Here is a 72,089-nt window from a genome sequence, read left to right as displayed (position 1 = left end):
TTTTAGCAGTCACAACTTATCATTTATTTTTTAGCATAATTGGTCTAGAATAAGATAGCCCAGCATTAAGGGAAGAAATACCTTTGTCATGTCCTTTAGACTGTCAAAACTGGACATTACAGAGTGAAAATTCAAAGGAGTGGCACAAATCAATAGGGTTTTGAAAAGTTCCTTGCTGACATGAGTTTGCTTGTTGTTTACTGACATTAATGACGTGTGAAATATTGTTCTAAATTTTTCACGTGCAGGTAGCTCTTTCTTTCCAAACGATAAAAATAATTTTACTTCGGTGTTTTTCTTTTTCCTTCAAAGCTAAGGTTAATTAGTTTCGCATGCAGAACTGACTGCTTTTCTCATCTCTTTACTATACAGTCAACACGATATTTCTATCGTCAATCGCTTCATCTGGTTTCATTCAAATTGAAACTGGAACTACTAATAATTTAGAGGTCTAAAATTCCATTTCTGAAATATTTCATTCTTGGTTCGCTTTCGACTGTAATACTTGAACACTACATTACCCCATTCAAGTTACTCCAATTTAAATTTTTCTTACAAATAAAATATTTTTTTCTTCTTATCTATTTCCTGTTATTCATAATGGTTGCTTCAACTGGACATTCCATGGTAAAAGTTCAAAAGTTATTGCAAAACTCGACACGTCATCGTTCACTTTTTTGGACATTGCATGCGTAAAAGGAGCAGGACATTGCTGAAATGAGTTAGCTCACTATTTATTTGTCACTATTTATTTGTTATTTTTTCTCTATTCGAACAATTTCGTTCTTGAAGTATAACTAAAATTTGAATTCCAACATTGCTTTATCAATTGTCATATTATCAATCTCACCATTTGGTTAGATATCATTTAAAAATAGAACTTCTTGCACTTCAGCTGATCCATCATGATTAAGCTGAACTTTTACTTAAGGTTAGATGAGATTTTCTTCTTAACCTGAGTGACTCAGAAGGGATGGTAGTTCTCCTTAGTCAGGGCACTCTACAGGTCATCAAAGGCAAAGTTCACAGGACAAACCAAGAAAAATTATGGAGGCTTTGGCTGGAGCAGTGTCGCACTGACCTTGAGGTGGCTGTATGGGTTGGTTCTGCCTAAGTGGGCTTTTTAGGACTTGTGTGATCAGGTGGCCTTTTTGGCATAGCTAGAGGAACCGCTCAACTGTTTTTTTCTTTCTTTTATTTTTTTTTACAGCTAGCGCGAGTGAAGTAGACTCTTTTGGCATAGCTAGAGGAACCGTTCAGCTGTTTTTTCTTCTTTTTTTTTACAGCTAGAGCGACTGAAGTAGTCTCTTTTGGCATAGCTAGAGGAACTGTTCAGCTGTTTTTTTTTCTTCCTTTTTTTTACAGCTAGAGCGAGTGAAGTAGACTCTTTTGGCATAACTAAAGGAACTGTTCAGCTGTTTTTTTTTTTTTTTTTTTTTTTTTACAGCTAGAGTGACTGAAGTAGACTCTTTTGGCATAGCTAGAGAAACTGCTCAACTGTTTTTTTTTTTTACAGCTAGAGCGACTGAAGTAGACTCTTTTGACACAGCTAGAGGAACTGTTCAGCTGTTTTTTTTCCTTCTTTTTTTTACAACTAGAGCGACTGAAGTAGACTCTTTCGGCATAGCTAGAGAAACTGCTCAACTGTTTTTTTTTTTTTTTTTACAGCTAGAGCGAGTGAAGTAGACTCTTTTGGCAGAGCTAGAGGAACTGTTCAGCTGTTTTTTTTCTTCTTTTTTTTACAGCTAGTCATTGCATAAGTAAGGAGTCCGTACTGTGCTAAATTTAGCAGTTATTTTCAGAACTGCAGCTTTGTGACCCTAACTCAATGGCTGACACTTTAGGGCATTTGATTTAAACACTGGAATATTTGAGGGTGATCAATATATCTTTTATTTTGCATAAATTGTCCTTCTGCATTCGTAGACACAACAAAAATTCTATTACATAAAATTTAAAGGAAATTTTTCACATACAACATTGCATTCACAACCCATTGCATTCTATTTTTTCCAATTTTTCTTAGGTAAATATTTTTTAATTAACTCTATTTATCTTACTTTTAATTTTCTTAATGAAAACTGTGGGGTCAATTAATTAGAAGTAACAAAAAAATATAATTATGCAGTGTAATAAATATAGTTAATTCCATAAGCTTTAAATTTTATCCCATAAGCTTTTCAGAAAATACAAGAACTAAAATTTTTTAGTGTATACATACATATTTGTATACATACATACATATTTTTTTTAGTCTTTAAAAAGCATAAAACATAAAAATGAAATAAACCCTTTTTTTTGAATTCTTTAAAAGTACCTCATAAAAAAACTGTAAAGATTAATAACTTTTTTTACATAATTTACTACAAAAAAGTATTTTTAAAAGAGGAAAAAATAATTAAATTTAAAAAAATTTTAAAATTAAAAAAAAAAATAGTTATATTTAAATAAATGTCTGTTTAGTAAATCTTTAACCTTTGACATCAGTTTGAATACTTTTCTTTCAAAAATTTTTTTTAAGGTTTTTTTCAACAAACAAGAACTACATATTTGAAATATTTAGTTCTATTATTAAATGAGAATCATAGTCTACCAAACGTTGTCGGCTAAAAAACATGTTAAAATTCCTCGAATGAGTGATGGAGTAGTTTTGTCACAAAGTGCATTCACCACTTTAACATTTCCAAATTAAAAATTGTTTACAGAATCAAAATAATGAGAGGAAAAAAAAGCATTATTTCTATATTTAGAGGACGTTCTGCAAATACAGTGGAGATTCAATATTATATATATGAGTAAAAGTATTTAATTTTTTAAATAAAATAATGTAAAAAATACGTTTGTAAAGTTTTGCTTTTAAACTTTTAAATACTTAGCTCAGAAGAGTACAAATTTTATTCATCTCATTAAGAGGAAACCAATAAGAAAGATTTTGGATAACCTGTCTTTGTCAACTTTTCATTATTTTAATTTATTTTAAAAATAATTTATGAATATGAATCTACTTTGAGTATGGCTAGATAGTGTCTAGATAGTATCACGAGGAATTAGGGGAAAAAAAGGTTAAAAAAAGGGTTATGAATTGCTAGTTTAAAATTTTTAAGAGTTCACACTAATATGCTTAGTAAACAAGCATTGAACAAGTATATATGCAAACTGTCTACTCATTGAGAGGAAAAAATAACAATTAATTGCTACACAATAAAGAAATTATAATCAAATCTTTTCATAAACCTCTCAGAAAATATTAGAACTGAAATATTTATAGGGTACAACATATGTGTGTTAATTTTCAGATTTAGAATATAAAAGTGACATGAACACTTTCTCTTTTTAATTCTTTGAAACAACCTCATAAAAGAAATTATTCATTTTTTCAAATAAGCATTTTTTACATAATTTACTACAAAAAATTACATTTAAATTTTAAAAAATAAATTGCAAATAAATTAGTTATATTTCGGAAAATTATATTTAAAAAAAATAGCAATATTATATTAATATTTGAAAAATAAGAGTTCAAAGTAAATATATTTATAAAAATAACATTCAACAAGCATATATCTTTTTAAAGTTAATCATAGTAGGAGGAGCTATAATTTAGATTTCAAATATACTTTGGTGAAGGAATATGAGAGTCATATATTATGAACAATATTTAAAAGAAATTACTATGGGCACCATATACAAGAGAAAAATTGTTTTTAAGCAGCTTAATTGTCTACATGTAATTTGATCATTACTACTATGCTTCTAAAATTTAAAACTAAATAATAAACAACCGAGAACTTATTCTAATCGAATAAAATGTAACAGAAAATGTATTCTGATCAAGACTTAGATCTTACTAAAAAGATTTATGCAAATTAAAAACAGAATGATTTCGGACTTTTATTTACCTATTTTTCTAACTGCTTGCAGTCAATTAGCAACAAAATAAATATTTTGGTGGCGGAAAATGGTTTTACTCTTTCGAAATATCTTGTCTAGTCGAACATTAAAAATTCACATGCAATTTTCTTTATGCAATTTCAAACATAGTTTCTTACTGTAAACGATTAAAAATTATGATTTATTTGTTTGTTGGTAAATAAAGTTCAACATTCGACATTTTGTGTTCATGCACAAGTGGGCCGCTTTCCATGACAAATTTAAAATTGAGTATTATGATGATAAAAATTAGATGTGCCATTGATAACAGTTGAGATTAAGAATTAATGACATGATTTCATTCTTGAATATTTTATGCACTATGGATATTATTTATTCTTAAGGTAGGTAAGACTGATTGAGAATGTTTTGAATATTAAATATATAATTGTCTTTTTTTGATTATTACTGAAATCTGGAATATTCTACTTCGTTGTTCGATTAGTTTTATAAAATACTTCATGTAGCTAACTCAATATTTTTCGACAGTATAAGATATCAAATATTTGAAAAAATTTATACATTGATATAAAAACCTGAATATTTTAATACTTCCCCGGTATAAATTTCATTTCTTTATTATTAGAAAAACCCATTTCGGTACTGAAATACGAAACTATTTTCAATTTTTAAAAAACTGATTTTTAACAAATTTTTTTTTAGGTTTTCTATTTTTCGTTATTGTACTCTTAAAAAATTTTGTGCATACTAGAGAGCACTAGATTAACTTAAAAGCGAACATTTCTTTGTTACATGTAAAGATATTTAAACCTTATGCAAATATACATCGCGGCTTCTAGGAATTAATGAACTTCATGCTTTATAATTAATGAATATTATTGTGATGCCTGAAAACTTGCTTATTTTTACTTCAATGTAATAAGATATTTAAAAAAAAACTTTAGATTCTCTTCTTCTATAGTATTTTATATGCATAACTATATCCCTGTGAAATACTCTTAAACCTCAAAAACATTTCAAAAAAAAAAAAAAACATTCAACTGTCACATTTAAAATGCGTATCATATAACTATTATCAAACTACATCGAGATAAGAACAAAAAGGAAGTGTTCTTTTTCCAGAAAAAATAAACTCCTTAAAATAATTAAAATATCTAAATTAATTAATAGTATGTATTACGTCAAAAAATTGAAACGAATTTCTAGCATACATAAAATAAGCAAGTGCTACAAACATATGTTTGAATGCGATGCACAGGAAAAAGTTACTGAATTTTGCATTAAATTACACCGCTTTTATCATTTTTGACACATGAACATACATCCTAAGTACTAACTTTAAACAGTGTATTTTAATTTATCAATAACAACAACAAATTAGGTCGCATAGATTGTCAGAAACATAGAAAATCATAAATCTATTTTCTGCGCTTTTTAAATAAATAATGAAAACTAATATTTCCTTAGAAGTTTATAGTAGTGGAATTTTTCTACTTGTTCTTTGAGTTTTTCTTTATTTTTATTTACTACGAAAATTCAATTTCTACAAAATATTTTCAAAAACTAAAAGGAAAGGTTACAATAATTTCGTAGTTTCGTCACAAGATTTAAATACAAAATCAACTTTCTATTGATGTTTTTTTTAATTATTTTATTTATTTATTTCCGATTTTTCAAAGTTCTGAGTCTAATCATGTACTAATTGAAAGACTTAATATAGAATAAAAAGAACACTGTTTGTAAATTTTTGGTTATAACTATAATTAGCTCCTTTATTGAGTTATTTCTAATTCTAATATTACATATGAAATAAACACTTAATTTCATCATAAAACCATGTTTTTTTGCCTAAAAGTTATTTCGAATATAATAGATAAGAAAAAAACTATTAATAGTTAGTTTTCAAAAATGTCCCGGCTTTGATGCACTGAAGTCCACACGAGGAACAAAACAGCTTTTCAGAATTAAATAATTTTTGTCTTTAATTTGCCTTCATAGGCAGGCACGTAAAATTAAAAAAAACTAAATAAGCAATAATTGTAAACTATGACCTACAGTTAACTTCATTTAAAAATTATTATAAATCATACAAATCAGGTAAGGAAGAAAATAATTTTTTTGACAGATTTTTAAGAACCTGCTTATTTTTTAATTTTTGAAGCCATCCATGTATTACTTTTAATTTCACATAAGCTGAAAACAAATTTTGTCACTTTTACCATAAAATCGATTCATCACATCCAAAAACTGCAAAAATTAACTCCTTAACATACTTTATCTTGACACTTAAATATTATAATTTTTTAAAACAAAAAAAGACAGACATTTTATATAGTATTATGCTTCCACTCTTTATAATATAGAAACATGAGAAAAAAAACTAACTGCACTAAAAAGCAACAAGGCAGCCTCAAGCATGTATTTTTTCCAAATTTAAAATGTAAAATTGCTACTCAGCAAACCAATATATAATTTTACATTTTAAGTCAAATGTTAATGAAAAATCTTATTGAAATTATTGATGAGTAGATCAATATCTTGTACGTAATTTAAAAAAAGTCAAAAATTATTACTTTAAGCACTCTAAAAAGAAACCAATAATGCACCATAGAAAATTGAATTGAAACTGAAAAATTGTAATTTTTTATAAGTTTTGAAATAAATTTGTAAACATAAATTTTTATATTAGAAGAAAATGTCACACACGTTTCTTTTAATTTAAATATTTAATGGTAACTCTAGAAAACAGAAATTGTTCTTTTTCAGTTAAGGAAAATTCTATATTAAATAACACACAAGTGACTTTTTAATATGCATTCGATGAATATAACTGCCCTTATTAAAATTTAATTTATTTGACAATTAAAATAAAACAAACACAAATGTTTAAAATTTGTCACATTTACGGATGAATGAATGGTACAGAATTACCGAAATCGGTTAGACTGCCCTAACCTTTTATGACAGTGGGTATACAAAACAAGGGAACGAAATCAAATTGTGTAGTCTGAAGAGAAAAGAAATCTAAGACCAAACAAAACGGATAAAATTAACCTGTAGCAGTTTTAATTCTTTTTTCCTTTCTTTTTTTTTTGAATAAAAAAAACGTTTACCTAAAGAATTCAAAATAAGCTAGGAGGATGAACACCATCTAGAACACCTTTGGTTTGATATTTAACATTTGCTTGAAAATCGATGGATTTTACGAAAATATTTTATTTAATTGTAGATTGTAATTAGCCCTTCTTAAGTTAAAGGGCAAGAGTCGTAACACCACATAAAACAGAGATAGAGTTTTCGTAAAACGTAACTGCATAAGATTTATATTTAAAAGATTAAAGACCCTTGAAGTTTTTAAACGTAACTTGGAATAACTTAATTTAGCTAACAATAAGCTTTGAAGTAATAGTTGTGCTACATTTACTGGGTAGACAATTGGTTATAGCAAAATAATATTACAAAGGACAAACCAAAAGAAATTGCCAATAACTATTATAAATTTAAACCTTTGATCATTATTGATTTTGAATAGCTGCACGCATACAGGCTCACAAATCATATTGATCCACATGCCTCAGGCATGGAAAAATTCCGCACACACTTTTTACCTTCCTATGCAGTGTTAAGGGAGAACCGGTACTGATATACAAAATCTCTAAAATCTAATCAGGAATGACGTACAGTACCGATTAAGCACCCAATCAAATTTTAGTGAAAAACGCTAAGATGCCTTAAGGGAGCGTAGGAAACTACATTTACAGAATTCAATTACTTAAAAAAGAAACTTAAAACTGAGGGAATAAAAAAAAATTACTCTCACTATTTGGAGTTTTAAAATGGAAAATAAATTTTAAAAAAAAACTTACCTGTTCGGGCGGCGAAGCGAGCGCAGTATGAGAAATCCAACAGCATGGCTAACTGGATGCCCTTGCAGGATCCAAGGTAATTCAGAGCCCATTCCTGATCAACATCATCAAGGCATTTCTATTGCAGGACATGTCTTGCTCTGTCTCTAAGAAATTTGCTACAAGTTCAGGGGCATCAGGAATCAGAAATTCAAAATTCCTATAAAGAAAAAAGTACATATTATTCTAAAAATAGGTCGCAAAAAAAAGAACAATGAATTGAATACTTTCAGGAAAAAAAGATTTTTAACATTAAGTTAATTTATAAAAATTTTTGGCATATAATTCACATTCAATATGTTTTGGCCATTTTTTATAAAAGACTTTGCGAAAATGCATTCTCGTTGCATTTGCTTAAGCCGTTGGAGTAAAAATTGTCGTTCAAGTAAAAATTGCACCAATTGAAATTCAGCTGCACTTTCGAATTTGATTAGTGCAACACAAACAAATTAAAAAAAAGCACATAGTTTTAGGCAAAAGTTATAACAGCATTTTTAACAGTCACCACTTTTTTAAAAATTGAAAATTGTAAACCTATAAAAGAAGATTGTAATAAATTCAATTATACCATTAGAACCTTATCCATTATATCATTAGAATTAATATCATTAGAATCAATAATATCATTAGAATCAATAATATCATTAGAATCAATAATATCATTAGAACCAATAATATCATTAGAACATTACCACAAGAAGCTAAATATTTTCCATTACCAGACTGCCACACACAATTTACACAAGTTTAGATAAAAGGATTGAATTAAAAAAAACTTTAAATTCAACAAAAACATTTTAGTATAAAAGTGTGCAGGTAAATTTACTATTTCTATTTTAAACAGAAAAAACAAAATATTTTAAGGAAAGTTATAACAGCATTTTTTACATTCACTACTTTTTCAAAAACTGAAAACTGTAAACCATTAAAAGATTTAATTCAGAGAAAAAGAAGAAAAATTTTCCTAACTTCTAACAGTCGGTTTACGTAAAATTTGAGTGCTATATATAACGTTTTAAACTACTAAAATTTATTGTTTTAGTTTTCTAATAGATAACACAATAAAAACTTTATATTTCTTAACAAACATAAAATTTATTTGTTAATCTGAAATAGTTGATAAACCTTTGATAATTCAGTTCCTCGGAAATTTTATCTGAACATGCCAAGGAAGATTACAGTTTCCCTCAATAAATAACACGAGTATTTGAAAGCACGAGTTTTGTATCACATGAGTTCAGCAAAAAGAAATGATCAGTTGGCAATTAACAAATTTATTGCCCATTTTTAATAGTTAAGTCACTCTGCGTCATATGGAGACTGTTAATTTTGTGCTATACTATACTGGTATATATAAATCATAATTACCAAAATGATTATCCATTTGACACGAAACCTTTGAAACGTTTTCATCTTTTTCATCTGCTTCTTCAACCACAGGAGACATGTTCCATATAACAATTCGACCAGTGTCCATACCTACAATTTTTAAGGACAGTTTAGAAATTATAATGGAAATATATTTTCATATTTATGTGGAAATTTTAACATGAGTGTAAAATAATAAGTGAAAAAAAATGATGAAAAAAAATACAATAGAAACTTTTGTATCAATCAGCCAGACAATTGAAAAATTCTAATTTTCATCTTCAGAGCTCAAAGAAACGTATCTCAATTTAAATGTTGCACTGAGTAAGTTTGCAAGTTTAAAAGAACCAATGTGTTTAATATTACAAAACTAAAAGAAAGTAATAATTACGTCACATAAAACATGGTAAACTGTTTCTTCAAAATAGAATTTAAAAAAAAAAGTAAAAATGAATTTTTTCTAGACAACAGTTTAGTTGTCTTTATTCAAGCTTAAAATCCAAATAAATTTGCAAATATGAAGTACTAATTAGTCAGTCAGATATCAGGTGAAGAATAAGTTAATTCAAATCAGTAACACCAACAAAAAAATTACTCCAAATAACTCATAGCAGAACAAGGTTTCCTTCATTATGTTCTATACGCAAACTACATATTAAATCAGTTTTATAAACAGGCATAATTTAAATATACTTATTAAACAGCAAATTATTTTGCATGCAACTAATGAATAATTATAATTTAAAAGCTTCAGATCAATTTTATCAGCATTTAGTTTCTGATTTATTTCATCTCTACTTTGAACATACTTCATACAGTCTACTTTAAATAATAATTTACACACATCCTTTTCTCATAACGTTTAGGGATGAAATCTTCAATATCAATGAAATTTGACCAATGAAAATCGCAGCCTTAAGAATCTAAATACATTCCAAAAAAATTATAATCGACTTAAATTTAATATTTTTTTAAAAAGTGATTAAATATTGATGATTCTTTTTTTAATAAAAATCAGGTGATTTAAATCAAGCAATATAATTTATAAATACATAAAAAAAAACCCGCGGCAGAATCGTGGCTACATTGTCGCAGAACGTTACAGAGCTCTTGCAGAAAGAATTTTCCTTTAGAATGTAAAAAAAAACTTTGTTTTCTTTTCTGCAATATAACCAATCATGATTAGCTGAGGTGTGGGCAGCTGTCTATGAATGTTGTGTAATAGAATTAGAAACTGCATTTTATACAGAAAGAATATAAAGGTTGATAAAATAATGTATGCATGCTAATTGAAAAATCTGGCTTGATGCTAAATGCCAAGTTAGCATCAAGCATTGTACCCAGCCAATCGGATAAATTTTGAATGGTTTATATCATCCCTGATATGGTTTAGACTTATTCAAGAAAGCCTCGTACCTTTTGAGAAATTATAAAACACAAGTTATTACCAGAGTTCTAAGAATTGGAAAAATGTTGGTAGGAAACTTTTTGGTTGCCAGTAAAAATATTTGCATTTCCTCCAATCCTAGTTTTTTATTACTTTGTTTTTTATCCCTTTGCTCATGTTATTTAAGAGAAGATGTGTGAACCAACTTTATATTCTAGGATTGAAATTGTATTTAAATTAGCTTGTAATTTCACCATTTATAAGATTCTTTTGTATTTTATTTTAAAACTCTAAGAGGTAGTGAGCCATAAAAATTGATTAAGAAAAATAACTTTAACAACATTAATAAATTGCAACAGGTTGCTATACTACGTTCAAAGCTTTTTTTTCTTCATTTTTTTATATTTAACATAAAATAAATGGATTTACAAATTGATCGGCTCATAGTCATAGAAGTCATATTGTAAATAGTACAATTACAATATAATTTGACAATCTTTTTACGCCTGGGCACCAAAACAAATAACAATTAGTAACAAGCAAAAGTTTTATTACAAACAAATTTTAACTAATATTGTTAACCACCTAAAGGTCACTTTTTATATTTATTTCTTTATATAGTTAACCATCCACTGAGTTTATTCTGATTCATAAAATAGATGAAAAAGTTGTATTTTTCAATTCCATCCTATAATTAACACTTTTTATTAAATTAGAAGATATAAAAATATACATAATATGTAAACTAAAAAACTATAAAACACAAATTCTCACCGTTTTCGATGTTTTAGTTTCTTTCCGCTTCATCTCCTGGAAATTCCTATCCTTCTAGCGTTTCTCGAAAGAATCCTCTGCCAAGCTTTACTTCCTCCTTTTAATTTTCACAGTCCTTGTTCAATTTCTACATTTGTTCTATCCAGTTCTTTCAGTAAGCATATGTTTAATTAGCACAAAATTTTATCTTGTTGATTTGTCACAAAATCATTTGTATTATCTGATACCAATTATTGTTCTTTTTTAATTGAAAAAAAAATTGTTTGCTAGAAATGTATTAAAGATTATCAAAAATATACATGATTGTATATTTATATTTTTTTTACAAACTTTACGTTGGATTCATTTACAATACAGGATAAAATTAATTTAACAAATTTTCACGTTTTACTTATTGATTCAATTCCCTTTTATTTACTTTCATGCATACAAGCCTTTAACTTGGATTTATTGTTTATTTTACTGAAGTTATTTTTCATTTTAACAAAAACTATTCAATAGAAAAATTCTACTATAATTTCTTTATAACTTTTTTTCGTTGGAAAATATTTGTTCATTTTGAAAACCAACAGCTAGAGGCTAAGCTAGCTCAATATCGAGAGCACTCTTAAAAAGCAAATTTTTAAATTTTCAGATACTCTTTTTTTGATCACAGCTTCTTAAACAATTTATCGTGACCCCCAAAAAACGTTTACGCTATTCAATTTTAGATTATTTAGAGGCATGTTATAGCCTTTTTTGTGACACAATTAAAAGTTTATAAAAACATAGATTAAAACTCAGATATCTAAATTTTGTTATTTATAATCAGTTATTGGTGTGTCCTCATTTGAAAAAGTGTTTATTTGATAGACAATAAAGACGGAACTCTAGATAATTATTTGAATATACACAATTCAAAACTTCATTATTTCAAATTTTTATTCTCCCCCAAAATTAAAATTTTTATGAAAAAAATAAGATGTACCTTTTTATCAGATTTTTTTTTAAATAAAATATTTCAATTTTCTGTTTCCTATTGATTAAAAATTTTTAAATGCGGAAGAAGGGTTTCTTTTATCCTTTCTCCCTTTTTTTCTCTCCAGAATTTTAGAGTTGAAAAGGAAGGGTCATTTCAATATTCCCATTTTTTTTATAAAAAAATTATATTCTTATTCACAGGGATTCCTTACGTATTTTCAATTTTTAGCTTTCTTCCCTATCAATTTTCTTAATTTACATATAACACCGAAGAGCTAGAAAAATTTGTTCACTGATTTTGTTTAGCATAGCTAGGTCGCACCTCTTACAGTCGCCTGATTTCTATCCTGTGAACATGTGTGGGAAGAACTTGAAAGATACAATACCAATGAATTTCGATGAACATCCCTTTCACAATTCATGGTCTTAGACGGTACAAATAATGATTCAACATTTCGGGGAACCCACACCAAAATCAATCCTACTGAATAAAAGTCCAAGATGAAAGGGTGATCAGGTTACCCAGTGTATATTTCTCACTCTCAATGAACTCCTTCCCTGGTATTCTTCTCCTAAAGTTAGATTTTATTCGATAGTTGAGGAATTTTTATGCATTAAAGGCGGTATTTACTGCATGCTTTTCAAGCATAATCTTCCCCTCAGAAATGCTGCTTATTTTCTACTATGTAGTTGTAGCGTAATTGATCCCCCCAAGCATCTAGTGACATTACATTCTTTTTATCAAAACAAACTTTTTGTTAATTAAAAGAGTAGGTGCCATGAATAGGATATGCATGGAAATGACATGCACTTACTGGTTTTTTGATAAAACGAGATTTCATTTCTTTCAGTTTCTAATGAAATTTAATCTTTACTTATTAATTGTAAAATTAATTTTATATAGTGTAAAATTCTCCTGTTTTCTAAAAGTTAGCCGGAAACTAAAAATTCTGTGTGCATTATAATTTTTTGGAATTAATTGGAAAAGCCTAATATGGCTTCAAGTCATTTTGGGGATGATGAAGGGGTTTTATTTTTAGCAATACTTTTTAAATGCTATTATTATCAAATTATGTTGTAAGTAAATTGGGCAAAATTTATTTTAGTATAATACAGTTTAAAGGAGTTTCAAGCCGCATGCTGCTTATAAAAAAAAAATTTGAAATTTCGACAAGTTCTTTTTGGAAAAAAACTGTCTACAGATGCCAAATGGAATATATTGTCCTAACCCTAATATGAATTTATTTTGAAATAAGCTTTTGTGATGTAAAAACTTTAGGTTTTCGTCAAGAGTAATTTTATAAATAAATGTAACAATTTTTGTACCTAACTTATTAACTCAATACATTTTAAAACATAGATAAGAGATACTTTCTCTTCCAACTGGGAATTGTTAAAAGTTATTAGAGTTTTTCTAAAATATTCTAACACAATTCTACTATAGTATTTTAAACTATGAATTTTACTTCTTTTTCAGTGTTTTAAACCTCCCATCCCACAGTGGGTCAGCATCCAAGGTTTCGTGGCCAAAATTAGTATTTCGATAAAATTTGTTTAAAAATTTAGGGGTTTTTATGTGCAGGTAGATTGAATTCATAGTTGAAATTCTGAAATACACTAAAAATACCCCAAAAAACAAAATGGCAACTGAAATAGGGCGAGCAAAAATAAAAAAAATAATATAGTACGTTTAAATAATGAAATATAGCACTGAAAATATAATTTTCGAAATTTTGTATTAAAACTTAAAAGCAAATTATACTTCCGAAGTAATATTACAAAATAAGGCGAATTAATTACAAAATAACGAGAAAACATGAAAAAAAACATAAATTTTTTTTTCGGTATATTTAGTCCACCTGTCCAATACGGGTAAAATGGGACAGGTTTTTTCGAATGAAGAAACATGAAGCAGAAAAAAAAAAAAAAAGCTTAGCTAATTACCTCTTGGAACTTTTTAGAACTAAGTTTCGAAAGTCATTCAAACATTGTAAAATGTCAAATAATAAGATATAAACTATAAGTTTGTCAAGAGTATTAACTAATCCAACAAATTGAAAAACTGTACTATAATTTCGGACTAATTACTCTGATAAGAATGTAACAGCAAGGTGAAATTCCTATATATATTTCTGAAATAAAAATCTGAAAGTTACATTAAAAAAAAAAAAAAAAATTCCACATATTTTTCATTACATTGTACTCTTATAGGTCCAAAAAGTAAATTGTAATGTTTGGAATGATTATGAATGCTTAATTCAGGCTATGTTAAAACTGCCTACATATATTTAAGATGAAAATTTAATTTTCGCCTTTTGGCCAAAGATCATGGTTTTCTGACCCACAGTGCATCCCATCAACATAATTATTTCCACCTGCTCAAAGATACTCTATAAGCATGGAAATCCCTGTTTACACCCTAACAATAAGTAAGTTTAGGAGTTTTTGTTGAATTTTTTTCCCACATTCCCTGTTACCCCTTCTATCCCATTAACATATAGCTTGTCTGAAATAAGAACTCCCCCAGACATTCGCCTGGACTTGTGGGGGTGACCATGGTAACGAGGTATGATTATTTCAAGACTGGGTGCGAGGTCACTGTTTTGGAGTAATTTCGGCTGGGGTTGAGGAGAGAAAGGGAATCTGTTTCTTCGGTCTATTGGGTTGTTCCTAGAGGGAAGCTACTCTCCCTAAAATGCGCCATTCTAACTGTTTCCATAGCACCAGACGACCTCAGACTTTGTGGCGGGAGGAGTTCTTAGCTTAGACAAACTATAGATATTTCCACCTGTTGAAAAAGACTATACAAGCATGGAATTACTCGTTTCCACCCTACCAGTATGTCAGTTTCGGAGTTTGGTTGCATTTTATCCCATATTCCCAGTTATCTTGTCTCTTTCAACGCTAAGTATTTCCAAAAATTTGGAGGATGAGTTCTGCAAGTTAAGACACTATAAGACTGAGCCTTATGCTTTAACATCTTATTCTGCGCTAGATGGCATCCACTCCTTGAACATTTCTGATTGTTCAATGAGACTGCATAAACATGTGACTGCTTGCTTCCTCCCTATCACTAAAACAGCTTAGGAGTGTAATTGCATTTATCCCATTTTCCATGTCTAGTTTCCTTCCCACACATTTTGATTGCTTCGTATTTTAACATCCATTGAGTTTAAATGTTTTAAACGCTCAGCTAAAAAGACTTAGGGTTTTAGTTGCCCTTTATTCCATATTCTGTGTTGAAGGTTTATTCCATACATTTCAAATGTTTCATACTTTCCTATCTTTTGGGTATGAATATAATGTATGGAAACATAGTGTATGGAAAAAAAAACGAAACCATCAAAATGAATGGAAAAAAAACGAAACCATCAAAATGAATGGAAAAAATACGAAACCATCGAAATGAATGGAAAAAATACGAAACCATCAAAATGAATGGAAAAAATACCAAACCATCAAAATGAATGGAAACAATACGAAACCATCATAATGAATGGAAACAATACGAAATCATCAAAATGAATGGAAACAATACGAAACCATCAAAATGAATGGAAACAATACGAAACCATCAAAATGAATGGAAAAAATACGAAACCATCAAAATGACTGGAAAAAAAACGAAACCTTCAAAATTTTTGGAAAAAATACGAAACCATCAAAATGAATGGAAAAAATACGAAACCATCAAAATGAATGGAAAAGATACGAAATATTCAAAATGTATGGAAAATATACGAAATATTCAAAATGTATTAGAAAAAAAAAGACTCCACGCAGAACACGAAATAAAATGCAACCAAAATCTTAAACCATATCAGTGGAAGGGTAAAAACATTCACACTCAAGGATTAAAAATACAATCATTCATTCAAATGTACATTCCTTCAAAATGTAAAAAATAAAAATAAAACAGAAGTAAAGGTGAAATATGGAATACAATGCAAAACAAAATTCTAAACTATCTCAGTGGAAAGGTGGAAACATTCATACTCATAAGATCGAAAATGCAAAACATTCATAATCTATGGAAAAAACACTCAACACAGAAAATAGATTAAAGGGCAACGAAAATTCGAAGTCTTCTCAGCTGAATGGTTGAAACATTTAAATCAATAAATATAAAAATACGAAACCGTCAAAAGGAATGGAAAAAATACAAAACCTTCAAAATGTATGGAAAAAATAAAGAAACCTTCAAAATGTATGGAAAAAATAAAGAAACCTTCAAACGTATGAAAAAAGTACGAAACCTTCAAAATGAATGGAAAAAATACCAAACCATCAAAATGAATGGAAAAAATACCAAACCATCAAAATGAATGGAAAAAATACCAAACCATCAAAATGAATAGAAAAAATACCAAACCATCAAAATGAATAGAAAAAATACCAAACCATCAAAATTAATAGAAAAAATACCAAACCATCAAAATTAATGGAAAAAATACGAAACCTTCAAAATGTATGGAAAAAATAAAGAAACCTTCAAAATGTATGGAAAAAATAAAGAAACCTTCAAAATGTATGGAAAAAATACGAAACCTTCAAAATGTATGGAAAAAATACGAAATATTCAAAATGTATGAAAAATATACAAAATATTCAAAATGTATGAAAAATATACGAAATATTCCACATGTATGAGAAAAAAAAAAGACTCCAAGCAGAACACGAAATAAAATGCAACAAAAATCTTAAACCATATCAGTAAAAACATTCACACTCAAGGATTAAAAATATAAAACATTCATTCAAAATGTAAGAAAGAAAAATAAAACAGAAGTAAAGGTGAAATATGGAATACAATGCAAAACAAAATTCTAAACTGTCTCAGTGGAAACATTCATACTCATAAGATTGAAAATGCGAAACATTCATAATCTATGGAAAAAAACACTCAACACAGAAAATGGATTAAAGGGCAACCAAAATTCTAAGTCTTCTCAGCTGAACGGTGGAAACATTTAAATCAATAAACATTAAAATACGAAACAATCAAAATGTGTGGGAAGGAAACTAAACATGGAAAATGAGATAAATGCAATCCTAAACTGTTTTAGTAATAGGGAGGAAGCAAGCAATCACATGTTATGCAGTCTCATTGAACAGTCTGAAATATTTATGTTCAAGGGGTGGGTGGCATAAAACACAGAATAAGCTGTAAAAGCTTAGTCTTAACTTTCAGATCTCATCCTCCAAATGTTTGGAAATATTTAGCGTTGGAAGAGACAAGATAACTGAAAAACTGGGAATATGGGATAAAATACGACCCAACTCCTAAACTGACATATTGGTAGGGTGGGAACAAGTAATTCCATGCTTATGTAGTCTTTCTCAACAGGTGGAAATATCTATAGTTCGTCTAAGCTAAGAAATCCTCTCGCCACAAAGTCTAAGGCCGCTTGATGCTACAGAAACAAGAATGGTGCATTTTAGGGAGGGTAGTTTCCCTCTAGGAGCAACCCAATAGACCGAAGAAAGAGATTCCCTTTCTCTCTCCGACCAGAGTCGAAACCTCTCCAAAACAGTGACCCGGCAACCCTTCTTGAAATAGTCATACCTCGCTACCATGGTCACCACCACAGGTCCAGACGAATGTCTGGGGGAGTTCTTATTTTAGACAAACTATATGTTCATGGGATGGGAGGTTTAAAACAAAGGATAAGAAGTAAAAACTCACCGGTAAATCTTCGGAAAACTCGTAACTTTTAAAATATTTAATATTGAAAGAGACATGACAAAAACAAGGATTTAAAAACAGTGACATCCAATGGATAAGAGGAAATCACTGATTTTAGTTTGTAGATTGTAAAAAAGCATATGATTGTTTAAAAGCATATGAACTTTGTTGATATATATGAAAAATTTAAATAACTTTTACAATGATTTTTTTTTATTTAAATGAGAAACAGCAAATTGAGAAAAAAATTGGATTTCATCAAAAAACCATTAAAAGTGCGCCATTTCTTGGCTTACCCCATATGATTTTTTCAAGGGGTATGCTCTTATGCCCTTTTTCAAGGATTTCTTAAGATACAAAAAATATCCCAAAATTGTTTGTGGCAAAAAACCTTAAAGTAATTATAAAGTTTAAAGAAAACGCCCAACCTCAATAAGTAAGCTATGACGGTTTGCACTTCTTAATTTAAGAAACATGGTAGAATAATTACCGAAGTTGTGGGCATGTGATAAGGATTTTAACTACTCAGGAACCAAAATACCTTCCTCCGCCTTCTGATTTCTTCTAAATCGCCTTCCTCCCTCAAACAATGGTAATTCCAATCAGCAATGGAATGTTAGGTAATCAGGATTACAAGATACTGTGTCTTCCAAGCCTATCTCACATACATTTAACTGGATCGGGTGACTGGAGAGGGGGAGAAGAGCGGCGATCCCTCGCACTCTTCAAACCAATCATGTACAACACCAGCACTAGGGCACTTCTTGCTGGATGTCATGAATGGTAGAATCAGGAAGAAACAGTTTAGTGACAATAGGCTGGATTGCTTTTGCGTTCATATGTTGGTCAACATGAATCAGACAAGTTGATCAACATGAATCATTCTTATAATTTATTACTTGTGCTTGTTGCCCTTTCTAATTCAAATAGCATTGTTCATTTTTGAAAAATTGATTTGTTCAATTGTTGTTTCTCAATATTTTTAGTTCATTTCACTGGAGGCGCAGTGGCCTCAGCTGCACCTGCCTTGGCAAGACTATCTGCCATTTCATTGCCTGATATATCTACATGTTGTGAGGGTATTCATTGTACATGAATTCGACAATATTTGGAGAGGTGTAAAAGTTTACAAAGGATGTTCGTGCTAGTATTGTCCCTCACTCTGTGCCAGCTAGCCAAGTGCTGAACAGCGCTTCTATGGTCGGTAAGAATCCAAATCTCTTTCGGAATTGAAAGAGACAGTATTGAGGCAAGTCCATCATCGATGGCGATAAGCTCGCTCCTAAAAACGGAACAGTGGTCGGGATTCCTTTTCTGGATCTTAATTTCGCTTATCTGAGATTTGATGAAGATCCCACTCCTGGTGTGATTGTCTTCGTCCCTGCTTCCATCCGTATATATTTGAACAACAGCCTCCGTTGGGATAGTGTAGATTCTCTCAAGTGCTGCTTGTCTAAGAACTGCAGTGTGATCATTTTGCTTGTTGATTGCCACCAGGAGATCGGTGTGGAAAGACACCTCCACAAGACCTTCCGCAAGGTCTATGTTCTGTTTGAGGAAGTGCTGTTCCACGTTTCCAAAAGTTATGTTGGACGAAAAAACTTGGCTGAAAGAGCTGTTTCGCTCGAGCCTTTGACTATGTTGCCACTTCGCTAGTAAATCCGAAGTCCTGTTTTGTGATCCAAAACTATAGAGTTTGCTGTAATATTTTACCATGCATGCCCTTCTTCAGAGGCTCAAAGGTCAGCTCAGTGAACACTAAAATATTTCAGCAAGCAGGTTTCCAGGAAATTATATACTTTTCAAACCCTAAGGAAATTTTAAATTAGTTTGAAAAGTTTGTGTTTAACCCCATGATAACTGCAACAAATAATTAATCTTATTCTGTTTTAAAAGAGGAAAATAGTGCATAGCCGATTTTTATTTACTGTCATTATGCTTTTCATTTTGTTCATAAGTTAAAATTTGAACTAAAACCTGTGCATGAACTTATTAATTTTAGTCTTGTAACATTAAATTATAATATTGCCATTTTAAAAAAATAGTTATTACAAACTGTTTTACAATTAAATTACTTATCTACTAGATTAATAATTTTTTAAAATTCAAGAACACATAATTGGTATCAAATAATGACAAACTTGTTCAGGCTGCATCAAAAGACATGGAAAACCACTGAAAAAAATAAAATATTTTTAGTTTTAATAAAAGACCGAGAAATAAATTTTAAAGTAAATAAAAGATTTTAAACTATCTTTTCATTGCAAAATAATTGTCCGAGACTTTTCATTTCATTAAGTTATTAAAACATTTCTTGAGAAGATAAGAGCTCTCAAATAAAATAAAAAAACGAATATTAAGAGAAATTTTTTTTTCTCTGCAACAAACTAAATTTTTTTTTTCAATGCTTATCTTAACTGTTTAGCATTGGAGCTAGACCAAAACCACAGGAATATAAAATTACGAAAAATTGAAACAAGAGGACGCTTCTTTACAATTCTTAATCAACATTAAATTCGTTAATTTTTGTACAGATTAACATTTTAATGTTTACGATTTTTAGTTCTTAAAAACTACCATTCTAGTTTTTAAATAAAGCAAACTTACAGAAAACTTTCATAAAAACGAATATATTTTTTTAAGTTGATTTAGATCATTACTTTTTTTCCATCAAGAAATTTTATAACTAAGGACTTTCTTTTTATATATATCTTCAATGAAAAGTGCTTTTGCTCTGTTTCAGAATTGAAATAATTCGATGCTTAATACAGGGATTCACATAATAAGGGAGACAGCATTCTGTGTGCCATAGAGTGAGATGCAACAAGGTTTCCATTACTTTAAGTCTAATATTAATCTTTCAATAGTAATCAGTTGCAGTTTAATAAGAAAAACATTTCAGGCAGAGTTCATTGTTTTAAACTAATTGATTTTTTTAAAAAAATTAATGACTTTTCAAAAGAAAAATCACTAATTTTAAAAATTTGCAAAGCATTTTAATATGTGAACCATAATTTCCGAAAGTGGAATAAGTCTATTTCGAGCTAATAAAAAGCTTATTTAAATTTTTCCGATTATAATTATCATTGTTGTTATCTGATGTTTCATCAAATTATAGTGTTAAAAAATCACCTAAATTGATTAATCTTTCCAATACTTTTAAAGTTATTCAAACTTTAACCTTAAAAACCTTAGACTTATATTATTTTCCAAAAATAATGACACATGTAATCGCTACAATGTTTTTTTAAATTGATTATTATTCTTTAAATGTATTTTATTATAAGATTATTGCTGTGTTAATACATTTTAATTAGTAAGCATGTCATTTTAAAAATCTTATAATTTATATAAAGTGGAAATGTTATGTAGTTTCTTTACACGTACATCATCTGTTAAGAATAGTTATTCTATTTTTTTCAATAAACATGATAGTAAGGAACATACAATTTATTCCTAGCTCTAAATTACAATCTTCACAATTTATTGCAAATATATTAAAAAGAATTTTTAAAAAGAAATAATCCTATTATGGCATAAAGTAGGTGTTTAAAGATATTCACATTGTTTTTTTTCTTATTGCCTGACTTTTTTTTAAGTGGGTAAGTTATTCCACATTGAAATATAACTCCGCAAATAAGATATAATTGTTATAACTTTATTGTTAGTTAAAAGAAAAAAAACTATTAAAAAAATTGTGAAATTTTTTTTTTTATTTGAGCCTTTTTTTTCGGTTGTTAATAATAAATTTTTAATCCATATTTAATGATTTTAACATATTTGCATTTACAATGTATTAACTCAGTTTTTTAATGCAATATTTGTTTCAATGCAGAATTTTTATGATATATTTATAACATTTTATCTATAATTACTTTTTTTTAAATTTAACTACCAATAAAAGGAAAGTTTTCAATTTTTAAAAAAAAATTAATTTAAATAAAAAGTATGAGTCAAATAAAATAAATAGATTATTTTTTATTACCAAAAAAAAAATATCCCCAACCCTGATTTCAAGAATGAGCTGGGATAGTTTAGGGTAATTTTTAGAAATCATTCAACCAATTTCATTGCAGTTTCGTATTTAGCTTCGTATTTCGCTTAAAGTTGAAAAATTTTTAAATTTTTTAAAAATGCTGATTATTAAATAGTTTAAAGGCTAAAGTTTAGCAACAAATTTTGTTCTGCTGATATAAATAAAATAAATTTTTACACTATTACAGAAACTATCCTATTATTATATGGACATTATTTTGGTAGATCATATTTTCTTTTCAACTTTCTGAATTTTAACATATGGTTCTAAGATTCAAACCTTTCTTCTTTTTTTGTATTATTCATGTTTTCGCTATTTTCGATAAACTGACTATCTTCAATGTAAGTTAGTTCTAAAAAAATTTATCAAGATTCTAGTTTTTTGAAAGAATTAAAAATAATTCAGACTTAAACCATAATTTTAAATCAGAAGAGCTATCAGTGAATTAGATATGAAATTATGAAGAAAAAAATAAATAAATAGAAAAAAAGAAAATACAAGAAAAATAATTCATGCTGACGAAGCTGTACTATTCTTAATACGGATTCCATTTCATTTAAAAATTGTACTAATGAAGAAATAAAATTAAAATGTTTGAAAATCATAACAAAAAATTAACGCAATAAATCTACCTCAATTGAAAAAGATGAACCTCTATTAATAATTATCTTAGAAAAAATCTATTTTTCTTACCAAATTATATCAAATAAATTTAATAATTGTAATACTAGATTTGGAAAAGGAAACAAAAGAGGTATGTGAATACCGGGGCCAAATGTTTCTAGTACATGCTTTTAAAAAAAGGATTACAATAGTGAGAAGGCAACAAAAAAATTTATGTATCCATTGTTTAAATTCGTATTTTAAATTAAATTTTATGTATGGTAGCAGAATCTTTCATTTGTAGAAATTTATTATTTCAAACCAAAATTTCTTCAATTTTCATAAATATGAAAGTATTTAAATTTCAAGACTGAAAGCTTAATTTTAAAGTTTGAAATATTTTTTTTATGAAATATTTAGTTAAAAAAAGTATTAACTTAACTAAAAATTTTATTTCCTGAGAAATGTATATTAGTAATTTGGAAACAGATTTAAGATTGGTATACTCACCAATCTTAAAGTCAATGAAATGCCTCCTTGCCTGAGACAATTACTCCTTCTCTGCATGCCAATGAGGTCATAATTATTCAGCATGTTTAAAGTAGTGGTCCCCTAAAGAATGAATATTTTTTTTTAAAAAATCCAACAATTAGATCTAAAAATAAAGTTTTAAAAATATGATTTTTTGGAAAACTTATTGTTTATAACAAAAACTTTTCTTCCAAATTTGTAATTTAAAATCCCTGTTTAAGAATGATATTAAAATTTTTATAAATTATAGATTAAAATTTTTCGAATATTAACAAATTAAATTATAAAATTGATGATTAAAAACTAATCTTTGGATGAAGCTATTTTTTTGAAAAATCAGTTTAATTATGTGTGCAAAAATATTTTGATTCACAAAGAAATATAAAAAAATATGCAAAAAGTGAAATATCAATTAAAGGATTTAGGTTGAAACTTACTTTTGATAGCTTCTAAGTAAACTAGTTGGATCCCTATTCTTCAGATTGTAGCTTCTAGAAAAAAATGATTTTCGAATTTAAATTATAGATAGCATTAGCTAGTTAGAATATTTGATTATACATTTAGAATGTAGAGCAGAAAAATGATGTGTTATCTATAAATCAAAAGTTATCAAGGTGTTATTATCTTTGTTAATTGAATTCCATTAGAATCTCAATGAAACTGACTCACCATTAACATGATCAATAATCATCACCAAGATTCTTCTTATGTCAGTATGGGGCATAAGGCTCGTCCTCCAACGCTTGCAACCGAACTCCTCCAAGCACATCTCTTTCACCAACTATTATTCTTCGCCGTGAAAATTTTCTTACTTTCTCGCTTTCCTTGTCCTTCCTGTGTCCAGGTGAGAGCTGCACCAATAAATTCAGTATTCTCAGAATGTGTCCCATGCAAATCCATCTTCGATTTTTCATTTTCTCGGTAATGGGCATCGTTTTGGCACCTAGGTACAGCACTCGGTACACTACACACACTAAATAATTTTTTCTCTCATTGATTTAAAGCAATTTATCTAATTTGAACGCAATTAACCAAACGGGAGCATTTTTGAATCAAATGAATAACGGCAGCTCCAGTCCTTTGGACATATTAATACAGCAGGTGCTTAAAGGATAGTTATAATAACCAGTGTTGATGGAAAATGTCGGAAAAAAGATTTTATGGCATTTTAATGAAAAGAGTCTTCTTGTAGAATATTCAGTAAAAACTGCATGACCTTTGTTTTGTATCTTTAGAATCTAGCATGAAAAAAGAGGCACTTTACCCACATTTCTCTGCGGATACTTAAAAGTTAAAATGGAATCCAAGATTTCTTAAGCACAAGAAAAGGTCGATACCTATCCATAACAGTCAGCTGAATGGCACCATATCAACATTAGTAAGCAAATTGTTCCACTAATAATTCTATGAATTTTATCCTTAAGATGGTTTCACTGAAGATTCTGATTATCTCCCTGTAAAAACTGTCTTCTTGTAAACTATTCGACAATCTCAAGGCGTTTTTAGCACATTCCTGCATAGGAAAAGTTTCTTCTTTTTCTTAGTCGAGGCTTGGTCTCCAACATTTGGTTTCTTGTCAACTTGACTCCAATTGCTCTGCTGTAGTCTCTGAGACGTTCTGCTTCGGTAGTCCTTCTACCACGCCTGACTGACCTTGGAGTGCTTTGATAGGAGGTGGAGTAACTCGCGGAGGAGCCTTTAAAGAAACGAGAAACACAAAATTAAACAATGAGATGACAAATAACATAAGTTTATATAAGAGAGATTGGGGGTAAGACAATATAGCACTTTTCTTATTTGCTTATCATTTAGCGGTTTTTCTCGCAATCAAATTTCTTCAATTAACAATAGCGCCTATCTCTAACTCTTTTTCCGGCAACCCATTTTAAGTGAGAGACGCAAAAAATAACTGGCATTGTTTTAAATTTACCGAATCAACAATCACATGTTTTAAAAATAACATCAGTGATAATTGCTAGCTTATAGCTTTGTTTGATTAAAAATAGTTCACTGCAAGTATTTAAATATTTAATTATTGTATATTTGCCAAGTCAGATGAATTCACTGAGCATAGTAGCACGTATTTTTTTCGTCGCCAAATTTATACTTTTAAAGTTGTATGATACCACGCGCTTTTTTTATAGATAATAATTTTCTTCAAACGCGTTTCTATAAATTTATTTAAAATCGACGGTAATTGAATGGAGAAAAATGTAAATTTGAAGGCAAAATTAATGATTCGTTAAGCAGAAACATAATTATTGATGCTTAATTTAGGTAATATATTCATTATGAAATCAAAATTAAATAAGGAATTCACATGAAAACAAAAGTAATGGAGTAAAGATATTTATTTGCCTAGAAAAACAGCAAGAAATCGTAATACTACCATTCATGACAATGATGCTTAAATAATGTTGCTAATATGTTAATTGATATGAAGAACTTCTGTACTAAAAAGCGAAAATAATGGAGAGAAGATACCTTTTCATCTTAGAGAGCCGTAAAAATCGTCATATCATTACTGACACTAATGCTTTATTAATACTATGTATTAATTGAAATAAAATAAGCTTTGTGCTAAAAAGAGAGTTAAAAAGAGAAAAGAAAATTCGTTTAAGAAAGCCGCAGAAAATCGCCATTCACAGATGACGCTTAATTATTGTGTACTACTGCTACTGGTTGGTATTATGTACAAGGCTCAAAAAAAAGGATCACTCTGAATAAATTTTGATCTAATGATTGGATCTTCATGTTCTATTACATCTTAATGGCACAAGGGTTGAAGGAGACGACTTCAAATATGCTACTTAATATGTGCAGATGATATTTCAAGGTACAAAATAGTAAAAATATACTTTCTCTGAATAAACCTACCTTTTTTTTTACGGATTCGGATTTCTGACACACAAATTATAGGGGGGGGGAGCCGCAGTCTGGGAAATAGGGTCCCTATAGTTTGATCGAGAGACCGCTCCAAAGTTTGAAACCCTTAGTGTTAATTATACTTTTTGCATATTTCGCTATATCTCGAGAGCTTTTTAAGCGAATTAAAAAAACTTTTGCACGCAACTATTAAATTCATTTGTCCAAAGTTAAAGCCATGCAAAAAACAGCTTTTGATAAACATTTATTTCATTATTTAATAATTGTTCAAGAATTTTGAATTGTAAGGTATACAATTTTTTGCATAATTTTAAAGAACATAATTATACATGACAAACTTCAAAATTTGAGCAAAACAGAATTTTTAGAAATCAAATTATAAAAATCTGACTTTTTTGAGTGTTTAAATGACTATAAATCAGAGAGAATTAGTCATGCACCAAAATCCTTGTCAAATACCAATAAGAATTATATTTTTTCAAAAAATATCGGCTTTATTTGGCTGTCACTGACAAATTCATTTTTTCTAAAACTCCAATAATGAAGGGTTAATATAATAAGTATCAAATATAGGTACAAAATAATCTATTGATATATTTGGTGATTATTAAGAACAGCACCAATACTAAGTTTTAATACCGATAATTTAGTTAATTATGGTCCCTCCTAAATGATATGTACCGAAGAAAACTACTTGATGGTGGTAAATTTTGATTTTTATGAGATGGCCAAGAGCAGTAGCATCATGCCAAGTGATGCTAAATACATTTTATCTTTATTCTACAGGGATGAACTACAAAAAGCTAGTTTTGCTTTCTTCAATAACGTAAAGACACCAATAAGGGAAACAAATAACATTAAACAAAAAAAGTAAAATTATTTTTGCTACATTAATGGAAAAACTTAGTGGGAGAACCAGGTAAGTGACATTTTTAGAACGAAAAAAAGCCAATTTACTCTTTCAACGTCTAAAGAAATCTTAATGCACATTGAAATTTCGGTCTCCTTCAACAAGCTACCATGACCAAAATTTCAACTAGGGCTTGATGCTATTCCAATTTAATATTGTTTATCTTAATTATTCGAGCGAAATTAATGACGATATTATCACTACTTTACTTATCAAAATTTCTTCCACTTTCCAGTAGATTTTTACTTTTTATTTAAAAATGTTTTAATTTTTGTCAGGTCTAAAGTTAGTCTTAACCAACATAAAAGGCATCATTAAAGTAAAAAACTTCAATCACCACCTAAAAATCCTAACGTCTTTCGAAAGCGCTGAGCTCTACTTTTTTTATTTGTTACAGGCTCCAATATATATATATACATATAAATTTATTGTCTATTTAATTCGCTTGAAAAACATATTTTTAATCATGTTTAATTTGTTTTTAAATGTATATGAAGCATTTTTAAATCAGTTATTATTTTTACCTGTGCGTTTTTTGATAAGTAATGAGTAATTTTTTCTAGCATTGCTTACCAATTAATGCGAATAAACGCTGCAAATTTGAAACAAAAGTTATTTTCCCGAAAATAATTAAAGTAATGATTTTATTTACAACCAGAATATTAAAAAAATGGTTCTTAATAGGTAACTTTAATCAAGTGATCTATCCATAGATGAAGCGAGGTCGTCAGCATTGTTTCGCGCGAATCTCTATTCTGAAAAAAATAAATAAATATGAAATAGTATCCCTTACTTGAAGGGGTTGTAGGAGGACTTGAAGGGGTTGTAGGAGGACTTGAAGGGGATGTAGGAGGACTTGAAGGGGATGTAGGAGGACTGGGAGGTGAAGAAGGAGGACTAGGTGTTGGAGAACTCGGGGATATTGAAGAACTCGGGGGTGTTGGAGAATTCTGGGATGTTGCAGGACTGGGAGGAGCAGTTAGGGTTCTCGAAGTTGCTGATCCAGAAGATGGTGCGGGTCCAGGTGCCGGAGGAGGAGAAGGTGCGGGTCCAGGTGCCGGAGGAGGAGAAGGTGCGGGTCCAGGTGCCGGAGGAGGAGAAGGTGCGGGTCCAGGTGCAGGAGGAGGAGAAGGTGCGGGTCCAGGTGCGGGAGGAGGAGAAGGTGCGGATCCAGGTGCCATAACGTTCATCAAAAGAGTAGCGTGGAATGTTAATCTCCGATTTTCTCTCTCACTCCTTTCCAGTCTTTCTTGCAAAGATCTCTGTATGTAAAGGAAATGCAAAGATTTATAAATTATTTGATAATCATTACACTTAAATTAGAATAAAGTAAAGACTGTTAAATGAGTAATAAACAGTTTTGAAAATTGCATTGAAAAATAGGATGTTCTTATTTTATCTTCTCTCTTATTTTATCATATTTGACTGCAAACAAATTATTATTTAATAGCGATGGTACTATCCGACAAAACATGTAAAGATTAAAAGGTTGAAATGTTTGACCATTTTCCCTAATTGAAACCATGTTTTCGAGATTTGCCATGTTTTGTGAAACAAAAATCTATCGTAAGAAAGTGCATTCATTCAAAGAAAGTATATTTCTTGTCCTATTGTGTAACTTAAAGTAAAAACTTTTTTACACTGATGTCGTACCTAACGTATGTATTTAATGATCTTCAAAGTTATTCACTTAATTTTCTAGGTATCATTAAATGAGTTTCAATAAGTATCATTCAATGCGCAGCAAACAACGTTTCAAATAAATTATGGTAAAATTTTTTTTCAAATTTCATATTTTGATAGACAAATTGCTGGTAGCAAGAATAATCTTTTAATGTACGACAATGTATATTTAATCTAAATAACACTACACAAAAATTGAAAATTCCTCATCCGTGATAAAAAATATTCTATTCATCACTAAAGCAATCAATATTTTTAAAACACTATTTGATCTTTTTTTTAAAGATATTTTACAAAAATTATTGTTTTCAAAATACATCTGGTCAAAAGTATCAAAACACCCTTATGCAACAGTCTTGTAGAAGCATATTTTAACCCTCCAAACGTTAAAGGTAAAATCGTACTGAACTTTTCCTTGCTACGCTCTATTTTTCTCATTCAATAACATAGAAAAACTAGTTTTTTCATACAAAAAAGCCAGCTTCTGAGAGTTTGACATCTGAGTGTTAGTCCTGTCCTTTTGCCTCGTCGGTGTCCTGCATCATCAATGACAGTCTGTACACGTCTTGACATCCTGCACTGTACGATTTGGCTGGTTAAGTAATCTGTGTTCTAATTCACCTTAAGGATATTCAATTAGGGTTCAAGGAAAACCCTTCGAGTTCTGAAAAAACCGTTCCGAAACCTATTTCGACAAGCTGTATGTCCTCCACGATTGCAAATTTCTCCCAATACTTGATCCAGTAGTTTCCTTGCCTTCTGGATTGGATTCAAAATCAAAAGGCTACGGAGATGAATATTAGCAGTCGTAAACCTAAAATTAAGTCAACTGTTCAACAACGGTTATAAAACTTCAAGTCTAGAGTTGTGGTAGCGTAGGAGATAGAGCGCTAAACTCTCAATGAGGTGAACCGAGTTCGATCCTAAGCCATGGCTGGTCAATACAAGTTCCGCAAACCGCTCCCACCGACTCCAGCGCTGACATAAAAATATCCTCAATTGTAGAATGATCATTGGTTAGATTCCCCTTGCCGTTAGGCTAACTGAGGGAGATTTTCGTGGCTTTCCTTTCCATCTAACACAAATGTGGATTAGTTCCATCAAAAAGAACTATTCTTCTAGATTGGGTTCAAAATTACAATGCTACGGAGTTCATAATAGTTTGATCGGTAGGCTCAAAATTGGGTCGGTTGTTCAAGTACGGTTACAAAATAAAACTGCAATTTTCAATGTTTGAATAAAGCAAGAGAAATGGGCTGATATTAAGCCATATAGTTAGGAAAGAATATCCATAGCCATTTCAGAATTCATATCACATGGAACTAAGGGATCCATGTAAATCAAATCATGAAAAATACACTTTCAATAAGTTAAGTGGGATGTCTGAATCCTGTTATATTTTTTAATTTTAAAAAAAACTTCTAGTTTCAATAAAATGTAAAAGTTCTTACGTTTTCTGCTTCCAATGAGGCAAGAGAACTCCGGAGCTGCGAATTTTCAGCGGAAAGTTGCTGGAAGAGAAATTAAAAAAATATATATATAATTACATAAGAATTCATACAAAAAATTCGTGTTCATGAAACACAAACACACATCCCCCTAAAATAATAAAAATTGTACTTCGAGCAAACAAAATTACATTTATTACTTAAAAAATTCTTAAATTTTGTTCTAAATCACGAAAATGTTATGTACCATGGGGAAGCATATCAAAGCGTTCCACAAACAAAATCTGCCTAAAAAGCTAATAAAAAAACAAATTTGCTTTTTTAAAAGAATTTTTCAATATTACTATTTAGAATCAATATTACACCAAACTGAATCCTTTGGACAATAATTTTGATTTTTCTCCGGACATAATCATCGAGTCAGAAAATAGTTAAACACAATCAAAATAAATAACAACTTATTTCTTTGACTCTATGATATTGCCAGTTCAATTTTTTTCAAACATTAGACTTATCTTTAGTTTTGAAGAAAAAAAAAAGCAATAAATAAACATCTAGGGAATTGTTTGAGTTCCTCCTGTGGTCACACCTTAATTCTTCTTTACTGGTTAAAAATTTTCTCGATTAGATACATAGACTAAAAATATAAGTAGACTGTTTCCGCAATAAAGTCACACTCACTTTGAAACCAACACTTGTCTAAATTATTCCCTAAGCTGTTGACGGAAAAAGAGGAATGGTAAGCAATAATTGATGCTTATCCCTATGTTCTGTGATAATAGTAGATAGAAGAAAAAATTCGATGTCACACATAAAATGTTTTTTGAGGTAGAACGTGGAATTTCACATTTTCCTCGTGAAATGATATTAAAGACAAATGTTGTCTACCCTTAGAGACGAAATTAATCCAAAAAAAATTAAAAATAAAAGAAATATTTACAACATCAATTACTCAGCTATCATTCGTGTAGTTTACCACTAGCATTTAACTAGCTAACAAACGCTTAGGAAATTTTGAGTAAAGTTTAACAACTTTCTAATAAATAATTAATAATAAACTTCATAATAAATAATTAATTCATTGCAGAGTATTTTATAAATAACTTTAAAACTCTTTAAAAACTTTTTGCACTAGGATGTATAAAATTCTAGATTTTGAATTACCTCAATAAATAAATCAGCAACAAAACACCTTAAATTACCTTTGATCTGTCGGACGCACGAGGACTCAACTTTAATGGTTCAAGGGGGTGATCTCAAACATGATAATTAGTGTCCGCGATATTTTAAGTTGCAAAACCAAACACAAGAATCTTCTGAATAAATGTAACTTTCTCGGTGAATTATGATTTCTAACTCTTAAACACAGAGGGCAGTCACAATGTAGGAAATAGTGCCCAATATTGCAAGTTTGAACCTCCTGCTAATTTTACATTTAGCAAATTGGCCGAAGTTCGAGAACATTTTAAGCGAATTGAAACATTTTCGCACATCATTGTGAAATTAATTTATTATTATGAGTTTATTCATTTTACGTAATGATAGGGAAAAACTTTCGAATTCCAAGGTATCCAAGTTTTTACATCCTTTTAAAGAATGTAATTCTTTACGTAAAAAAGTAAATAAATAAATAAAATAAAAAAATTTAACCCAAAACGGCAGAAAAGTTCCTTCGAAATCAAATTTTAACAATCTTTCTTTTCTTAAAAAAATTTACATCACAGGTTTATTGAGTAGGTGATCGAGTCGAAAGTAATTCAAGGAGTTTTGTTTCCTCGCGCACCGATTATATAAAGCATTACTTTGCCGCAAATCATCAATGTTTCGAAATTTAAAAATGTTTGCAGATTTATATCTTTCAATGATTTTAATTGTGTTTTTTCAAAGATAAAGAACATGGTTTTCTTACGGAGTTCTCTTCCTCGACCCTGCTGAGATTGGGACTCACAAAGGGTGGAATCCTGAAATAGAAAAATTTGAAGTTTATGAAGTACACTTGGCAAGAAATGATATTTTTATATTTTCTTAATTAAGGACAAGTTCTCGTTATTAAAGTTCAGAAAGCTTTCTCTTTTTTACGCTGGAAGGTTGGAATTGAACAAAAGGTATTCAGAGTTTCTTACCTTTGGTTCCCCTGAATGTTATACCAATAAGACTTCAATTATATGCTGCTTAGATTATTGAGATAAGTTTGGAAAAAAAATACTTTAAAATTTTCTAACACTGTAACAAAGTAAAAAGAAAAGAATATTTGCCTAGCCAGCATGATCACCAGGTCTGAACCCTTTGGACATTTAAATGCCAACTTTTTCAGTGATTATTTTTTATCGAAAGATTTGTTACTGGCTCGCACTTAAATGACTGCTTCAGTTCTACCGATGCGTTATTTATGGATATTGATTATGTCTTAAGTACGGGCTGAGATAGCCTGGTTGGTAAGGAACTAGGCCCATGACCAACAGGTCGTGGGTTCGATCCCAGGTCGGCCGAGGACTCCCCGTGTAGTAAATGATGACCGATGCATGTTAAATCTGTCGAATCACAAAATTCCTCCATGTTCCCATAACAAATCAATACCTCTGGGGGTACTGATCCAGGAGTTTCCTTGTCTTCCGGATCGGCTCAAAATTACAAGGCTATGGAGTTAAACATTAATAGTCGTAAACCCAAAATTAGGTCGGCTGTTCAACGACGGATATAGAATATGCCTTAAGTACCTATTTTGTACTTATTAGACTGACAAAGTGAACACACAAATGAAGGAAATAACCTGTTATTCTTTGATTATCTTTCTTTTTATTTCTTTGCAATTCAGTTTGTATTTTTAACGAAGGATACCTGGTATTACCTATTCTTGTGATTTTCTTTTCATGGTCCACAGTATCATAGCTAATACAGTATCCCAAGAACAGTATCAGTGGATCTAACGGTTGAAAATCCCTCGGATGTCATCTAAATTCGGAACTCTTACATTACATCTCGTATTAATACGCATACATATACTTCTGCCTCCTCTGAAGGGGTTTAACATACATTCGACGTCCAATCTCTGCTTCCTCTTTTAAAAGTTTTCTTTGTTACAGATATATAAGGATTTTATTTCCATGTAAGTTGGTACATTTCTATCACATAAAAGTACATTGAAATGGAATTTTCCCTTTGTCATACTGAACTCAAAAATATTCCTTGCTCTATAAAATCAGAACAATTTGAAATTTAATGAAGTTTTTTTTTTAAATATATTATATAAAACAAGTTTTGAAAACATCTTTTGAAATAAATATTTTTTGTAATTTTAATCAAATGTAATTTTTGCAGCTCTAGTGCGTAACAAGTACTACTATTAGTAATTTAAAATAATAAATAACAGGGTGCGTAGCAATGTTTTGGAAAAGTAACGAAAGTTATAAATTACATAAAAAACAATCCATTGAAAGCAAGGTTGTTCGCAAAACTGTGTGAAGATATGCGAGCTAATTACACGTCACTTCTGTACTATTGTGAAGTGAGCTGGCTATCTAGTGCAAAAGTAATTCAAAGGGTACTTGAACTCAAAGAAGAAATTGCTGTGTTTTTCTAGGAAAATCATAATGAAGACGGCAATATGTTTAGTGGTGATAATTTTATTGTTAATCTTACATATTTGGTTGATATTTTTGAAAAATTGAGTGTTCTTAATAAATCAATGCAAGGACCGCAAATGCATTTGCTTATACAAAAAGACAAAGTGAAAGCATTTATTAAAAAAGTGGAGCTTTGGAAATCAAATTTGCAGAAAATTAAGATTGACATGTTTCCACGTTTAAATTTATGTGCCCGAGATAACATAGAAGCAAACAAAAATCTCTTTGTGGAACACTTGAATGGTTTGTTGCTTCAATTTTCGAATTATTTTGGTGATCTTGATTTTACAAAGTTTGCGTGGATACAGAATCCATTTATCGACAAAGAAGATGATGAATTTGGATTGACAAGTATTGAAAAAGAAAAATTGATTGAATTATCTTGTGATACTACACTAAAACATAAATTTCAGACTGCATCTCTGGTTCAATTCTGGCTGAATCTTCATACAGAATATAACACTTTGTCAAACAAAGCTTTGAAAGTACTGCTGCTGCTCGCAACATCATATTTATGCGAAACGGGATTTTCTGCCTTGGCTGCAATGAAATCCAAATATCGAGCTCGTTTAGTTGTAGAAAAAGAGCTACGAGTAGCTATATCGCCACAAACACCAAGATTTGATAAACTTTGTGCTAATAGACAAGCACATCCATCTCATTAAAAACAATAATAAAATATCGTTTTCCATTAGTTTGTATGAATAAATTTTATAAGAGTAAAAATGTTTGTTTTTATTTTATGAAATCTTCAGGGAGGGGGGCGACAAACGATGAAATATTTTTAAGGGAGGCGTAGTAACATTAAGTTTGGAAACCACTGGATTAAGGTATGTAGGTATTCTATTTATTTCACACTATGGCTGCATAATAATCTATTAGTGACGATCTGGGAAACAACTCTGAAGATGATCTAAAAGCATAACATCACAATTTTTGAGGCCACTTCCTCAATTTAGACATAGATCGGTCACAATTGTTACAAAAGCAATATTACACAGATTGTAGCAAAAAAGCAAACAAATGACAGGGAAAAAAACTTACTGCCGTGAATATATGTGTCGGAGTGACAGTTCCAGTGGATATCTTCGAACGATAACTTGTGGCCTTCTGTTCCTGGGTCTCTACAAAAACGAATATAATGAGATTGCAATCACAGGCTAAAAATACTCGTTTGTTTACTCAATGGCAGCTGTGTAAGAATCACAAATTTTAATGAAGACTAATCCGAAAAATATTTCCCTTTCAAAACTCCCCTAAAGGGGGGACAATGTCCTATTTGATACAGTAGTAGCAGAAATGCTCCGAATTCGGCAAAATAGTTTAAAAACCGAAAGGAACTCAAAGTTGCAGATTTTTCGTTAATTTTGGGAAATTTTTAAAAATCTCAACTGTAACAAAGTGCTATATCATATAAGCCTTTGAAATATATAGAAATAATGAAAATCTGATAAATCAAATTAACTAAACCTAGACTTACTTATACATTAAATGACTACCAGCCGAAAATATTAATCCGCAGTCCGGAGCAAGTTGGGAACTCTGTAATAGTAGCAATAAAAGTCTAATTTATTTTACGTAATACTACAGCTGCATAAAAGAATTTGGCGCGAGAGTCTACAAAACATCCCTGAGAATAATCTTAAGACATATCACAATTTTGTACTGAATACTATAGTAATAATAGCACTGAATAGTATAGTAATAACAGTAGTGAATAATAGTACTTCCGTGGAATAGGAGAGATAGGAATACCTTAGAGTAAGAGTTAATTATTACTTTAACGAAAAAACCTTGAAATATCATATAAATGATTCATACTTATTAAAAATACTTGAACGAAACATTTTAAATTTTAATTTTTTTTCCATAATAATTTGCAACTTTCTCTGTAATATTTTCATAAATTACTGGTGTAAAAATGCAGCATTTATTTCTTTAGCTACATAGAATAGCTAGCTCCTCATTTGTTAAACATTTTAAGAAATAAAGGTTTACATATTTTTTTCTTTTATGTTTCATTATTATATTTTTATACTATTTACATCATTATTTATTACTTATATTATAATATTTATTTTTATATTTTACATTTGAGTATCAATTTTATCTATATTTAATGTTTTTTTTTGTGCTTATATAAAATTGTATAATACATAAAATAGTATAAAACAGAATTTAACCAACAAATTCATAATTAAAAAAAAAATTTATGCTTTCCACATTTGAAATACAAAATAATAATAATCTTACAACTATTCTTCCAACTCTGCTCCGGGTTGGTCTCCCTCCACTCATCCTGACTGCTGCTGCAGGTCTGTTCCTGTTCCTGTAAAGACTGTAAGAAAAACAATAGTATTTATAAAATTAACATAACATATATTAAATAATAATTTTACATAAATTGAAATCAAGTCTTATGATTACAATCATCATTAATCAAATTCAAATGAAACAAATGATTAAATAATTTTTGTGTTCGGAAAAATGTCTTAATTTTGATCATATTTGCAAATAAATAGCCTACGTTGTGAAATTTAGAAAATCTTTACTAATAAAATTTTTATTTTTAACAAAAGAATTTGGATTTCATTTAAAAGAAATCAAATGCAGCATTTTAATATTTATGCAATATACTATTCAATATTATTAACATTTCATATTTTTAGTGTGAAATCCTTAATACATGGACATAAGACAGAAAAAAAAACACTTTTTTTTCGAAAATCTGATTTTTGTACAAAATTCCTTCAAATACTTTAGTTTTATTTACCTAAATTTTTTTAAAAATAAAATAAAAAATATGCTTAAAATTAAAAATTTAATTTTTCAAATTTCAATTTAAAGCATGTTTTTAAACTAAATCATGTTTAATTGAAAACTGTTATTCATTTTTCTTTAATTTTAACCATGTGACTATTTGCCAATAAAAAACCTTAATTTGATGTAAAGAAGTATTCTTAAATATGTAAAATAAAAAGGAAATATACATGTTAAAAATAATTGACACAGAGATAGAAAAATCCTTACGGTGGAAGAGGTCTTGTTCTGGCTGATGAGGCTTCCCTCGGGGATGGCTGTAAGAGAAAGGTTATATCAACAGATGTAAAACAAAACTTTCATTTCTCAGTTTTTTACAAATATTAATAGAGGGCCGGGATAGCCTGGTCGGTAGGGACCTGGGCCCACGTCCAAGAGGTCGGGGGTTCGATCCTCGCCGGCCAAAGACTCCCCGTGTAATAAATGGTTACAGATGCACGTTAAATCTATACGGAGTTGAACATCAGTAGTTGTAAACCCATGAAATTGGGTCGACTGTTCAACGACGGTTATGAAATAAAATGTTAATAGAGATGCCAGACATGAGAATGGAAACTAGCTGTTGGCACTATTCCTATTGGATGATAAATTTTATTCCTATTGATCGCCATCCAACTGATTGATGAATTGCCAACGGACACGTAAATGAAGTAACGTTAGTTTAGACATGTCTAGTTTTCTTTGTAAAATTGAAAACTAATTACATTTTTATAAATTAATTTAATAAAAACTCAACGAGAATAGCTTTGCCATGGGTACCGGATGGAAAACGGAAAAGAGACCAGCCTAACTAACCTAAAGACAAACGACAATAAAGAAAAGAAACATCCTAGAACGGCCAGTTCAAGGGTAAGCGGCTCTTCACGGGCAAGGGCTCTTCACGTCCAACCTGTGATCTCATGCTCCAACTCGCTTAAAGAGAATCAAGTCAAATTAACTCAATTGAAGAGCAAACCTTTTCATTCCATTATGCATGACTAATTATGTCATAACATAAAGGGTTGTGGTACTTATTCTAGCAAATAATCGAAAGTAGGTCTTTATAAACATTCTGTAAAGAATGTAGTGAATCCCGACACCAAAAATTACGTAATTTACTTAACACCACTCTGTGTTTCGCGACACCAGCAGAATATTCGTTTACGATACTTTGTGTAAAGCAGTCACCATTTTTCTTATTTAGTAGCACTAAAATTTCTAATTGCTGTCAGTAAATGCAACATAAACAAGAATCATTAATTTATGATAAATGTATGCAATATTTCTTAAAATAAAATTATTTTGCTAATCGTTGAGAAAATATCAATATAAATTCGAATAAGGCCTAACTAAACCATAGCAGATATAAATTATTATAAAATTATTTAACGAAAATGAAACATGTAGATAAATCTTATGAGAACATAGTTATTTTTATAATGCTTGTAAGTCTTTTTATAACGGTTTATTTCAGTTTCTGTAGAACTTTCCCCATCGTTCAGAGAAAATCAAACTTGCACCTTCTTTTCAAAATTGTCTGAGGATTTCCAAACATACGACAAAATTGGCGAAAATAATTTATGAATGGAGTAAATGCATCTGAATTTGGTGTAAGCTCTATCAATTATAGAATTTTAGATTTAACTACAACTTTTAAAGTCTGCATGAACGTTACATTTTGTTTTAATTCAAAATAACCCACCATGTTTCGAGTTTTTCAACACCAAATCCAAATTGGTATTACATCGTAGTTCTTACAGTGTATAAATTTTTAAAAAAGAAAATATTGATAAATCATTTTCATCATCCTCATCAAATAATCTTTCATTTATAGTGTTCGTGGAAAGAAAAGCATGATAAAAAAGTGTTATGAATAGAATTGAATTCTCTATTGATAATTTTTTTTTCAACTGAGGAACTAAACTGTTACTGTCCAATTCGTAACAAACATTAATAGGTTAAAGTGCATAATAATAAAATTTAAATACGTAGGGGAAAAAAATTATTGAAGTCATTTTATCTATTTCGAATTTTAGAAGTTTGATGAGGGGATAATGACGCAGAGCACTATACCTATTCCAATTGCTATATTGACAAGAAAAGCTCTGATTATTATTATTTTTTTACTACAAAATAAAATAAAACTAAACAAATATGGATATGAAGTAAATAAAAGGGTAAACCATTAAATTATTAATTCTATATACTTAATTTTGATTTAATTGGTTGTATCAGAAATAATACTTCACTTGCCTAGTTAGCAATATCAAATGCATTAATAGTAACAAATTGTACCTACTTTCTACATTATGAGACTCATTATAAATTTGAAAACTGTTTACTCTAAACTGTTTAAATCCTTCGATTTAGCGTTAAAAAAAATACCAAGTTAACAATAACTTACTTGCAATATGAGACCGGTATAAAAAAGTAGGTGCTTTTTATATAAAAACAAAAATCCGAAATAGCTACTGAGCATTTAATTTTATGGATTTAGGATTGGTTTCCTCCGATTCAGCGTAAAAAAAGGAAGTAATACCTCACTTGTTTAGGAAGCAATGCTTAAGTTTGTTCCCATTTCTTCCCTAAGAAGACCACACATTTAATCAGAAAGACAAGTGGTAACTAGAAAACGCTCAGTCGGAATTAAAAACTTTCATCGAACTAATAAAAAATTATGTTTTAATGCTTTTTTGAGATCAGTTCTTTTTTGTTGAAATTTTTTATACAAATAATTTGTTTATACTGTTTTTAATTCAACAACGACAATATTTCATAAAAAAAACTGTTTTGAGTTTTACTTTCGGGAAAATTTCCGTTTTTTTCTGTCCTATCGATTACGTTCGAGAGAACAATTACGTGCAGGTTAGTGCTCACAAATGTTATTGAAAAAGAAATTTTATATTTCCAAAAGTAATGTAAATACCCTTCCCCTCATGTTATAGCATCATTTAAATTATGTTGCCGATTTTTTTTTTGAATCATTCAAGCACGCCATGTGTATTCTCACATCTGAAATCAGTGTAAATAATTAAATGTGTATAGTAGCTCGACGCAAACTTTCATACTTTTAAACCTGTTTTAGTAAGTTTTGTTTAATGAGTACAAATTTACGATTTTTTTACTTCTGGACAATTTTTGAAACAAAAAGGTTTACCTTAACTATAACAGAAATAAATCACTGAACATTTATAAAATCAGACACATATAGGATCGGATGCAGTTTGACATGAGACAGTCAAAGGGTTAAATTTAGGGTTTGCTCAGAAATTTGTTTTTATTCTCTACAATAAAAAGCTTGAATAATTTTTAAAATCTTTGAAATTTCTTTAGGTTAAATGAGCAGAATATAATTATGTAGAGAACCTTTTTTATTTTAATAACCCTGAGCATAACACATTTTTACACCATTTCGACACTCCATTACATTTTAAATATAATTTACATTATTATTTCATTTTGAGTTATTATTACTTATTATGTAATTAATAATAATTTAAATAATAATGTAAATTATAGTAATATTCCATTAAAATTAAACACAAAGACAAAGTACTATAAATATGTATCATTAAAGTAATTATTTGAACAAAAATCAAAAGATCCTGATACAATTCAGTTTGAAATATAGGGTTTAAATCTGTTTTGAAAATAGCTGTTTCATCAAAAAGCTACTAAATTGCAGAAACATAAAATACATTTTAATATTAAATAAATGTATACATTATTCTACGCCGGATGAATTGCTCTTCAAAATCTGCGTGTTTAAGTTTATACTATGAGAAATTAAAAAGTTAATAGCTTTTATAAATTACATATAAGACATATCAACGTCATATGATATACATATAAACGTCAAAGCATATTTCTTAGGAATCAAAAAAAAATCCAATATGCGTTTCCTTGTTGGGAAAAAGTGTTACCAAATTAAAAGTTTTACACCATAATCTCTACTATTATATTTTAGATTAATGTTAAAACTCGAGTCTAAGATATGATTATTAAAGTTTATTCATTTGAAAATATTTCCAGCCTAAATTGTAAAATTTAAGTAGCACAAATATAAATATAAAAAATTTCATTGGATATCAAAAAAACTTCTGGTTCATTGTGGAGAAAAACACAAGAAAATATAAATATTTTTTATCTGTTTAAACAAAAACTTCTCTAAATTTCAAAATTAAAAAATTTAAACTATAGTGTGAGTTTATACGACAAGAAAAAAATAGTATTTACTTTAAAAATAGAATATTTTAACATTATAAACTAATTTCCTGAATATCCATTAATTTAATGAATCGAAGTAAAGTGAGTTAGATATAGGAGAGAAAAAAATATTAGTAAATGATGATATTGCTAATAATTGAGACACATTAAGTGTTAAATATAGTTTTGAAAAGTAAAAATAATATTTTTCAGATAGATAAAACAGTGCATAACTAAAACTTATAAAATTAAGTTAGGCATAGAAAATTTATATGCGCATTTACTTATTATTAAATCTGAATTGCTTAATCATTATTTCTGGAAACTTCTCCGAAATGGCATTTACTGCAGTTATTGTTGTGCAGGTAAACTTATTAAATTGAGCCGTCTCATACATCATCATATCTGGCTAGACAGCCCAAGGTGGGCCAGTGCCTTCCTTTGAATTCGAATCCACTTCTCTCTACTTTTGACACTTGTTCGCCAGTTTTTCTCCTTTAGAGTAAGGAAATCAGTCTCAACTAAAATCAGCCACCTCAGCCTGGATCTACCTCTTTTCCTGTTCGTTAGGGGTTTGTGTAAATTTGAGTCATCATTCCTTCTGAAAATGTGAGCTGCTCAGTTCATTCGATTTATTTTTATGAATTTCACAATATCTGACTCTCTGTAGATTTTATACAGTTCAGTATTATATCGTCTTCTCCAGGAATTATTTATTTTTATCTCACCAAGGATGGCTCTCAAAACTTTTCTCTAAAAAATGGCAATTAAGCCGCCTCATACTCAAAGTTTTAAAATAGATTTTCATACAAATGAGTGAGAAGATACAATTTTCCAAATTCACTTAATCACGTTTATGCTTTCTTAAAATTTCTTAAATAGTGCATGCGTTCTAATGTTATACCATTCTTTGTAAATTCTTAAATACTAAAATTCTTCACAATAAAAGAAAGAACATTGATAGGTAAGATTTTTATATACATTAGGAAATGTGCAGCGAGTAACCAAAAATTTATAACCTTGAATTTTATTTAGTTTTTATTAATTATGCAACTACAAAATAAAAAAATTTTCAAATTTCAAAGTTAAAATTGAAGATTAATAAATTACAGAAAGAATACATTTACAAGAACTAATAAGTATAAGACTTTTGGAAAAGTAAAATCATTGGGATTAACATAATATGAACCCCTTTCATCTCGCTCCCGTGAAAATGACGGGGTGAGTTTTCGTTCGCTATTTCTCGCTATTTCTTGACGGGCTGGAGTGTTCAGTAGTAACGCGCCAATAAGAATTCATTTCTTTTGCCCGAAAAACATTTTATTTCTCATTTTACACACCATATAGCAGCACCAGGACATTTTTAAGGTAATTGTAAATAGGTAGTTTATTTTAAACCACTATATAAACTACACTAATCAAATACGTATATTTGGCAAAAATAAACACTTTTATGATCGCTTTCTTGAAAATTAACCGATCGTTAAGGGGTTAAAAGGAATGAAAGTAAAAAATATAGAAAGTTAAAGTTATGTAGAAAAAAATAATTAGAAATTTAACATATTTAAGGATGTTTTAAATGAAAACGTTTAAATGAAAAATCATTTGAAAGCATAAAATATTCAAAGTTTTGCTATGTAAGAAAAAAAAACCATTATTGAATAGAGATAAAATACCAAATAAAAACAAACTTTTCGGTAAAAGTCAAAGAAAGAAGTGTAGGGAATCTTATCAGTGAAATGAAATAAAAATAAATTAGAAATATTCAATACTAACATTGTATTAAGTCTGAAAACGTAATAAAATTTGCCAGATTCGAAAAAGTCTCAAAGTGTCGAAAAATAAATAATTGAATAAACAAATAATTATTCCCAGTATTTTGAAATGATAAAACTTCAGACAACTGGTAAAAATAATTTCTCATATAAAATCCATAAAATTAGGGAGGGGGGAAGGGTTATCTGTAAAATAATTTATTAAATTATAAAATAACAGAAAGATAGAGAAAATTATATTGGGAATTTAATGTAGAAGAATAATTTTAAGTCAATAAGTAATATTGGGGCAAAAGTAGAAATTATGATAAAAATAAAGTTAGGCAGTAAAATTTAGAATAGAATTTTAAAATTAAAATAAGTGAATATAATTCAAAAATCCTTTGAATACTCTTAATCAAAAGTTTCGAAAAACACATGAAACATTACATATTTTTCTCAAACATAAACATTCTTCTGAAATAAATTAAATAATAAAATGAAATATCCATTTCAGCATCCTCAATACTGAGAAATCTCACCTGGCTAAAATCTTCAAAGCTATCTTCAATGCTGAGAGCTCTGAATCTAGCAATAACTTCATCGCGAGCTCTGCTTTGATCCTCAATACTGGAAGAGACGCATAAAGTAAGTTAACTACACACCACAATAGGTAAATTATAGAATGTGCCATTTGCTCAATTTAGTATAAAACCAAACTCAAATATATTGTATATATATATATTATTTAATAAATATTATAAATATTTTTACTTAATATATAAAAATATTTTTTGTGTGCTGACGTCACTTTTCGAAATTAAATGTGCTGGGTAATGAATTTATAATTTATCATTTATTAATTATAATTAAGAATTAATTAAATTAGTAATAAATATTGCTTATCAGTAAAAATATTCTTGATTAAAATTAATTATTAATAACATTAATAATTGTATTAATTAATAAAACATTTGTTATTCTATTATTAATCACTTAAAAATGAATTATAAATTATTCCATTAAAAATTAAATGTTGAATTAATATTAAAAGTTATGAAATTTATAAAAAATTTATTGAATTAATATTTTAAAGTTTAATGAATTAAAAGTTTATTAAATTATTTTCAAATGAAAAATTATTAAACTATAAATTAAAAAATAGGAATTTTGAATAAAAAAATTGGAATTTTGAATTAAAAATTTGGTATTTTGAATTAAAAATTGGAATTTTTAATTAAAAAATTGGAATTTTGAATTAAAAAATTTAATTATGAATTAAAAATTTAATTATAAATTAAAAATAGATTTAATTTTTAGTTTCTTCATTTTACACGCTTTGAAGTCATTTATGATAATTAAATTTTCTTTACAATTAGTTGAATGAAGTAGTCTAGCGTTTGCAAACCATAATAAGCTATATTTAAAGTCTGTATTCTGTAAAAATTCTTCATTGTCTCAGAGTTTACGGAAACATTTTTGACAGACATACATAATTTAATAAATGCAGATACGAATTGAAATATAATTTTTCAATATTTATTATATACACAGTTATTAGGGTAATTTTTCTTCCCTTTTGGTGCCTTCCTCCCTCATCCGACATTTTGGATATTTTCGTCAAAATGTTTCGGGCATGTAAGGTTAAAAAACGCAAGCCCGATTGGAAATTTTACATGTTTCGGGCATGTTTTACATGTTCAATACAATATATATATTCTCTAGATGTTTTACATGTTTAATATAATATTCGAGCACTGACAGCACTTAATTTTTATTTTGTTTGATATAACATGAATGGTTACATATTTGTTTGAAGAGCTGACTTTAAACATGTATGTTTCCAAATATATCCCATTCTCATGGGTGGCCTAAACTTAGCTATAAAAATTCGATAAGCTAACTGTTCATAAATATCATATTTGACCATAAATAATTTAATTAGAGAAGATTGTAGAGATTGCATGATTCTTATAACTAATAATATTCGGAAATATCTTATAAAAATAAAATTAGCAAAGACAAAATTATTTTGATTTAAATTAACATTTGTAAACAGAAGATTTAAATATAACTGTAGACATTAAAACAATAAAATTATCACCAGCTACAATGAAATATTAAGCGGTAATTGACAAGGATAAAAAATAAATAAAATATATCTACTCAGCGAAAACCTTACAAGTAACCTTCTCTTAGTGGTCAAAAACTACTCAAGCTGGCAAGTCAGATACCAAATCTTGAATGACATAAAGAAACTGACTCTAAAATACTACCAAATTTTTTGACAAGAAAAAACGGTTTAACACAATTACGAAAAATAATTACAAATAATAGTCTTAAGAGTTGAAGAAAAAGCACAAACTATAATTAACGCTTATTCAAATGCTGATAAGTGTTAACATGAAATGATAAAGTTAAATAATTAGGTACGTTAGCTGAAAGAAATCAAATTAACAAATTAACATACTGATAAAAAAAATTTACGTTAGGAACATTTTCAAAGTACTATATTTAATATTAATATGCAAAAATGTTATTATTCATTTACCGAAATTAAATTTGTGTTTGGTAGTGCGAACATTTTTTCAAAATGAATAAAAATAAAATTTACTTACCGGCGAATTCGCCTTCTAACTCTTGGTGGGGGGATTTTAAAGCTAGAGCTTCCCCTCCGACCTGTATTTCCATCATTGTCGCTCATCTTTATAATCAACAAAATTCTAAAAATAACAAAAGGAAGATAGTTAGCAAATAAATCTATTCCTCGAAATAAAATCTCCAAATAATAACAATTATAAAAATACTAATAATTCGTATATTTCGTAACTAATATATTTTATAACTAATATATATTATAACAAATCAGTTTAATAACGATATCTAATATAATTTAATTAATGGAGTGCTCATTTAACTGAAGGTTACCATTTTTTCAAGCTAATCTTGACTGACATATCTCGCATTATTTTTATATAAAACTATGAACTTTTCTATTTCTAAAACATTTTCAGTCAATACGTCAAATATATTAGAATAAAATGTTTTAAAATTTTATTTTATTTTTAAAAGTTTTTTTTTATAAATTTATCATTATAAAAGAAATGTGTGAATGAAATTAAGAGGCCACCTATTATTATCAACTTTTTTTTAATTATAGCAAATTCTAAAAATATATTCTTGTGCCCCCCCCCTTCCAACAAAAAAAAATTTTTTTTTCTTAACGCAATGCCTATGTTTCACAAAGAGTCAAGGAAATTATCCATTATTAAGGCACATCAACAACGCATGAGAAATAGGTTATCTTCAGAATGTTCCGGTTTCTACAAAATGCTTCAGACAGTAAAACCTTTACTTCAAATAAAGTTGGCAAAAAAACCACCTGTATCCGCTTTTTGCCAGCAAAGAACAAAAATGTTATGCTAGTGGAATCATGATACTGCCAGAAATATCAAGAAAGGTATTGGACCAGTAAGGACAATATGATTTAATAAAATATTTGTTCACCATTAAAAAAAAAAAAATCTATTTTGTCAACAGTAACGGAAACTTGTATAAAATCGTTTTCGCAAAGCTTCAAGGAAACGTTAAGTCGCCAAACAAACACCCAGCGCGAGGATAATACCAAACTACGATACCCGGGTCTACTTTGCTAAATTTCTAAAAATTTTGAATACCCGGGACCCGGCTAGCTAATTCCAATACTCGGAATAATTCCCGGTGCCGGGTAACACTCACTTATGCTGGACAACAACCAACCATATTATGTTTCATAAAAACAATATTCGTTTTTGAAACTATTGTATCCATCAGTTTCTAACTAACAGGTTGAGGCATAACAAATTTTGTGCGACTAATAAATCTGATTAAAAAATAAGTAGAAATTAAAGTTTATGATTCATTGAGAAGAAAATAAATGTATCTTCAGCCGAAACTAGTTATGAGTGAAAAACTATAATTTTAAACTGCTTAAATTTTCACTTAAGAAAATTGATCAATATAAAAAGCAATTACAAACTAATTTGAGAAAGCTTAATTGTATTTTCTGAATAAACTTATTTGCGCATATCGGGCTGCACAACTCAAAAAACACGCGTTTTGGACTAAGAACAGGTGTAAATATGAAAATACACATTCTTTCAGCAGCAATACTACCACATTTCATAATTCAAATTGAAGGTAATCTACATTTAAGCAAACTAAAGCATTTCTAATGCATTTTGCTTAGCAATGAAAACTTTAAACCCACTTATCTCAAAACTTTATTTTTTGAGTTGTGCCGCTATTGCAGCTCATGGAGCGATATGTTGGACCAAAAGAAAAGACAAGAAAGACAGGAGCAGAAACAAAGCGTGCGCTTTTAAGTGAATTAAATTCAAATTTTCATAGCTGAATAGAATTTTTTTTAAAAAACTGCAACTGAAGAGTTGATGAGGGCGAACCGAAATACAAAGGGCGATGTGGAATATTTCGAAAAAGAATTTTCAAAAGTTTCTCAAACTCAATGGGTTGTATACAATCAAAAGTCAAAATTGAAAAGTTTTTCAAATCATAATAAAATTTTATTTTTTACAAATGAAATGTTCTATCTACAGATTTTGCAGAAAAAAATACTTTATTTTTATGTTTGAAATGTCCCTTCCATTTGTTTTAATAACAATAACTTGTAATAGCATAAATTAACTTCTCCAATAATTTTCGAACTTCCAAAAGCAAATTCGGAAGTTTTATTTTTCCTTTCATCTGTCAGAAGTCGTTATTGAATTTTAATTTTATTTGACATTTAGCAGATGGTAAACGAGACAGTAAAATCAGCTTTAAATTGCATTTAAATCTATTATTAAATTGCATTATGTAGATAAGAAGAAAAGAAAAAAATGATGCAATTATTGTAATGCTTACCAAATATTTTTCTAATTAAATTTCGAAATTTTACTAGAGTGCATTTTTTGACAATGTTTAAATCACAATATTTATTTAAAATAAAGCAATGAAGGACGAAAATGAAGTTAGTTTTAAATTATACTGAAATGAAGTAGCAAAATAAAATACTATCTTATATGTTCTTCCACTGAAAGCTTTTCCACAAAATTGAAATAAAATTTTTCAATATTTTTATTTTAATTACAAATATTCAAACTTGATAAATCAAAATTACCACAACATTCACACTGGAAAAAAATAATCAGGTACAAGCATATTTTTTGGTGCATTAATAACAAGAAATATGTTTTTAAAATGAGACTACATTTACTCTTGCAGTTTTACTTTACTCTTTTGTAACTGTCTGTTCTTTACTTAGTCAACGAGCAATAACATAATAAATTGCAAATATTTTATTGTTAAATATAAAATATACTCACTGTGAGTAAAAGTTTAACTAATCTTTAACGCCTGACAGAAACAAAGTATTTAATCTGCAAGCCATTGCACAAACGACCCAATTTCGAGTTTACGACTACAAATATTCAACTCCGTAGCCTTGTAATTTTGAACCAAATTCAGAAGACAAGGGAACTGCTAGAGTAGAACCCAGAGGTATTTATTTGTTATGAAAACTTGGAGGACTTTGTGACCCCAACAGATTTAACATGCACCAGTCACCACTTATACATGGGTATTCTTCTGCGGGCTGGATTCAAACTCCCATTCTCACGAACACGAGTCCAACGCCCTATCAACAAGACTATCCCGGTCAAATTTATTAGTTTATTTTATAACAGTCCTTGCACAGCCGACCCGATTTCGAGTTTACGACTACTAATATTCAACTCCGTAGCCTTGTAATTTTGAATCCAATCCAGAAGAGAAGGGAACTGCCAGATTAGTACCTAGATGTATTTAATTTGTTATGAGAACTTGGAGGACTATGTGGCCCCGACAGATTTAACATGCACCAGTCACCATTTTATACATGGGTATTCTTCGGTGGGCTGAATTCAAACTATCATTCTCACGAACACGAGTCCAACGCCCTATCAACCAGGCTATCGCGGCCAAATTTATTAGTTTATTTTATAACCTTCATTGCACAAACAACCCAATTTCGAGTTTACGACTACTAATATTCAACTCCGGAGCCTTGTCATTTTGAACCCAATCCAGAAGAGAAGGGAACTGCCAGATTAGTACCTAGATGTATTTAATTTGTTATGAGAACTTGGAGGACTATGTGGCCCCGACAGATTTAACATGCACCAGTCACCATTTTATACATGGGTATTCTTCTGCCGGCTGGATTCAAAATCCCATTCTCACGAACACGAGTCCAACGCCCTATCAACCATGCTATCCCAGTCGAATTTATTAGTTTATTTTATAACCGTCCTTGCAGAAACAACCCAATTTCGAGTTTACGACTACTAATATTCAACTCCTGAGCCTTGTCATTTTGAACCCAATCCAGAAGAGAAGGGAACTGCTAGATTAGTACCTAGATGTATTTAATTTGTTATGAGAACTTGGAGGACTATGTGGCCCCGACAGATTTAACATGCACCAGTCACCATTTTATACATGGGTATTCTTCTGCCGGCTGGATTCAAGATCCCATTCTCACGAACACGAGTCCAACGCCCTATCAACCATGCTATCCCAGTCGAATTTATTAGTTTATTTTATAACCGTCATTGCACAAACAACCCAATTTCGAGTTTACGACTACTAATATTCAACTCCTGAGCCTTGTCATTTTGAACCCAATCCAGAAGAGAAGGGAACTGCTAGATTAGTACCTAGATGTATTTAATTTGTTATGAGAACTTGGAGGACTATGTGGCCCCGACAGATTTAACATGCACCAGTCACCATTTTATACATGGGTATTCTTCTGCCGGCTGGATTCAAACTCCCATTCTCACGAACACGAGTCCAACGCCCTATCAACCATGCTATCCCAGCCAAATTTATTAGTTTATTTTATAACCGTCATTGCACAAACAACCCAATTTCGAGTTTACGACTACTAATATTCAACTCCTGAGCCTTGTCATTTTGAACCCAATCCAGAAGAGAAGGGAACTGCTAGATTAGTACCTAGATGTATTTAATTTGTTATGAGAACTTGGAGGACTATGTGGCCCCGACAGATTTAACATGCACCAGTCACCATTTTATACATGGGTATTCTTCTGCCGGCTGGATTCAAAATCCCATTCTCACGAACACGAGTCCAACGCCCTATCAACCATGCTATCCCAGCCAAATTTATTAGTTTATTTTATAACCGTCATTGCACAAACAACCCAATTTCGAGTTTACGACTACTAATATTCAACTCCTGAGCCTTGTCATTTCGAACCCAATCCAGAAGAGAAGGGAACTGCTAGATTAGTACCTAGATGTATTTAATTTGTTATGAGAACTTGGAGGACTATGTGGCCCCGACAGATTTAACATGCACCAGTCACCATTTTATACATGGGTATTCTTCTGCCGGCTGGATTCAAAATCCCATTCTCACGAACACGAGTCCAACGCCCTATCAACCATGCTATCCCAGTCGAATTTATTAGTTTATTTTATAACCGTCATTGCACAAACAACCCAATTTCGAGTTTACGATTACAAATATTCAACTCCTGAGCCTTGTCATTTTGAACCCAATCCAGAAGAGAAGGGAACTGCCAGATTAGTACCTAGATGTATTTAATTTGTTTTGAGAACTTGGAGGAATATGTGGCCACGACAGATTTAACATGCACCAGTCACCATTTTATACATGGGTATTCTTCGGCGGGCTGGATTCAAACTCCCATTCTCACGAACACGAGTCCAACGCCCTATCAACCATGCTATCCCAGCCAAATTTATTAGTTTATTTTATAACCGTCATTGCACAAACAACCCAATTTCGAGTCTACGACTACTAATATTCAACTCCGGAGCCTTGTCATTTCGAACCCAATCCAAAAGAGAAGGGAACTGCCAGATTAGTACCTAGAGGTATTTAATTTGTTATGAGAACTTGGAGGACTATGTGGCCCCGACAGATTTAACATGCACCAGTCACCATTTTATACATGGGTATTCTTCTGCTGGCTGGATTCAAACTCCCATTCTCACGAACACGAGTCCAATGCCCTATCAACCATGCTATCCCAGTCGAATTTATTAGTTTATTTTATAACCGTCATTGCACAAACAACCCAATTTCGAGTTTACGACTACTAATATTCAACTCCGGAGCCTTGTCATTTCGAACCCAATCCAAAAGAGAAGGGAACTGCCAGATTAGTACTGTTAATTCCCATTAAACATATAGATGGCGCTGAAAGCGTAAATTGAATTTAATTGTAGAACTGAGTGCTGGAAGCAGCAGTGTATGTGTATGTGTCATGTGTATGAGTAACGGACTCACGAGCGAGTCCGTAATGCTGGTACAAAATAAAAGAGTATAAAATAAATACAGTCCAATTATTGTGTGTGAGCTATTGATCTGACCAAACTGGTCAAATGGTCCTCCGAGAACGGAGGTGAGTTAAAACCTATGGATTAAAATACGAATTTCATCACTTCAAAGGTATATACCAGTTTTGAAATTTGATTGAGATAAATTGTTCATTGACTTTATATTGACTATATATAAATATAAACTATGTTTAAAGGAGCGAAAAAAGAGGATTTAAGGCAAATTGCCATTGAGTTAGGTGAAAATGTTACTGAGACTATGACTATTATTGAGCTAACGAACTTAATAAAAAACAACGAAACATTTGTTAAAGAGCCAGAACTTGCTACTGACATAGCAAATACTATAATTAATGATAGAAAAGCAGAAAAGGAATCGTTGTTACAGTTAGAAAAATTTAAGTTTGAGAGAACAAAAGCAGAATTAGAACTAGCTAAACTGCGAAACGAAAACAAATTTGAGAACTCCGAAAGTACTGAATCGCTGGATTCACTCGTCAAAAGTGTCCGGACTCTAACAGTTAAAGTTCCTAGTAGACCTGAAGGTTGGAGTTATTTTTTCTCATCCTTAGAAAGAGCATTTAACTCTAAAAGTGTACCCGAGAAATACAAGGCGGAAATTCTGTTAAATTTATTAGGAGAAAAGGCCACAAACGTGATTACTTATATAAAAGATAACGAGTTAAATGATTATTCTAAAGTAAAATCAATCGTAATAAGAGAGTTTGAGCCCACCCCTCAATCGTGTTTAGAACATTTCAAAAATACATTCCGACAACCAAACGAAACACACGTACAATACGCGTCTCGATTGATAACAAATTATGATTATTATTTGAAATTAAGGAAGGTGTCGGATTTCGAAACATTAAAAGAGTTAATCGTATCCGACAAAATCTATCAAACACTTGACAAAGATACCGCATATCATATAAGTATGAAACAGGGAGACGATTGGTTCAAACCCTCTCAATTATCGAAAGAGATCGATCTATACTACACATCGCGTGGGAAAAAATTAGTCAATAGTTTAGAAAACGTAAAAAATCCCCACTCAAAAAATGCTTCGCGAGTATTCTTGTCAGATGCTAAAATTTCCAAATGTGTTTTATCGTGTAGTGAAAATCATCCATTATATAACTGCCCTGCTTATAAAAACTTATCCATAAATGATCGAGTAGAAGTTGTTAAAACTAATAAATTATGCTTTAATTGCTTAGGAAATAACCACAGAGTATCAAATTGCAAATCTAAGTATTCTTGCCAGAATTGTAAAAGGCGTCATCACGTGACTTTGCATTTCTCTCCTGAGAAAAAACCGTATGAGGCATCAGCGACTGCTAGTCGAAGCGTGCTTTCCCCCACCGCAGCTGAATTTATTACCAATCCTTCTAGAAGTGCGGAAGTTAATCAAAACAAAAACGAAGAATATTTTGCGGCTGCGAGTTTCGATTCGAATTCAATACAATCAAAATGTGTTTTGCTTAGTACGATTATTTGTTACATAAAAGATAATGTAAACAATTTAATTCCTTGCCGGGGTTTGCTTGATGTGGGTGCGAATTCGAATTTTATCAGCAAAAGATTATCTGATAGACTTAATTTAAGGAAAGAAAAAATAAATGCCTCAGTGTCAGGATTAAATGAATTGTCATTAGAAATAAAATCACGAGTGAGTACTACCATTACAAATGAGGAGGGAAATTTTAATTTAGATTTAAACTTTTTAGTTGTTCCAAGAATAATGGATTTTACCCCATCTAAACCAATTCAATGCAGTTTCCCAGAATTAAGAGATGTGAAATTGGCGGATTTAAGTTTTAACATGCCAGGTCCTATTGATATACTTATAGGCGCGGAACATTTTTATGAAATTATGAGGATAGGGCAAATACAACCCCCTAATACAAACTTAATTTTACAAAATACGGTATTCGGTTACGTTGTAAGTGGGAGCATACCAACAAAAAATTATGATAGGGTTCACTGCGGATTAATAAAGGATAACACGGAATTAGAAAAGTCCATTAGTAGATTTTGGGAGCTAGAGTCCATTGGCATTAATGACGAGAATGAAAACATTGACGAAAACGAAGCCCTTAAGAACTTTAATGACACGGTGAGCTTTAAAAACAAGCGATACGAGGTAGCCTTACCTTGGAAGAAGAACTGGCAGGAGTTAGATGATAATTTCAACATTGCAAAGAAGAGACTTGACTCTCTGATTAAAAGAATGAATCGTGATAATTCACTATACTTAGAATATTGCGAAACTTTAAAAATTTATTTGAGAGAAGGAATAATTGAGAGAGTATTGGATCATTCAAAACCAAACGATAAGCCTGTGTTTTACTTGCCCCATTTGATTGTCAATAAAAAGGAGAGGCTAACCACCAAAATGAGAATAGTCTTCGATGCTAGTGCACATGGAATCGGACAATTATCTCTGAATGATTGTTTGTTTCAAGGGGTTAATCTGAATCCAAATATTTTTTATCTTCTGATCCATTTTCGTTTAAATAGAATTGCATTTCTGGCTGATATCGAGAAAGCATTCCTCCAGATATCCTTGAGTGATAGAGACAGAGACGCTGTGAGATTTCTTTTTGGAAAGGATCTAAAACATATAGAGATCTACAGATTCAAGCGAGTAATATTTGGAGTGAATTCTAGTCCATTTTTGTTGGCAGCTACCATTAAAAAGCATATAGAAAAATACCGTAAAGAGTTTCCATCCACAGTACAAGTACTTGATGACTGTTTATACGTTGACGATTTGATAGCTGGAGAGGACAGTGAAGAAGCAGCCTTTGAAATTTCTAAAAGAGCGAAACAAATCATGGGAGATGCTGGAATGAACCTAAGGAAGTGGATTTCGAATGATGAAAATCTTATGACAAAATTGAATGAAGAAAGATTTGATCTACTACACCCAGAGGACCTCGAAGGAAGTCTGCATCGAGTCCTAGGCCTTTCTTGGAATCCACTTAGTGACTTTATCACCGTGGAGATAGATGGCTTGCTTGAATTTCTTCAACAGGATAAAAATACCAAACGATTTTTGCTAATGGCTGCAGGAAGAATATTTGACCCTTTAGGTCTTCTCACTCCCTTCACCATCAGATTTAAATGTTTATTTCAAGAGATCTGGCAGAGGAAAATCACCTGGGATGAAGAGTTGCCACCCGACATTGCAAAAACGTGGAAGAAGTGGTGTACAGAAGTTTCTCAACTAAAAGATCTTAAAATTCCTAGACATGTGATGAGTCCTACAGGTGATGAGAATTTATGTGTCGAAATCCACACATTTTCAGACGCTAGTATCAAGGCCTATGGAGCCGCCGTGTACATAAAAATACGAGTCAAAGATCAAATCATTACCAATCTTGTGTCTTCTAAAACCAGAGTTGCACCCTTGAAGAAGATTACACTACCGAGGATGGAACTCATGGGTGCTGTGCTAGCAGCAAGATTAGCTAAAGAGGTGAAGAAAGTAATCGACCAAAAACATCAATCAACAAGCTTTTTCTGGACTGATGCTAAAATCGTACTCTACTGGATTCAGAGTTCAACCAAACGATGGAAACCTTTTGTGGCAAACCGTGTAAAAGAGATTCAAGAATTGACAGCCCAGACATCATGGCACCACTGTGCTAGTAGAGACAATCCCGCTGACATGCTAAGCAGAGGTGTGACTGTTGACGTTCTTCTTGGCAGTGCGAAATGGTGGTCTGGTCCTGACTTCCTGAAAGAGAACATTCCTGACGCTTATGAGGAGCAAACTGTTCATGAAGAAGAGTACCAAGTTGAACTTAAAAAGAACTGTGATTCCCATTTAGTGACATTAATTTCTATAGATAATGCTTCCCTTTTTGAGAAAATTCTTACCTTATCTAACAATTATACTAAAATTATTCATGTATTGAGTTTTCTTTTCAGATTCATTTACAATTGTAAAAATCCAGATACAAGAAAAATTGGTCCCTTGTTAGTAAGTGAATTAAATGCAGCTGAAAATTGGTTGTTAAACTGTTTACAACGAAGTGAGTTCCCAGAGGAAATCAAAAACTTGGAAAAAGGTAAGCCTGTTCCGAGGAACAGTAAGTTGTCTTCATTGTGTGTTTTTCTAGATGAAAATAAGCTGATGAGAGTTGGTGGTAGATTATCTCTGTCTGACTTGCCTGTTAATTCTAAGTTCCCCATCATTTTACCGGGTAAGAATTCTTTAACCACCATAATTTTGAGATATTGTCATTTAAAATATTTGCACTTGGGACCACAAGCATTATTATATCAAGTTCGACAAAAGTTCTGGCCTCTTAACGGTAGAAATAATTGTAGGAAAATTGTACATAGTTGTATCACATGTTTTAAAAACAAACCTGTTATGAGTAATCAAATAATGGCTGATCTACCAAAGGAGCGTACAAGACCTAATTATCCATTTAACATCACGGGAATTGATTTTTGTGGCCCGTTTTCTATAAAGTTCAAAAACCAGAGAAAAGGGGTCACAAATAAGGTTTATGTTGCTGTTTATATTTGCTTGTGTACCAAGGCAATACACTTAGATTTTGTAACTGATTTAACTTCTCAATCGTTCATTGCCAGTCTAAAACGTTTTTTTGGGAGACGGGGCAAGTGTGCAAAAATTATGATCGATAATGCAAAAACATTTATCGGTGCTAACATTGAGATTAAGAAGTTAAGGAAATTGATAAATTGCCCAGATGAGACGTTAGCCAGTTATTTTACTAACGAAGGGATTGATTGGAAATTTATCCCACCAAGGTCACCAAACTTCGGGGGAATTTGGGAGGCTGGTGTGAAGTCGTTTAAGTTCCACCTAAAAAGAGTAATTGGCAATCAAAATTTAACTTTGGAAGAATTCTTGACAATTTTGACTGAAATCGAAGGTGTTTTGAACTCCAGACCTCTCACTCCACTATCACCGGAGTTTGATGAATTTGAAACTCTATCACCTGGTCATTTCTTGATAGGTAGGCCCATCACCTCACTCGCTGAACCCCAACTAATAGATATAACTGAGAATAGGCTTTCTAACTGGCAAAAGATTAATAAGTATAGTCAGAGAATATGGAAGTTGTGGAAAAGGGATTACCTTAATAATTTACAGGAACGTAATAAATGGAAATTTGAAAAGAATAATGTAGAAATAGGAACCCTGTGTTTGATAAAGGAAGAGAATTTACCATCTACGCAATGGTTAATAGGACGAATTGTTGAGGTGATGCCCGGCCGTGACACAAAAATAAGAGTAGTGAAGTTAAGTTTACCTAATGGCAAACAACTTCAAAGAAATATTCGTGACATTTGTATTCTTCCTATAGAGTGATTGTGCAAATTAAAAATTAGCTTTAGCTTATATCTCAATGTCTGCTTTATGTCACAATGTTATTTGTATGATTCATATATATATATATTTTTCTTTCTGTATAACATTATATTGCTAATTGTGTAAAATTTATTGAAATTTGCAATTTCAATCGTGGGGAGTGTTAATTCCCATTAAACATATAGATGGCGCTGAAAGCGTAAATTTAATTTAATTGTAGAACTGAGTGCTGGAAGCAGCAGTGTATGTGTATGTGCCATGTGTATGAGTAACGGGCTCACGAGCGAGTCCGTAATGCTGGTACAAAATAAAAGAGTATAAAATAAATACAGTCCAATTATTGTGTGTGAGCTATTGATCTGACCAAACTGGTCAAGTACCTAGAGGTATTTAATTTGTTATGAGAACTTGGAGGACTATGTGGCCCCGACAGATTTAACATGCACCAGTCACCATTTTATACATGGGTATTCTTCTGCGGGCTGGATTCAAACTCCCATTCTCACGAACACGAGTCCAACGCCCTATCAACCATGCTATCCCAGCCAAATTTATTAGTTTATTTTATAACCGTCATTGCACAAACAACCCAATTTCGAGTCTACGACTACTAATATTCAACTCCGGAGCCTTGTCATTTCGAACCCAATCCAAAAGAGAAGGGAACTGCCAGATTAGTACCTAGAGGTATTTAATTTGTTATGAGAACTTGGAGGACTATGTGGCCCCGACAGATTTAACATGCACCAGTCACCATTTTATACATGGGTATTCTTCTGCGGGCTGGATTCAAACTCCCATTCTCACGAACACGAGTCCAACGCCCTATCAACCATGCTATCCCAGTCGAATTTATTAGTTTATTTTATAACCGTCATTGCACAAACAACCCAATTTCGAGTTTACGACTACTAATATTCAACTCCTGAGCCTTGTCATTTTGAACCCAATCCAGAAGAGAAGGGAACTGCTAGATTAGTACCTAGATGTATTTAATTTGTTATGAGAACTTGGAGGACTATGTGGCCCCGACAGATTTAACATGCACCAGTCACCATTTTATACATGGGTATTCTTCTGCCGGCTGGATTCAAAATCCCATTCTCACGAACACGAGTCCAACGCCCTATCAACCATGCTATCCCAGTCGAATTTATTAGTTTATTTTATAACCGTCATTGCACAAACAACCCAATTTCGAGTTTACGACTACAAATATTCAACTCCTGAGCCTTGTCATTTTGAACCCAATCCAGAAGAGAAGGGAACTGCCAGATTAGTACCTAGATGTATTTAATTTGTTATGAGAACTTGGAGGACTATGTGGCCACGACAGATTTAACATGCACCAGTCACCATTTTATACATGGGTATTCTTCGGCGGGCTGGATTCAAACTCCCATTCTCACGAACACGAGTCCAACGCCCTATCAACCATGCTATCCCAGCCAAATTTATTAGTTTATTTTATAACCGTCATTGCACAAACAACCCAATTTCGAGTCTACGACTACTAATATTCAACTCCGGAGCCTTGTCATTTCGAACCCAATCCAAAAGAGAAGGGAACTGCCAGATTAGTACCTAGTGGTATTTAATTTGTTATGAGAACTTGGAGGACTATGTGGCCCCGACAGATTTAACATGCACCAGTCACCATTTTATACATGGGTATTCTTCTGCGGGCTGGATTCAAACTCCCATTCTCACGAATACGAGTCCAACGCCCTATCAACCATGCTATCCCAGTCGAATTTATTAGTTTATTTTATAACCGTCATTGCACAAACAACCCAATTTCGAGTTTACGACTACTAATATTCAACTCCGGAGCCTTGTCATTTCGAACCCAATCCAAAAGAGAAGGGAACTGCCAGATTAGTACCTAGAGGTATTTAATTTGTTATGAGAACTTGGAGGACTATGTGGCCCCGACAGATTTAACATGCACCAGTCACCATTTTATACATGGGTATTCTTCTGCGGGCTGGATTCAAACTCCCATTCTCACGAACACGAGTCCAACGCCCTATCAACCATGCTATCCCAGCCAAATTTATTAGTTTATTTTATAACCGTCATTGCACAAACAACCCAATTTCGAGTCTACGACTACTAATATTCAACTCCGGAGCCTTGTCATTTCGAACCCAATCCAAAAGAGAAGGGAACTGCCAGATTAGTACCTAGAGGTATTTAATTTGTTATGAGAACTTGGAGGACTATGTGGCCCCGACAGATTTAACATGCACCAGTCACCATTTTATACATGGGTATTCTTCTGCGGGCTGGATTCAAACTCCCATTCTCACGAACACGAGTCCAACGCCCTATCAACCATGCTATCCCAGTCGAATTAATTAGTTTATTTTATAACCGTCATTGCACAAACAACCCAATTTCGAGTCTACGACTACTAATATTCAACTCCGGAGCCTTGTCATTTCGAACCCAATCCAAAAGAGAAGGGAACTGCCAGATTAGTACCTAGAGGTATTTAATTTGTTATGAGAACTTGGAGGACTATGTGGCCCCGACAGATTTAACATACACCAGTCACCATTTTATACATGGGTATTCTTCTGCGGGCTGGATTCAAACTCCCATTCTCACGAACACGAGTCCAACGCCCTATCAACCATGCTATCCCAGTCGAATTTATTAGTTTATTTTATAACCGTCATTGCACAAACAACCCAATTTCGAGTCTACGACTACTAATATTCAACTCCGGAGCCTTGTCATTTCGAACCCAATCCAAAAGAGAAGGGAACTGCCAGATTAGTACCTAGAGGTATTTAATTTGTTATGAGAACTTGGAGGACTATGTGGCCCCGACAGATTTAACATGCACCAGTCACCATTTTATACATGGGTATTCTTCTGCGGGCTGGATTCAAACTCCCATTCTCACGAACACGAGTCCAACGCCCTATCAACCATGCTATCCCAGTCGAATTTATTAGTTTATTTTATAACCGTCATTGCACAAACAACCCAATTTCGAGTCTACGACTACTAATATTCAACTCCGGAGCCTTGTCATTTCGAACCCAATCCAAAAGAGAAGGGAACTGCCAGATTAGTACCTAGAGGTATTTAATTTGTTATGAGAACTTGGAGGACTATGTGGCCCCGACAGATTTAACATGCACCAGTCACCATTTTATACATGGGTATTCTTCTGCGGGCTGGATTCAAACTCCCATTCTCACGAACACGACTCCAACGCCCTATCAACCATGCTATCCCAGTCGAATTTATTAGTTTATTTTATAACCGTCATTGCACAAACAACCCAATTTCGAGTCTACGACTACTAATATTCAACTCCGGAGCCTTGTCATTTCGAACCCAATCCAAAAGAGAAGGGAACTGCCAGATTAGTACCTAGAGGTATTTAATTTGTTATGAGAACTTGGAGGACTATGTGGCCCCGACAGATTTAACATGCACCAGTCACCATTTTATACATGGGTATTCTTCTGCGGGCTGGATTCAAACTCCCATTCTCACGAACACGAGTCCAACGCCCTATCAACCATGCTATCCCAGCCAAATTTATTAGTTTATTTTATAACCGTCATTGCACAAACAACCCAATTTCGAGTCTACGACTACTAATATTCAACTCCGGAGCCTTGTCATTTCGAACCCAATCCAAAAGAGAAGGGAACTGCCAGATTAGTACCTAGAGGTATTTAATTTGTTATGAGAACTTGGAGGACTATGTGGCCCCGACAGATTTAACATACACCAGTCACCATTTTATACATGGGTATTCTTCTGCGGGCTGGATTCAAACTCCCATTCTCACGAACACGAGTCCAACGCCCTATCAACCATGCTATCCCAGCCAAATTTATTAGTTTATTTTATAACCGTCATTGCACAAACAACCCAATTTCGAGTCTACGACTACTAATATTCAACTCCGGAGCCTTGTCATTTCGAACCCAATCCAAAAGAGAAGGGAACTGCCAGATTAGTACCTAGAGGTATTTAATTTGTTATGAGAACTTGGAGGACTATGTGGCCCCGACAGATTTAACATGCACCAGTCACCATTTTATACATGGGTATTCTTCTGCGGGCTGGATTCAAACTCCCATTCTCACGAACACGAGTCCAACGCCCTATCAACCATGCTATCCCAGTCGAATTTATTAGTTTATTTTATAACCGTCATTGCACAAACAACCCAATTTCGAGTCTACGACTACTAATATTCAACTCCGGAGCCTTGTCATTTCGAACCCAATCCAAAAGAGAAGGGAACTGCCAGATTAGTACCTAGAGGTATTTAATTTGTTATGAGAACTTGGAGGACTATGTGGCCCCGACAGATTTAACATGCACCAGTCACCATTTTATACATGGGTATTCTTCTGCGGGCTGGATTCAAACTCCCATTCTCACGAACACGAGTCCAACGCCCTATCAACCATGCTATCCCAGCCAAATTTATTAGTTTATTTTATAACCGTCATTGCACAAACAACCCAATTTCGAGTCTACGACTACTTATATTCAACTCCGGAGCCTTGTCATTTCGAACCCAATCCAAAAGAGAAGGGAACTGCCAGATTAGTACCTAGAGGTATTTAATTTGTTATGAGAACTTGGAGGACTATGTGGCCCCGACAGATTTAACATACACCAGTCACCATTTTATACATGGGTATTCTTCTGCGGGCTGGATTCAAACTCCCATTCTCACGAACACGAGTCCAACGCCCTATCAACCATGCTATCCCAGCCAAATTTATTAGTTTATTTTATAACCGTCATTGCACAAACAACCCAATTTCGAGTCTACGACTACTAATATTCAACTCCGGAGCCTTGTCATTTCGAACCCAATCCAAAAGAGAAGGGAACTGCCAGATTAGTACCTAGAGGTATTTAATTTGTTATGAGAACTTGGAGGACTATGTGGCCCCGACAGATTTAACATGCACCAGTCACCATTTTATACATGGGTATTCTTCTGCGGGCTGGATTCAAACTCCCATTCTCACGAACACGAGTCCAACGCCCTATCAACCATGCTATCCCAGTCGAATTTATTAGTTTATTTTATAACCGTCATTGCACAAACAACCCAATTTCGAGTCTACGACTACTAATATTCAACTCCGGAGCCTTGTCATTTCGAACCCAATCCAAAAGAGAAGGGAACTGCCAGATTAGTACCTAGAGGTATTTAATTTGTTATGAGAACTTGGAGGACTATGTGGCCCCGACAGATTTAACATACACCAGTCACCATTTTATACATGGGTATTCTTCTGCGGGCTGGATTCAAACTCCCATTCTCACGAGCACGAGTCCAACGCCCTATCAACCATGCTATCCCAGTCGAATTTATTAGTTTATTTTATAACCGTCATTGCACAAACAACCCAATTTCGAGTCTACGACTACTAATATTCAACTCCGGAGCCTTGTCATTTCGAACCCAATCCAAAAGAGAAGGGAACTGCCAGATTAGTACCTAGAGGTATTTAATTTGTTATGAGAACTTGGAGGACTATGTGGCCCCGACAGATTTAACATGCACCAGTCACCATTTTATACATGGGTATTCTTCTGCGGGCTGGATTCAAACTCCCATTCTCACGAACACGAGTCCAACGCCCTATCAACCATGCTATCCCAGCCAAATTTATTAGTTTATTTTATAACCGTCATTGCACAAACAACCCTATTTCGAGTCTACGACTACTAATATTCAACTCCGGAGCCTTGTCATTTCGAACCCAATCCAAAAGAGAAGGGAACTGCCAAATTAGTACCTAGAGGTATTTAATTTGTTATGAGAACTTGGAGGACTATGTGGCCCCGACAGATTTAACATGCACCAGTCACCATTTTATACATGGGTATTCTTCTGCGGGCTGGATTCAAACTCCCATTCTCACGAACACGAGTCCAACGCCCTATCAACCATGCTATCCCAGCCAAATTTATTAGTTTATTTTATAACCGTCATTGCACAAACAACCCAATTTCGAGTCTACGACTACTAATATTCAACTCCGGAGCCTTGTCATTTCGAACCCAATCCAAAAGAGAAGGGAACTGCCAGATTAGTACCTAGAGGTATTTAATTTGTTATGAGAACTTGGAGGACTATGTGGCCCCGACAGATTTAACATGCACCAGTCACCATTTTATACATGGGTATTCTTCTGCGGGCTGGATTCAAACTCCCATTCTCACGAACACGAGTCCAACGCCCTATCAACCATGCTATCCCAGTCGAATTTATTAGTTTATTTTATAACCGTCATTGCACAAACAACCCAATTTCGAGTCTACGACTACTAATATTCAACTCCGGAGCCTTGTCATTTCGAACCCAATCCAAAAGAGAAGGGAACTGCCAGATTAGTACCTAGAGGTATTTAATTTGTTATGAGAACTTGGAGGACTATGTGGCCCCGACAGATTTAACATGCACCAGTCACCATTTTATACATGGGTATTCTTCTGCGGGCTGGATTCAAACTCCCATTCTCACGAACACGAGTCCAACGCCCTATCAACCATGCTATCCCAGCCAAATTTATTAGTTTATTTTATAACCGTCATTGCACAAACAACCCAATTTCGAGTCTACGACTACTTATATTCAACTCCGGAGCCTTGTCATTTCGAACCCAATCCAAAAGAGAAGGGAACTGCCAGATTAGTACCTAGAGGTATTTAATTTGTTATGAGAACTTGGAGGACTATGTGGCCCCGACAGATTTAACATACACCAGTCACCATTTTATACATGGGTATTCTTCTGCGGGCTGGATTCAAACTCCCATTCTCACGAACACGAGTCCAACGCCCTATCAACCATGCTATCCCAGCCAAATTTATTAGTTTATTTTATAACCGTCATTGCACAAACAACCCAATTTCGAGTCTACGACTACTAATATTCAACTCCGGAGCCTTGTCATTTCGAACCCAATCCAAAAGAGAAGGGAACTGCCAGATTAGTACCTAGAGGTATTTAATTTGTTATGAGAACTTGGAGGACTATGTGGCCCCGACAGATTTAACATGCACCAGTCACCATTTTATACATGGGTATTCTTCTGCGGGCTGGATTCAAACTCCCATTCTCACGAACACGAGTCCAACGCCCTATCAACCATGCTATCCCAGTCGAATTTATTAGTTTATTTTATAACCGTCATTGCACAAACAACCCAATTTCGAGTCTACGACTACTAATATTCAACTCCGGAGCCTTGTCATTTCGAACCCAATCCAAAAGAGAAGGGAACTGCCAGATTAGTACCTAGAGGTATTTAATTTGTTATGAGAACTTGGAGGACTATGTGGCCCCGACAGATTTAACATACACCAGTCACCATTTTATACATGGGTATTCTTCTGCGGGCTGGATTCAAACTCCCATTCTCACGAGCACGAGTCCAACGCCCTATCAACCATGCTATCCCAGTCGAATTTATTAGTTTATTTTATAACCGTCATTGCACAAACAACCCAATTTCGAGTCTACGACTACTAATATTCAACTCCGGAGCCTTGTCATTTCGAACCCAATCCAAAAGAGAAGGGAACTGCCAGATTAGTACCTAGAGGTATTTAATTTGTTATGAGAACTTGGAGGACTATGTGGCCCCGACAGATTTAACATGCACCAGTCACCATTTTATACATGGGTATTCTTCTGCGGGCTGGATTCAAACTCCCATTCTCACGAACACGAGTCCAACGCCCTATCAACCATGCTATCCCAGCCAAATTTATTAGTTTATTTTATAACCGTCATTGCACAAACAACCCTATTTCGAGTCTACGACTACTAATATTCAACTCCGGAGCCTTGTCATTTCGAACCCAATCCAAAAGAGAAGGGAACTGCCAGATTAGTACCTAGAGGTATTTAATTTGTTATGAGAACTTGGAGGACTATGTGGCCCCGACAGATTTAACATGCACCAGTCACCATTTTATACATGGGTATTCTTCTGCGGGCTGGATTCAAACTCCCATTCTCACGAACACGAGTCCAACGCCCTATCAACCATGCTATCCCAGCCAAATTTATTAGTTTATTTTATAACCGTCATTGCACAAACAACCCAATTTCGAGTCTACGACTACTAATATTCAACTCCGGAGCCTTGTCATTTCGAACCCAATCCAAAAGAGAAGGGAACTGCCAGATTAGTACCTAGAGGTATTTAATTTGTTATGAGAACTTGGAGGACTATGTGGCCCCGACAGATTTAACATGCACCAGTCACCATTTTATACATGGGTATTCTTCTGCGGGCTGGATTCAAACTCCCATTCTCACGAACACGAGTCCAACGCCCTATCAACCATGCTATCACAGCCAAATTTATTAGTTTATTTTATAACCGTCATTGCACAAACAACCCAATTTCGAGTCTACGACTACTAATATTCAACTCCTGAGCCTTGTCATTTCGAACCCAATCCAAAAGAGAAGGGAACTGCCAGATTAGTACCTAGAGGTATTTAATTTGTTATGAGAACTTGGAGGACTATGTGGCCCCGACAGATTTAACATGCACCAGTCACCATTTTATACATGGGTATTCTTCTGCGGGCTGGATTCAAACTCCCATTCTCACGAACACGAGTCCAACGCCCTATCAACCATGCTATCCCAGTCGAATTTATTAGTTTATTTTATAACCGTCATTGCACAAACAACCCAATTTCGAGTTTACGACTACTAATATTCAACTCCGGAGCCTTGTCATTTCGAACCCAATCCAAAAGAGAAGGGAACTGCCAGATTAGTACCTAGAGGTATTTAATTTGTTATGAGAACTTGGAGGACTATGTGGCCCCGACAGATTTAACATGCACCAGTCACCATTTTATACATGGGTATTCTTCTGCCGGCTGGATTCAAACTCCCATTCTCACGAACACGAGTCCAACGCCCTATCAACCATGCTATCCCAGCCAAATTTATTAGTTTATTTTATAACCGTCATTGCACAAACAACCCAATTTCGAGTCTACGACTACTAATATTCAACTCCGGAGCCTTGTCATTTCGAACCCAATCCAAAAGAGAAGGGAACTGCCAGATTAGTACCTAGAGGTATTTAATTTGTTATGAGAACTTGGAGGACTATGAGGCCCCGACAGATTTAACATGCACCAGTCACCATTTTATACATGGGTATTCTTCTGCGGGCTGGATTCAAACTCCCATTCTCACGAACACGAGTCCAACGCCCTATCAACCATGCTATCCCAGCCAAATTTATTAGTTTATTTTATAACCGTCATTGCACAAACAACCCAATTTCGAGTCTACGACTACTAATATTCAACTCCGGAGCCTTGTCATTTCGAACCCAATCCAAAAGAGAAGGGAACTGCCAGATTAGTACCTAGAGGTATTTAATTTGTTATGAGAACTTGGAGGACTATGTGGCCCCGACAGATTTAACATGCACCAGTCACCATTTTATACATGGGTATTCTTCTGCGGGCTGGATTCAAACTCCCATTCTCACGAACACGAGTCCAACGCCCTATCAACCAGGCTATCCCGGCCAAATTTATTAGTTTATTTTATAACAGTCTTTGCACAGCCGACCCAAATTCGAGTTAACAACTACTAATATTCAACTCCGTAGCCTTGTAATTTTGAACCCAATCCAGCAGTCCCTGGAGCAGGTGAGGGCCGTTATATTAATACTGTTTGTAAAAATAAAAAGAACATTTCGTAAGCTGATATTATTTAATTGATGTTCATATTGAAAATATTTCTTCACTATTTTTGCTTTTTTCTTAATTATTTTAAGTACATTTGTTAAGTTTTAGTGCAAGAAAAAAAAATTGTCATTATTTAAGTAAATTTTCGGCTTATATTTTTATGGATTTATTAAAGAGTCTATTAAATATCAGAGAGAATAAATGTCATACGGGTTTAAAGTATCAGCTCTGCTCTTGATCGTGTATAGTGGCTAGGATGTGAAAGAGTAACTGTCCCGAGCATCCAGCCAAAACGAGCATTCAACATATTAATGGAACACACTGAAGCTTTATATCAATTAGCAATTAGTTTTAGATAATTACAATTGCAGAATAATTATCTTATTACAGAATGAAATGTTTTAAAAGACAAATATCTGTTAATGTTTAACATTTAATCAACGAAAAAACAGTACCAATATTGAAATCTAACGAATTTATTATTTTTAATTAATGTTTAATTACTGGTGTAAATTCTAACATGAAACAAAAAGTAAATCATTCTATCAAATAAAAGTGTTAAAAAAATATAAAAAATAATTAAAGCAAATGTTACTATTTGTGTATTTATAAATTCGTTAATAAATATTCATTTACTTCAATTTCATTTAAAGCTAAAACATCCTAAATCAATTAATCAAGTAAATGAGTAAATAAATAAAATACGAAAATAAACTAATACTGAAAAAAATGTTTTAGAAATATATACATTAAAAAGCATATTTATTTTCAAATTGAATCTTTAATTTGAAAAAAAAATTATAAATGTTTAATTTAATCTTGTGAATTGAAATCATTTTTTCAAATAAAAGAACTATTAATTTAATATTTTTTTATTTCTGCAAAATGTTTAAAAAATAAGGATTTTTTTCCTTGAGAATTACTTATTTCTTTATTAAATATAAGCAAAAATATTGAATAAATCACGAAAAATATTGTTTATAACTAATAGAATTAATTGTAATAAATAAAAATTAAAGAGTATTTTTATAAATTTTATAAATTAATTCATTTTAATGGAAATTTTTTTATTTTATTTAAAAGAATAAATAATTGAAGTAGAAAGTTTCAATAAAGTGAAATTTAAAAACAACATTAGAATCGTTTTAAATTTTTTAAATTAAATAATTTTTTTAATTCCAGAAAATGCTTTGATTTTAAAAACAATGACGGTTCACCTTAGCATTGCTCTTTGTTTTATAATGCTTTATAACCCCGATCTATTATTTACTGTTCAAAAAATGTAAGATTTAGAAACTTGAAATTAGATGTATAGAAAAGTGTACAGGGATAAAGATTAAAATTTTAAAAAATGAACATTCGATAATTAGAGAATTATCAACTTTTTGCCAAAAATATAATGCGAACGGAAAAAAATACCAATTGAATGGTTTAAATACCATATATTTTGGTTTTGTCACAATTTTTTTCCTCGTAACTTTTTCTCCGTGCGTTATTTTCTGTTCTACTACTTCTGCACTAATTATTTAGACATAAATACTAAAACTGAACCCTATCATTGAATGTCAAATCCTATTTTGGAAATAAGGCAGTTACCAAAATAAGAGAACCTTTTATCTAAACTACTAAATAAATAAACTAAATGTAGCACAGAACACAATAAGCAAATAAAATTGTATTGTTTAATTTAACGAAAAAATCTCACCTTGAGAGAAATAACACAAGGAACTTGGAACAAAATGGAAGAAAATTTTTTTTGACTTTATCTTTCTAAAAAAGCAAAGAGAAAGGGTGAACCGCCAATACAATATGTCCTTCTTTAATTTCATGCTTGTTGCCAACCTGGTTAATACCTTCAACAGCAATTTAAATTCTGTTTTTTAAAAATAATCGTCTGCTTTTATGTCTTTGAAAATAATCGTCTGCTACTATGTCTTTGAAAAAAATCGTCTGCTACTATGTCAATCTTCAACAAAGGCTATTTTTTACACTCTACATTTACTTTAAATATAAATGTTGCGGATAAATTATTTTAATAAAACAATGCAATTAAACTAAGTATATCAAATTTATTGAATTTTCTTCTGTATATTAAAACATATATTTCGATGCTATGAATTTAGAAATAGTAAGCAATTAGAAATTAATACCTTACATTTTATTTACATAAAAAGTGTATTTTTTTTTTGAAAAGAAGTTTTTTATATACATTTATGAATGATTTTGGTACAATTTTCAATCAATAAATTTTCTCTTTCTCTGATGCATGAGATAATAAATAATAATCAATTAGCAATGATGTACTGGCAAAAAATAAGCCATGTTAAATGAAAAAACTATACCGAGAATAGAAAAGCAATTAATCGCTGCAAGGATAAAAATGAATGCATTGCTCTTTGGTTAGGAAAGTGAAGAGTAACAATTATTTTTTATTTGTAAACTTTTTGATTAGATTTTGAAAAGCAAAAAGCAATGTGAAAAAGAAAACGTATTTAAGGCTTCAGGGGGCCCCAGCTCCAAATAAAACTTTTTTTTCAAAAGTGGGATCTGGGGGCCCTTGCCATCTCGGGGCCCCAAGCTACAGCTTATTTAGCTTATACGTAAATCCGGTCCTGATTAAATAAGAAACAATTAAAAATAAAACAATCAATAATTTATCTTCCCTTTTCAAAAAAAATAGTATGCTTAGTAAATAGTCAGCTGTTTTGCATCCAATAATTTTAATCAGCAGAATATTTTTAATTTCATAACAAGACTTAATCTTCAACTAGCTGGCAATAATTCAAGTTTTTCGTAAGTTATCTATACTTAATTATTGATCGCCCCGCTTTGATATTTCTTCATTGTCGCAAAATTATTTTACTTAGAAATATTTAATTTTAATTTTTCTCGACTTCTACTAAATAAAAACTGTTGAAACTTTAGATTTCGCAATAGGAAAATAAGTAGATTAATATGGTATGAAAAATTTATGACTAATAATTCGAAACTTTTTCTTCCACAACTATATTGTATGATAAAAAATAATGAATAATTATTAAAAATTATTTTTTGCATGAAATTATCTTGGGGAAAACGGGTCTTATGAGTGAGTTACAACGGCGACATACCACGCTTCCCCCGATCAGTCCCCTATCATGAGCATCTGCAATGTCACCAGAGGTAGGCCCAACACCTGACCTCATCTCCCTTCAGGATCCTTAATTTTATTGTTGATTTATTACTTAACAATTATTTAGAGAAACAGATATTATCAGATATTGTGTTATGGAATATTAACAGTTAAGACCCATGGGAGCTGAGTGTCCAAAATAGTGACCCTACAGAAGAAGCGTGGCTAAACATTACATATCATGAAAATACATCTGGATAAACAAATACATGGCATGAGATAAAATAGGAAAAACACTAATATGATACAAGAAAATAATGGGAAGTGGGAAAATTATATACATAAGGATTTATATTTGAAGCACATTTTACATTTGTAGAATTGTTAGTATCAACTATATATGATTATTCAATAACAGTTGTCAAAAATGATTCCAAATATGTGTATTCAGAGAAAATATGCTTTTGCGCCCAATTTTATAACTTAATTAAAAGTTAGCACTATGTAATTAATATATTTAAGGTCATCCTCAGCAACTATTAAGAGTGGTACTTAGCACGTAAAAATTTGATCATTAGAACAAAAGTTATTCTTGTTGATATATATAATTCTTTTGCTCGCTACGTATTGGTAATCGTAAACTCAAAATTGGGTCGATTGTTAACCCATTAAGTGCCAAGTCTCCCATCTTGGGAGCCTTTGTTTAAGAACTTTTTTCTCGTTGAGTAAGTCACATGCTTGTTTTTTATATTTTTTTATCGACTGTTGAAAGTTTTTAGTTTTATTAGAAATTTTCACAAAAGGTTCGAAATGTAAATTGTTTGTTTAGAAATTGCCTAAATGTAATCAAAATCGCTTTTTTTACTTCAAATGAAAATAATTTCAGAAAAAAAATAATTTTTCAAGTCGAGAAATTTAAAAATATTGAATATACAAAACAATTGTTCTGTCTTCATATAGTCGCAAACAAAATTTAAATAAATTGATTTAGACCGATTTTACAGTTGTTTAGTTAAAGAGGTCCCAAAATGGGAGACTTGGCATTCTGTGACTAACACCATCCTCAACACATTTACATAAAGGCAAATATTTATGGATTCTTTTTCGTCTTGCTTAGTACCCTCTCTTTTGTTGTTGAAGGTCAAATATTATCAGTGCAGGTGTTAAATTGCTCATTGTGACCCCTCCCATTATCCATTCTGTCACGTAGAATGTTTCAAACTGTAAGATAAAGAAAATAAAAAAATTCTCAGTATTTTGATCTAATCGTTCGGTGAGTGTGGTTCTTTTTTTTTCTAAGGAACTTTTTAAAAGTGGCTCGCAGGTTTTTAACTGTGCAGCAAGCATTGATTATATGGAAACATTAAATACTGATAAATTCTCAGGTCATAAATGTAGTTTTACGTGCTTGTAGTATTATGTCTGCGTTACAACAAAGAGTGTTAGTGTTGTAAAATGGAAAGACAATAAAATTGTATTCCTGGCATCAAATTTTGAGGGAATTGAACCAATAGGACGCGTAAAACGTTGTGCCGAAAGTCCAGGAAGAAAACTGATTTACTTCAATCTGGAATAGTTGCCTCATATAATCAGAACATGGGTGGTGTTGATATTCTTGACCGATTTCAGTTCTTACAGACCAAAAATAAATTGTAAAAAGTGGTGGTGGCCCTTTTTTTACCAACATTCTTAACATGGCTGTGGTAACAGCATGGAGGGTTCATCGTGAGGTTAATGTACAGATGTCAAAATTAACATTTCTTCGCGATGTAGTCATGGGATGTAGTCACGGACCGGAGACTTTGCCTAATGGACTTGGACCACATAGGCAAGTAAATACCAACATTCGATTTGATGGAGGAGCCGGATTATACCTTTCGTAGGCCCTAGGCACAGAGCCGGATTATACCTTTCGTGGGCCCTAGGCATACCCGTTTTTGGGCCCTCCCCTCCTTCCCCCCATCCCCTCTTTTCAAAATATATGCTAAAATTTTCTTGCATATTTTCTTTAACATTTTTATAAATATGGATTTTAATTTACAATTTTGTTTATCGAACTTTATCTGCAATACCGACATACTGCCGATATTGCACTCTATATCGATAATACCATTATGATTAGTTCGATCGATAACTATGTTAAAGATAAACTAGTGAATACTTTTCCTAACGTTCATATTGCATTAAGAATATATTTGTCGATTCTTGGATCAAATGCAAAAGGAGAAACTCCAGGATAAAACTGATAAAAATTATTTCCGTTCAACAATGAATCAAGATCGTTTGGCATCGCTCGCACTTATGTCTATTGAATACGACATTTTGCGTAGTTTGGAATTCGACAGCATAATACAAGATTTCGTTGAATCCAAAAATCGCAAAAAAGTAATATAAGATTCTGCAAAATAATTTATTACCGAAAAATATTATATTTTTATTTGTATCTTCATAATTCTGTGCAAAATACACTTGTTGTTTTTAAAGCTAAATTATTTTTGTCAACAAATTTTTTTCTCCCAAGTTTTTCGTAGGCCCTAGGCTCGTGCCTAGTGTGCCTATAGGTTAATCCGGCCATGGATGGAGTTAATCACTTAATTACACAGGCTGGTTAGCAGTCAAAATATAAGTTGTGCAAAAAGAACACTCCTTTGTGTTGTGAAAAATGTAAAGTAATGCTTCACAAAAAGTGTACAATTTTGTTTCATACAAAAATGTAGAACAGGCAAATTTGAAGAATAATAATAAAACTGGTAAAAATATTTATGAACTATTTTGCTTCTTCGTTCAAGCATGTTTATTTCAAATTTAACTTTATTGATCCCATTAAAATAGATATGGAGATTTTTATCAAAATATATACAAGTAATGAAACTAAACGTTTAACTTCTAGCGTAGTGTGTAAGTGAGCTATGTTAGTCCCATTAAACGCCAAGTCTCCCATTTTGGGACTCTATTATATCTTTTAACCAATAAATTTTTTTTTAAAAATTTAAAGCTCATATGATTAGAAATGTCTATTACACC

The 72,089-nt window shown here is 31.6% G+C and overlaps 3 protein-coding genes across 3 annotated transcripts; 2 read left to right on the top strand and 1 right to left on the bottom strand.

Moving 5' to 3' along the window:
* The first annotated feature begins 33,672 nt into the window (after positions 1 to 33,672).
* On the top strand, positions 33,673 to 34,356 carry LOC147806825 (zinc finger BED domain-containing protein 5-like). The gene has a single exon (XM_087168606.1). The coding sequence runs from the start codon at positions 33,673 to 33,675 to the stop codon at positions 34,354 to 34,356; it is 684 nt and encodes a 227-aa protein (XP_087024732.1).
* A 375-nt stretch (positions 34,357 to 34,731) lies between these two features.
* On the bottom strand, positions 34,732 to 45,290 carry LOC147806824 (uncharacterized). The gene is made up of 5 exons (XM_087168605.1): positions 45,069 to 45,290; positions 42,993 to 43,080; positions 36,722 to 36,768; positions 35,945 to 36,029; positions 34,732 to 34,815 (listed from the first exon to the last, which is right to left on the bottom strand). The coding sequence occupies exons 1-5, from the start codon at positions 45,152 to 45,154 to the stop codon at positions 34,732 to 34,734; spliced, it is 390 nt and encodes a 129-aa protein (XP_087024731.1). The 5' UTR covers positions 45,155 to 45,290.
* A 5,756-nt stretch (positions 45,291 to 51,046) lies between these two features.
* LOC147806823 (uncharacterized) lies at positions 51,047 to 56,215 on the top strand. The gene has a single exon (XM_087168604.1). The coding sequence runs from the start codon at positions 51,047 to 51,049 to the stop codon at positions 56,213 to 56,215; it is 5,169 nt and encodes a 1,722-aa protein (XP_087024730.1).
* The last annotated feature ends 15,874 nt before the right edge of the window (positions 56,216 to 72,089 follow it).

This window comes from Parasteatoda tepidariorum, chromosome 7 (assembly GCF_982258835.1).
Source record: "Parasteatoda tepidariorum strain Cologne lab strain chromosome 7, Ptep-v5.0, whole genome shotgun sequence".
Classification (NCBI taxonomy): Eukaryota; Metazoa; Arthropoda; class Arachnida; order Araneae; family Theridiidae; genus Parasteatoda; species Parasteatoda tepidariorum.
Note: the sequence above shows the minus strand (reverse complement) of the source record. Positions and strands in the feature narration are given on the sequence as shown.

What these genes read in the sequence shown, in the direction of transcription:
- LOC147806825 (XM_087168606.1), top strand. Translation starts at nt 33,673, where the DNA reads ATGTTTAGTGGTGATAATTTTATTGTTAATCTTACATATTTGGTTGAT.
- LOC147806824 (XM_087168605.1), bottom strand. Translation starts at nt 45,154, where the DNA reads ATGAGCGACAATGATGGAAATACAGGTCGGAGGGGAAGCTCTAGCTTT. An exon ending in GCTTTGAAGATTTTAGCCAG is followed by an intron (nt 36,769 to 42,992) that starts GTGAGATTTCTC and finishes TTTCTCTTACAG; the next exon opens with CCATCCCCGAGGGAAGCCTC. An exon ending in GCAGAGTTGGAAGAATAGTT is followed by an intron (nt 34,816 to 35,944) that starts GTAAGATTATTA and finishes TCGTTTTTGTAG; the next exon opens with AGACCCAGGAACAGAAGGCC.
- LOC147806823 (XM_087168604.1), top strand. Translation starts at nt 51,047, where the DNA reads ATGTTTAAAGGAGCGAAAAAAGAGGATTTAAGGCAAATTGCCATTGAG.